Below are 72,089 nucleotides of genomic sequence, written 5' to 3'. Positions count from 1 at the left end.
CTCATCAGGCCCATAATTTTGTACAATGCCCTTTTTGGGATGTACCTTACCAAACACCTGCAGCAACTGGAAAGAACCCAAAAGTACCTCACCAAGAGGATCAAAGGGCTCAAACAGATGCCATATGCTGCCCGGTTAAAGAAACTCCAGCTCTACTCAGTGGCATACCGCCTGCTCAGAGGTGACCTGTGCCTGACGTATAAGGCCATGTCCAACCCGGAATTAAGGGACATGCTGCACCTCAAAAAATCCAAATCCCATCGAGCTACACGCTCAAGAGACTTGAACCTCAGCACTGAAATAAATAGGACATGCTGGAGGGACAGATTCATAACCCAGAGGCTCCCTTCACTCTGGAATAAAATCCCAGTCCAGGTTAGGCAGAGTCCCTCATTGACTCTTTTCAAGAGGAATCTTGATGAGTGGATGGGAGATCGTAGGTTTACCCCGGGTATCACTTCTGTGTCACTGTTAGACAGAGGCACAGTATACTAACCTCGAAAAAGGGCATAGCAAAATTAATTTAAAATGGGTGGCGAAAGCCAAACATACTCTGGCTAGGCTTATAAATGCCCTAGGGCAGATAGCCTAGTATGAACCTATGAACCTATGAACCTATGAACAGTCCTGGATACAGCAAGTCTGTATTTGGACTAAACTAGTTACAGGAAAGGCAGGAAACAAGCTTAGAATTTTTTTTTTTTTTTTTTTTTACAGAAAAGTAGCTAAAACAGCAGTAAATACAATTCAAATTGCAGTGCAGGCCAATACACCCAAGTGTGTAGCAACACTACAGCAAATACAGTTCAAATAAATGCAATTAAATTAACAAATGACTAAAAAACAAGTGCAAAACACAGTAAATTAGAAGGCTACTAACAAGCAGTAATAAGTGCAGAATAAGAGCAACTGAACAGATAACAGCATGTAGAACAGCAACTAAGACAGTTACAGTAAGAGCAGCTGAATAAAATACATATATTATTTATTTATTTATTTATTTATTTATTTATTTATTTTTGGGAGGGAACAGAGCAGGATCAGGAGGCTACAAGGGTTGTCCTTCCCAAATGCTCTCTTTGTACACAGTAGGAGTGCCTGAAGTCAGAATATGATCTCACTGCACTCAGTTGAGTGAGCAAATGAGATGGGCCCAGAAGGAGTATCCAAATACAAATCTACAAGAGGGGCTGTCAATTTCAAAGCCAATAACATAACACCAAAACAAGAACAGGGAGAGTGGGTGGGGAACTAACTGTAGAGAGACAGCCGCAACTTTAGTTGAGTTAATATTCAGTGAGAAACACAAAAAAATAAATTAAATACAGTACTATATGAAAAAGAGCAGATAGAAGTGTACTTAAATTCATTTATATGTCCAGCTGATTTCAGGTAGATCTTAGCCGGCCAAAGCTCAGATATTAGAGAGAGCATTAAGGACCTGTTCTGTAGTGATAGCAGGGGGAGTTAAATTTGATGGTATTTTCTGAGGGAAGATTGATGGGGAGAGAGGGGTAAAGTTGGAGCTGAGTTTGTTGGCCAGTAAGTTTGCTATATCTTCTGCCTCAGTATAGGTGGCTCCATTTACAATGAGCTCTGCATACAATTGTGTACTGCTATTGAAGCTTTGGACATACCTAAAGAATGACTTGTGGTAGCCCTTGGCCTGGAAGGCCATATTTGCCTCAAATGTGGCTTTGGTAGACTTTATTTGTCCTCTGAGTTGTTTGGTTAGTTTACTGAGAGTGGTTTTATCCTGCTGGGTGCTACATCTCCTAATTTTTGCCATGATTTTCTCCCTTTTATTATACAGCCTATGGAATTTGTGATCCCACCAGGATGGCCTGTTTTTTGAGTTAGTTCTGTTCTTCTTGCTTGTGGGTACAGATGTCTCTATGCAGCTATTAACATGCTTGTAAAAGGTTTCTGTGAACAGTTCTGCATAGGCACCAGTATTCTTAGGGTTTATGGGGGAATTAAATGTTGCTGGGTAATCCCTTAACAGCAAGAAGTTAGCCTTAGAGTAGTTCCTGAATATTGCAGGATTAGCTGGAGGTCCACATTTTCTTTTTTTACTTCAAAGGAGACCATTTTGTGGTTTTACCTTACCAAGGAAGGCATTACACTAGGGAATGTGCAGCACACTTCCATATTAGTGAAGATGAGATCCAGTATGGTTGCACCCCTAGTTGGTCTATTGACAATCTGATTCAGGGAGTTTAAGTCCATGAATCTCTGGGCCTATACATATGGTGTTGTATAGAATTCCTAGTTTATAGTGGGGTAATTAAAGTTGCCTATGAATATGGTATTGGACTGGATGGTGAATGTTTCCAATAATTTTAAATACATGGTATGAGTTTTCTGGGTCATAGAGGAGGGCCTATAAATTGCAAGGAAATGGTATTGGATTTTGCCTATGGTGATTTGAACATGGAGTAGTTCAAGTGCATTGCGCTGGTCTAAACGTGTGGAAGGTATTATAACTTAACACTGTCGGTGTACTCTCCACAGCTTTAAACCACGTCTCAGTGATAGCACAGACATCAGTATTCTCTAGGGCGAAGAGATCTTTTAGGGAGTGAAGTTTTTTGTTTAGACTCCTAGCATTAAGCAGTAATACTTTTAGATTGCCTTGGTTTTGATTTGTTATGTCAGAAGTCCTTTCACTTTGGCATTTGCTTAAACAAGGCACTATGGGGGAAGACAATGTTTAGCTAATATTCAATAGCCTAGAGGGAAGAGGTCCTGACCATCCCTGGCAAAGTACAGTGTTTTTTTGACCATTTCCTTCCATGTTGACAAATATTGCACCTCCTTAGAATGACACCAGAAATTAAGCCAATTAATAAAGGCAGTCATCTTTGGTTTATATTGTGGCATCATCCTTGGAGAAGGTAAAATGCTGCTCACTGCTAGGGTCATACCAGCATGGGACACTTATTCTGAGAGCTCCATGATGTCTCTTTTCATATAGTGTATGGAAGTATGTATCTGGTCATTTACACCAACATGGACTATGACTGAGTCATGTTGACACTTGTGGTCCAGTGACCTGAGTGAATGCTTAATGTGGCGAATCCTAACCCCTGATAAACAATTTACAGAGACTTTCTCCTTACCCAGCCTGGTGAGAAGGACATATGTGTTTCTCATGATGGAGACTCCAATAACTAGAATGTTGGATTGTGTGGTGGCTTGCATTATGAGTTTAGAAGCAGAGGCTCTATGAAATGTGGTTGTTTGTGTTGATGTGGGTGTTGTTTTGAAAGAGGGCATTTGGGATTGCTGAGGGCATTTGGTATGAGTTCATCTATGTGGTTTTTGGGGTTTAGGCAGGGTACATTTAAGCACCTCTGCTTATGAGGGTCTATGTGTCTGCTTTCTACTGTGCATGATGGGTGTGGAGCGTGTGTTACTGACAACCTAATTTACATTAGGAGTGCTTTTATATGAAAGCTTTGCCTTCAATGACATTGTGTAAATACATATCTTACATACTGTATCAGTTTGAGAATCAACTGGTTGTCAGTAAACATGAGGCAATTTCTACATTGTCTCAGGATGCTCATAACCACCAAGTTGGTAATGGAGATAGGGGTAAAGTTAATATCCATGGTAACTGACCATTTCTTAATGCAGCAAGGCAGTTCCAAGCCAATCACCTGAGAGCTATGGATCTAAGAATTCCAAAGTTGCTGTTCCCTGTGATCTTTTAAAGTATTGTTGCACTATAATAGTTCCATTATATTGAGAAAGAAAGATGTGTTTTCATTTCTTGATCTGATTTATACATTCATTTTAACAGTGTGTATCTGCTTTCGGTAAGGACTTTAAGCCAATATTAGTAATTTCTGTAAATGGTTGCACTGTGTTTTGCTGTTAAGTGGTCTGTTGGCATTATATCCTAGTTTTATAATTATGGATTGTGTGTCATTCTAGTTCATGATTTGTATCTGACTGTTGTCTGCCCCTTATGATAATTTGACAATTCCCTCCTGCCCTCTTCATATTTATTGACTGTTGACAATAATGACATAAGTATCCTTTTGCAAAGTCTCTCCCCTTAAACTACTCACCAGGCTAAAAGAACTGTAATAAAATTGCTCAATATTGAGCATGTTGATACTGCTACTGTTTGCACTGATTTTAGTATTAAACTAGCAAGAGTTTTTTACAATAATTCATTTCTGGGTTCTTGGCAGAAATAGGTTTTCAGGCAAGTTGTTTTGTATTGAACTTTAAATATTCAATAGCAAGTCCACCTAAATATTATTAAAACTGAACTCCAAGCAGTTACAGAGACCCCTGTCACCAGAGTCACTCTGTTGGTATCATGGACCAGCACTTTTCTACAACTTGTGTAGCCAGCATTGTTTGAGATGGGCATCGTGAGACTGTGTAAAAATTGTCGCCTGCTGTCTGATGATCATCTATTACTCAAACAGCATAACACAGTGTGTGAGAGATGTACAAATGTAATATCCTCTCATAGACAATAAAGTCAAACACCAAAATTGTCAGCAGTATACCACATATCACTCCTCACCAAGGCCATCACAATACACATAATCTGTCATATGCTGAAGTTCTAAAGAGTAACTTAACTAAACCTCAAAGACCTGCAAAACAAAACACAGGGTCAAAATACACTAAACAGTTTAAGCCTATTTCCTCACATAGCACAAAATTGCAAGCCAGACATCAAATCAACTAAACATTCTTGTTATGGGTGACTCCACTGTAAGGCATAAAGATGTGCTGCTTACCAGGCAAAGGAAGAATAGAGTGATGTTTAGTTGCTTGTCGACTGCCAAGATCTTTCAGGTCATGCATGCACTTAAGTCCGTGACCAAAGACTTGGATATAACTTTTCCTTTTCTTCTGTTGAAACTTGGTTATCCGATGCCCAATTAATACTCAACCCAAACAAAACTAAACTACTCATCTTCCAACCCACCAAACATACTCAAAACAACTCTCACTTTAACATCACAGCAAAAGACAACACCACTATATACCCAACTGAGCCCACCAAATTGCTAGGAGTGGAAATAGACAATTAATTAAAATTTGACATTCACATATCCATGACCATAAAAAAGTCCACAAAAAACTAGGAGCGTTATACAGAAATAAGCAACTTCTCACCAAAGCAGCAAAGATTTCAATAGCAAATTCCCACCTTATCTCCACCCTACTTTATGCCTCTGCAATATATACCAACCTAAGGCAATGCGATCTAAACAAGCTAGAGACCTGCTACAACAAAATCACCAAATTCGCCACAGGGGCATCCTACCGTAGTCACCACTGTCTCTCACTTGCTGAACTGGGCTGGCTTGAACTCCCACACCTCCTTCAGTGGTATCAACTCTCACATGCCCACAAACTAGTAAACCATCCACTAAATGTCCCATCCCTCCAGAATCTACTCCAACCCTATAGCAGCAACAGACAACTAAGATCCAGCAACAAAAATCACTTGCAGATCACTAAAGCCAATAACTCTGCTGGTGAAGCACTATTCTCTTGCACCATAGCCAAATTATGGAACTCCCTCCCACCCACAATTACCTCCATACCATCATGCACCCACTTCAAAACTTTACTAAAACCACACCTAAAAACATGCTGGCTATAGCCTTGCAACTCCCACTCTAATATCACCCACGCCATCCAACCACTACCTTTCTTTCCACTCCACTAACTACCTTGATTATTGCAAGCTCAGATGCTCATAAGCCTAGTACTTATTATACAGCAGGAACTTCTTATTGTAACATTTGTTAATGTCTGTTATGTACTTCACATATAAAGATTCTAGTTGTCTACTGATGTACTGTTTTCTTCATCTGTAAATATGTTGTAAGTACTTTCTATGTTAAATTGTTAATCACTATGTAATCCAATATAACTACTGTCTGTTTATTTTAACTGTGGAGCTTTTCTCCCCGGGCCTCCGCTGAAAATAGACCTACATCCAGTTGGACACTCCCAGTCAACAAATGTAAATAAATAAATAAAAAATAAATAAATAAACTTCCTGGATTGTATGAGGAAAGATATGATGGAGCTCTCAGACTACATGTCCAAGACATGTATGAGCCTAGCATTGAGTAGCATTCAACTTTCTCCAAGGATGATGCTGCAATATGAGCAAAAAATAAATCTGATGTTGTAAATCTTTATTTATTCATTACCATTAGGACCTCAGTTCCATCCTTGGAACTGATATGGCTGTTTCCAAGCTCGCGCCAGTCAAAAACTCTCAGCTAAGACCTACCCATAATGCCCCTCTCCTAGTTACTCCAGATTTCATTTGCTGCATTCCTAGTCAGACATGCTAGCCATCTCTCTCAAAGCTAAGTAGAAAATTGTTAATTTTAAGACAGTTTCTCTTAAAAATTATTAAATTTTTAGTCAAGTTAGCCTTTTCTCACTGTCGCCTATAACCTAGGCCTATTTCCTACCCTTTACTTTGGTAATTTCATTTTTTACCTTTATTGGTACTGTCCCTCTCTCCTGTCTTTGACAGGCCTTTCCTTTTTACTAGTGGTATTTTTTTTTAAATAACATCATTGGTATTTTCTCCCTTAATTTTTCAATAGGATAGCTTGTTGCCTTACTATGTCAGACAAACCCCCGGATTCACGAATCCTCCGTGTAAGACTTAATAAGTCTTACTCGGAGGCTGCAGTTGAATGGTATGACATCAGCGTGCCAGGAATATTCATGAGGGCATGCTGACTCAACCGTAAGTCTTACACGGACCGTGTAGGAAAGCAGGGGGCATGTCCGACTGTCAAGCAGTCTAAATGTCCATGCCCCTGCAAGGTTTGGAGAAGTAAAATGAAATTACACAACAGCGAGTCCGTTCAAATGTCCTTGCACCCAACACCACACTCCCTACATTGTAAACCCACATCACAGTTATAAAAAGTAAAACATTAATTTTATTTTTTTAAATTCCCGAAATAGCTGCCCGTATTTGCGCGTGTGTGCGCGGGTGTACCCATTGCTTAGCTGTAGTTAGCAATTCCGACATGGAAGAGCATAAGAAAGAATGTTTATGCAAATCACACCAAACAGCAATAGCATAAAGGTAGAGCGTTCGCACAAAGAAGAGACATTCAATTCACGGTTCGAGTCCCACTACTCCCCTTCTTATTTATGTTTTAAATCAGTATATGGAATAATACCTCACAAATATGATTAAAATATTAGTAAAAAGCAGTGAAATGGCCATTGTATCAGTGAAAAAAATTTATATTTTTAAAGGATCCTGATATATAATTGCTTGCAATTAAGCAGCGCTCCAGCGCAATAGAGTTGCCCATAATTTAATAGCGTTTTACCCAGCGCAATAGAGGTGCCCAAAGTTTAAGAGCGCTTTACCCAGTGCAATAGAGTTGCCCAAAGTAGAAGAGTGCTTTACCCAGTGCAATAGAGTTGCCCAAAGTGTAAGAGCACTTTACCCAGCACAATAGAGGTGCCCATAGCGAAATAGCGCTTTAACCAGCACAATGTGTTTGTGCGGACGTGCGCACCGTGCCAACCAGGGCACCGTAGGGCACCATGGAGCAACATAGAGCAAAGTTGCTTAAATGCAGCCACACTCCCTAGCCTGTCTGGACAGTATGAAAATAAAATGAATGACAAGGGTCGAACCCAGGACTCTGTGCATCATAATCAAAGTACAGAACCACTAACCCATGACAACTTAGGAGAAGCAGCCACTGTTAACATACATATACTTAGTAATGGTAGATTAACCATTACTAAGCAGGTCTGCAGTCAGCCGAGAATGTTCAAAAATGGCCATTCACAAAAAAGTGTGGGAAATGTGGCATATTTAAGCCCCATAGGCAGGAATACTCACCATAACTGATTGTAGCTAACATCTGCAGTTTGAATGGCTGGTGCTGGAGAGGGTACACACTTCCAAGTGCAACTTTGGGGCATTGAGGGGTCAAAATACATGGTTTGACTCCTTGTCCACCGTCATGAGTCAAGACTTCTGCAGGGCCAGTTCCAATGGATGGAGTAAAAGGCAGAGGCTTGGAACTGGTTAGCTCATGACCTCACCAGTGTCACAGGTGTTCCTCAGACTGGTGAGCACGTCCGTCACCACCATGCAAACCTGAAGAGACGGAAGCAGGACCGCCTGAACCAATGGATACAGGAGGCCTGTGGGATGCAGGATGCCCCACAACTAAGTAGGTAGCCATGGAATGCAGTATATAGGAATTGATAATTGATTCTGTATAATGGATAGGTGTGTCTCAATATCCTTTTATTTACTTTACAGCTGCAGGTGACTGTGCTGCGAATCAGCAAGCCTATGCAGATAGGCTGCTAAGGCTGCGCCACCAGGCAGGTTAGTGATTATTCTACATGTATTGTTATATAAAATAGGGGAGAGAGAGCATGAAATAAAGTGTTGTAGTCCAATAATACAGCCATAAAATGGCCTGAATAAGTCCTCTAAATGTACTGTCAGATAAAAAAGTCAGAGAGCCAGAAAAAGAGTGTAGTAACCCATTAAGAAAGGTAACATATGTCCGGAATAATATCTCTGCAGGTACTGTCATATAAAATAAGTGAGTGAGCCTGAAAAAGAGTGTTCTAACCTATTAATAAAGGTATCATATGTCTTTAATATGTCTTCCATATGCACCGTTATAACAAATAAAGGAGTGAGCCTGTGGAAAAGTGTGTAATGTCATTAATAAAGGTCTAAAACCTGGAGTGTGTCTGTGTCACTTAGTTTGAAATGTTGTTGTACACTTGCATTATACAAATAGTACTGTTTTAAAAAGTGTTGGCAACCCAGAGTTGTGCAGTCCCATATAAAGTGGGTGATGGAAGTGCTAGTAGCTGTGAAGCATCTATACAGTCCTCAACAGTCAGTTACTGGCTGGCATGCATAAGTAAATCTGGCACACAAGTAGCATGTTAATTTGTTCCCCAGAAATGTGAGTGTGTGTCAAGAAATGCAGGGTTCTGTACAAATAGAAGTGAAAATGTCATGTGAAGACATCCAGATATGTAGATAAAGAAATATAAATGCAATCAAGGAATATGCAGCAGTAACATCCACATCTTGGACAGTTAGTATGTCAGATATAGGTCAGGCATATATTGAACTAGCCAAACCCATTACACAACCTAATGCATGGTGGCAAGTATAATAATACATGTAGGGGATATACACTTGCAGTCACTAGGAATGTAGTATAGACTAAAAGTAATTATAAGATGTTAATCAAGTTTTTTTTTCTACACCCTACTGTATGTGCATAAACCATGCAATTCCACACCTCAATGGGTATGTGTAATCTTAAATATTTGTTGGGACATATGTCCTATTGTTCTATAAATATTTGCATTCACATTGATGCATGTGCCCTGTTCAAACACCACAATCATGTTGGACTGTTGCTACCAAACATCCTTGCATGCTGTTGGAATATCCACTGTCATTCAATATATGCATGTGTTATGCTTGCTGTTCAACTGTTGGAACCTTGGTGTGTTGGGTTAATGGGAATATTACTGCATGCTGTTACAACTAATCTGGAATGCTGTTGTTTATGTTGTAATTAAACACACCTAATCACAGAACGTATGGGAAGGCCGGTCCCAGCGGACACACCTGTCCCTCCTCAGCTGGCGAGTGCACCTGGCACAAGAATGCCCAGTGCCCAGCCCAGGCTCCTCTCCTCCATTGGTCCTGTGCCACATTCGGGTGTAAGCACTGCAGGGGATTGGGCTCATCCCCCCTGTACAAGTGAGGGCAGAGAAGGGCCACCTGTCACCCTTCGAAGGGTCCGGGCTGTGGTGCATAGGGAGATCCAGAGTTCAGTCACTGATCCCCTACACCAGCTCGAGGCAAGAGTGGCGCATCTCATGGGTGAGCCTGCCTTTCCTATGCAGCCCCCAGCACAGCCACCCTCGGGGCTGTGAAGGTGCAGTGGTGATTGCCCATGGGTGGGGATCTCAGTTCCACTGTTACCATCTGTGGGCTCATGGGCTTGCGATTTCCAAACATCCGACCCCATCAATTGTGTTCACCCACCCCATGTGTCATACACCATCCCTGTATGCGTCTTGTCTGTCTTGTCTACCTCCCCAACCTACCTCCCCGAATGTACCTACTTCCTCTACCTCACTTTCCACTCTCACCTGAAAAAAAAAGGGCAATCTGTACCCACAAAAAAATTATACCCCATGCATAGCTCCCCATTTCGCACACATGTCCATTGGATATGTAAACTGATAATTATAATTAACAGTACAACATACTTTGTTGTCCTCACCCCTCTCCCAGGGGTGGATGGTTTCAAATTTCACTCCAAATTTATTGCATATGCACAGCTGTAGCTGGTAAAGAAATTGGCAGCTATGGACCTTCCCTACACCCGTCCTGCACATCCTGAGCTTGTTTACCTACTGTCTGTCCCTCTTTGTGCCCCCTTTTTCACCACTTTCCTATCGCCCCATTTTCTTTTATTTAAAATAAATTAGTGCGGGGGTTAGCGGGAGTAAGCACTTTTAAGCAGTAGTAAGCAGGTTTAAGCGAGTGTGTGCATGTGTGCGCTTAGCTAAGCATCGCGCAAACCCACGCAAACCTGCTTACAACTGCTTAAAAGTGCCTTAGTCACTGTATGGAAGGGCCCTTGTTCTTCTCAGCAGCTAAAGAAAAGACCTATGCCAGTCTCAAACCCCAGGCCATTGACACAATAGACTGCATGAATTACCACTAAGCCACAGCAGATATACAAATAACTTGGTGTTGAAATAAATATATCATGCATTACAATGAGGGAATGTAAATGGAACTTAGGAATGGTATAACACAAATCCTGTTCTGTGGGTCTTTACCAGCAGTTGTGGTGGAATTGCATGACATGACTGTGAAAAGAGAACCAGCCATCCAAGCAGGGAATAATGTTACAGTAGCACCTTACAAACACCACACAGTATCAGACCAGGACAAATACTGGCAAAGTTGAGGAGGGCAGAGGCCAGACACCCCAACTGTGACTTCTTTACAGGGATGTCCCTGATTTGTAAACAAATGTTAGCTGTGCCCCACTGAATCACTCTGGAAAGTACTAACTTTAGGCAGACAAGTGTGGAATCACACATAATGAATAATGTCAATAGGTGAGAGTAGACACTGCTTGCACATCAGAAAAGGTGTAGGTATACATATGCTCTGATTCCCAAGAAAGTCTCAACTGCAATATGTCTGTAATATATTGCAGGTGTATCTCACATATATGTACCTTTCACTGAGGCCATTCAAATATATACCTGAGAGTATCTGAGGCCCGGCAGAGGCAGAAACACACAGGCATATCAGCATTACTGTTGTTACACACTCTGCAAATAGCTTTGGAAGGAGTTCTATAAGCATGCCCTTATGTAGGAGTACAACACAGAAATATCACAGGATGTAGCCATGTACTGCTAGCAACCAACTGTGACAATGCCAATGTGCCAGTGCTGAAAAGACTGGTGTGGTGCACAGACAAAGTATAATAGGCTAACCTCTAGCTACCCTCTGGAAATGTCCACAGGTGGGAGCTACGCAGACAGACTACTTGCCTTGATAGACTAACAGGTACACAGCAACCCTGTAAGCTCAGCAAGATAAACCTCACATGATAATAAAATATGCTCTTTGCAGTTCTGCCCCTACCCAAAGGTACAACACACCTGTGTATTCAGGCAAAAACCAGGGTGTAGGTAGGCATACTCAGTACTGAAATATGTCCAGTTGTGTTGAGCAGCCTGTGCTAATGTCAACACAAACAAACCACAAACTGTTCAGAAGTGAGTAACGTAATAATTACAGTATAGCAGTTCACAAACAAACAACCAAAAAAAGAAAAACAAAACCTACAATACTGTAACAGATGGAGCAGGGAAATACAAAGGTAAGGTATGTAACTCATATGTATGTGTTGGCATGTAGTAGATGTTCCTGAAGAGTCCTCTACACACTGCAAATAATCCATGTGTGGCAGCAGTATGTATCTATCTGTATCTGCATATGTGCATAGGGCAAGGGACATACTGCAACTGTTATTGAAGGGTGGACAGATATCTGTCGTTGAAGGTTGTTATGTGCAAATATCTATGTAGGTCGTAGTGTGTGGCATAGAAAGCAGCATGCAGTGCTGATATATGTCATGTGCTGGTTAAACACTGTGGGACTGATTTGTCAGATCTGCTGTGTTACAGCCAGTGAGGCCTGCTAAAGCTACATGGGCCGAGGACACCCACATGCATTCTGCACAACACTGTGCAAAATAATCACATAACTGTACATCCACAACTGTCGCATAAGTGATATCCCCACCATGAAAGGTGGACTGTACATGTGCCTATATGTACATCTGTGTGTACAGCAATGGATGTGTACATGTATGTGTATAAATATGTATGTATATATATATATATATATATATATATATATATATATATATATATATATATATATATATATATAGAGAGAGAGAGAGACATGGGGCCATATGTACTGCAACAGGTGTGTGGTGACCAAGGCATGGACTGTAGACAAGTGTTGATACTGCAGTGCCATTCCTCCTTTCCAAAACACTGTACCCATTAGCTACCACATAGGTAGAGATCTACCCAATACCAAAGGTGTGATAAGGGAACATGGGACACAGGTGGACAGTAGCCACCTCTTTGATAAAGACAGTGCCACACTAGACCTGTAATTTGTCTGTGTGGTATGTGTCATGACAACAGGTGTGTCATCTAGGGAAATATAGGTCAGTGTGCCCCTCTACTCATCAGAATGCCCTGCGTGGTATGTACCTCACATGACAACTACAGCAGGTGGAAAGGCCACAGACATACCTCACAAAGGGTAATACTGGCCGCAAACAGATGCCCTATGCAGACTGACTCACAAAACCACATCTATACTGTATTGCATACCGGCCACACAGAGGTAACCTCTGCCAGACATACAGAGGTATGTCACACCCATAGCTGGGTGACAACCACAATGGCAACATATCACAATCCCTCCGGGATACATGCTCTAGGGCCCTAAACTTCATCAGCTCACTAAACAGCTCATGCTGGAGGGATAGGTTCCTATCTCAGAGATATGCCATACACTGGAATAGACCACCTAGCAATAGCAAACAAGGCTCCTCATTAGCAGTTGGCATAAATACCCCTGATGATTGTTTGGGAGATTGGTAATACACCCCAGGAACCCCCTCTGTCGTTCTGGTTGGCAGGGGAAAGTGAAATCAAAGTACATGTGTGTCAAAGGCCAGGGTAGCATATGGCTAGGCTGCTGTAGGCCCTAGTGCCAATAGCATATTACCTACCTATGACACTATGCACTCACACATGTACTCAATGCAATACCTGCTTTGTGAGGTTGAATAAGTGTAACGCTGAATCTGTGCAAGGTCTGCAAATGTGTGATAGGTTAGTGTGAAGTTGTATCTGACATGGTAGTGTCTATCCTAGCTGTGACGCCAGCAAAAGATGTGTATTGTACTGTTAGGCAGACATAGTAGTATGGCATACGATGTGACGTAGTTCCTTGTTGACGACCGTGGTGTCTCATTGTAGGCTAAAGCAATACATGCATGCTTAGTGAGTGGCACTGCTGGTGAATCCGACTCCCATATGAACTGTAGTATTACCTGAAGCTGTAGGCCTAAACAACACAGTATGGTGTGTGTTCACATTGTTTGGAAACACTATCTTGTGTGTTTCCTGTAGTCTGCACAGAGGCAAAACACAGGCATAAGGGTTTGTAAGTAGTGGCACACAGTACTGTATGGTACACAGGTAATGCTCATCTGTGTTGGCATACAATGGTTCATTGTATGTTTGTCTGATGTGTGTGTAATTATGCCTGTACCATGGCTGCAATCATATGTGTGTTACAGTGTATACGTGTGTATCCAGCTACATATATACTCTGTTACAGCAGTATGCCACCTTTAGTAACAACTGTACACATATGTTAGGCAGGTCTATGGCATCAATGACTACGGTGGTTGACTGGTACTATTGTAACTGTACTTTACATTCATTGCGATGGATGATATCTCTGTTCGTGCATTGGCGTGATATATACCCCTGCATCGAGGTTGTGCATTGTGTCACAAACAGTGTGCCGGGTACTGTTGTATAGTGGTGTGATATATAGAGTGTGCCAGGCACTGTTAGTCAGTTGTGGCCTGTGTACCAATAAGTGGTATTGAACGTGTGTAACCTCTGACAGACAAATGGATGGTATATATATGTCAGTAAAGTGATATCTTTGGTTAAGGGTTTAAAGTGTGCCACAGGACTCACTCACACATATTGTTCATATCTTTTTCAGCCAGATGGCCCACCAACACAACCCGTCGTACACAGCAGCAGAGGAAGATGAGATTTTGCAAAGCCTGGTGCAGCAGTACACAATGTTGTTTTCCCGAAGCAGCCATCACCAGCAAGAGCGGACTGCACCATGGCAGGATCTTGTTCGTCGGGTAAATGACATAGGCATGCATAACTGGACATATGAGCAGGTACGCCATCACTGCAGTGATTTAATTAGACATGTCAAGCGGGGTGCATCTGATATCCAAAGACAACAGCTTGCCACAGGTGGTGGGGTGGCCATTCATCCCCCCCTCACCAGAGTGGAGGAGCTGCTCCTAAGCATGGTGGCTCCTGGACAACAGCAGCAACAACCTCTGACATGTGCTGTCATGGAGGCCGGAGCCACCCAGCATGTTCACATGGAGCAAGCAGGTAACATGCCCTATCTGTAGACTACAATTAAGTGTATTATTAGATTATGTCTACATGAGATGTGTACTGTGTGTTTAGCAGTTGTGCTGCCTAGTGTTGTACAATACTGATATTTGGAATATTATCTCTACACCTGTGACTGTTGACTATTGTTATACTGTAGTTTAGCATACCCAATGTAGCAATGCCACCGTTGTGGCCACTGACGAACTCTCTCATATTCTTGTAGGTCCCCCTGGTGTGACAGCAGGGCAGGCAATCCATGCTGGTGAGTGTGGTATAACTACAATGTTGGTAATGAAATGTGCATGTCATAGGTGAGGTGTAGGCCATGTACATGTAACACAACTAAGCATAATGCATGCCATGCATGTTTGCTGTAAGACGTTGCACAGCTCAGGAATGTCAGTAGCTGCCTCAATGACATGCAATACACAGAGCATCAGACACAGTTGTGGCAACACTGTACTGCACATTGGATAGGCATAGTTGCTACAGCTGTACACAACATAATACATTTATCATACGCAGTACACAAAAACATGCTACATATGTCGTTACCACACACCAGCTGTAAGGTCACACTTCAGTATCCCACATGTCATCTACACACACATGATGTATCTCAGGGGTAGAGGCCTATCATGGGGCTGTGAAACACTCTTCAACACATAACACAGTCATGTTAGGCAATGCTCCCTATTGGGCACCTCACACACCCATGTACAAAGTGGCTGTGTAATTGTGAACATAGCCACAGCAATGCACTTCAGGTACAGCATGCTAGGCGGTGGTCTGTCACACATTTGTAGCCATGAGTGACCACAAGATGCATGATGATGATGGCACATGGTACTACACCCCATCCAGTTACAGTGACCACAGTACTACACATAGCAGTCATTGCTTTCCACCTCAATGTTGTGTGTGTGCAAACATATGCACCTATACACAATATGCATAGCATGTTGTGTGTGTGCTTACATATGCCAGTATACACAATATGCACAGCAGTCGCCATCTGTACAAAGTGACACATATATGTCCTGGAATGCTATTGGGTGTATAGGTCACATGACACACATTGGGTATGTGTGGTGTTTAATGTTGCAGTCATGTAGCATGCCATGTCATGGCTGGCACCGACATATCTGCAATATGCCCCACACTCACTATAACCACTGTACAATGGCCATGTTGAGCATTGGGATTTCTTCACATCTACATGCACCACTCATCCCATGTGTGTACATAGCATGCATGTGATACACCTGTACCCACTATTATCTGCTATGGACACAGACAGTGTAATCACACATGGCAATCTATGTGTCACACAGATAACACATGCAGCTATGGTATGTATACCTATGAGTGATGGTGGACAGGACATTACAGAGCTGATAATACATGCACAGCAATGGTGTGTCCATGTACACATTGTGTTCCAGGGTGTAGCCAATCACTGAACAACTACACACATGCATCACAGCCATGTATAATGTCATTAAATAGGGCCGTCTACACTTGCACTGCATGGTCTTCAGTAACACATATTCTGCATGCTGACACATGCGAGGTGACTGTTTGCCTTGTGATACTGTCACCCACCTTCTCCCACTATTAAGTATGTGTTGGATTGCTGGTGTGTGTGTGTGTGTGTGTGTGTGTGTGTGTGTGTGTGTGTGTGTGTGTGTGTGTGTGTGTGTGCATGTGCTGTAGTGAGGAGTGTATTTGAGTGCATGTGTGCATGTGTGCATGTGTGCATGTGCTCATCTGTTCATGTGTGCATGTGTTCATGTGTGCATGTGTTCATGTGTACAAGTGTGCATGTGTTCATGTGTGCATGTGTGCATGTGTGCATGTGTTCATGTGTGCATGTGTGCATGTGTTCATGTGTACATGTATTCATGTGTGCATGTGTTCATGTGTGCATGTGTGCATGTGTGCATATGTGCATGTGTGCTAACATCATGTACAGATTGTAAAGTGTGTTTCCTGTGTTCCCCTCACAGGTGCTGAGTTTGGAACCTGACGTCACTGCCACTAATAGTGGAGATGATTGAGACATGTATTCTGGCACAGGAAGGTTTGACAGGGTCTGTCGTTGGTCCACCAATCGACAATACACAGCATTCAACCCCATCTATGCGCACACTCATACTGCCAATACATCCCTCATCACCAATGGCCTTAGCCAAGGGACAGCATACAGTTGGCATTGACCAGGAGAGTGTGGTACCCATGGCACTTGCATCCCCTCACAGCAGCCATAGCTGGATTCCTGGAACAGTACCACATAGGCAGATGTCCAGGGATTCTCGGGGGAGCACCGCTGGTCATATTGCCCCTGGCAGACATGCCTCCAGAGGTATTACAACCTCCAGTATGTTCTGGGCTGTAATGCAGGCACAGGCACGTATGGAACGGTACACCAGACAGGGACTAAGGGTGCAGAGGGCCCATTACACTGCTATCAATGACAGCATCCGTGACCTAGCTGGTGCCATCTGGAATTACACCAAGGTCATCGATAGACTTTGGGGGGAAACATTAAATGCCCTCCACCATGTGTTTTCCATGAGCCAGGATCATGCGGGATGGTTGAGACGTCGACACGGAAACATGCCAGCAACATCAACAGCTGTCAGTCATCGTGGACGGCACACAGATCACATCTGCTCCCGTACTGGCAGTACCAGCCCCAGCAATGCTGGGGCTGGCCTGTCCATTGACCGTCCTAGTAGACCACGTGCACATGGCTCTGGTCAGTCCCAGCATGGACATGGGTCCAGTCATCATACCTCTGCCTCTGATGATAGAACCCAGTCAGGATTGGTACCCGATACTGCCAGTAGCACCCCTGCCAGGCACAGGTACTGTGTCCATGCCCAGAGACAGTGATCTGTACAGCCTAGCAGGTACAGTCTGTGGCTGTCCCACAACCTCCCGTATATGGCAGCCACATGGTGGAGCTGTGTGCATGCAGACATACATACATTAACCAAACAACTAGGGCTCACACACACACACACACACATGCACACACATTATATCAACATTGGCCCATGCTGTACTGTTGTCCCTCACACACACACACACACACACACACACACACACACACACACACACACACACACACACACACAGACATGTCGATTGGATGGGTCAATGTCGGGCTCTGGCAAACCAACAACACACCCTGTGCATATGATGACACCTGTGCCACCTCCTGTCATCTGTAACATTGATGGAGGAACAGGCTAACATGGTTCTGATGCACAGGGTGACTTTATAGCAGGGTAGCAATATTAGCAAGTTGTCAACAGGAAAGTGTAATGATATCCTTGTAGGTATATCTGAGCAGGCATTATGCATCACAGCTCTGATTGTCAATGTAGCATTGTTTACACCGGTGTTAGGTCTGAGTATGTATTGTCCACCCATGTGCCACTTGGCTGAAGTGTACAGTGTTGCCAGCATGTGTTAGTGAGTGGACAGTATGTGTGTGGTGTGTGCATTACAGATTAGCAGGTGTACATCTGTGAACATGGTGGGTGCGCACTGTCTGCATGTACATGCATAGTGGACACATGGGACATGTGACATACCCTGTTGTACACATTGTTAACATCTCATAGTATCTTTCGATGGCCAGTATGCATTCTACTACAGATATGTACTAACATGGGTACACGTGTGTATGACATGGGTTGACACTATGCTGTGGGTGATACTAATATCTGTCAGTGATTTGCAGTCTGGTAGTATACACAACCTCAACAGCATGATTATAACCAATCATTAGATGATGTCCTGACAAATGACACGCAGTTGTAGAGAACTCAGTAACAGTCGGATCCTTCCAGTACTATACTATAACAGTATCCAGTGGTATTGACCGCCACCCGTTCCTGGCACCACACCTGTTTGGCATATAGCCCTCTTAGGTACATGCAAACACACTAGGGATATGTCCATCCACATCTGTAAATGCATGCATTGGCCTACAATGCATTCCCTGGATGGGACGCATATCCTACACAAGGGAATCATACAGACAGATACCTGTTGTCCAATACATGCTGTATATCAGTAAGCTGACTATGGCATAGTCATCCACATTTACTATACATACTATCCCAACAGTAGCACATAGGTGGTAGCCCTCAACATGTATGTCGGGTACCAATGTGTACATACAGCCCTGTGTTATGTTATCTGTCCCTTGGTATCCACATATCCATAGGTATTGTGGAGTCCCTCGGTGTGTCACATAAGACATTAGGGGCCTGAATGCATATCCACAGGGCTGTTGTACACCTATAATGACTGTCCATTATTGCCAGTCGTTGTTGTGTATGAACATGTCTGACATATACCCCAGGCATGTACCCTCACTCACACTACTCTATAGTAACTGCTCTATAGTAACTGCCATGGGTGTGCGTGGCACAGATGAACTTGGACACAGATCACTGCAGTGGCCGTGCTTCTTACATACATACATATGTGACCTATGATCTGAGAAGCAGCGGCACAATCTGTCAAAGGAAACAAATGTATTCATGTAGTATGCAGGCTTCACACCTATGTAATGATTGAGGTCACATGTACACATATTTATTTGCCACACAGATACCTGATGTGTGCAATGCACATACTGTTTTAATCATGATATGTCATACCATAGTAAAAGCAAACCCCACACTGCATTGACCAACTGTGTCACACGCACTCAGCAATTGGAGGCTTCAAGCCCCTATCAAACTTTGTTATGATACCAGAAAGATATGCATTAACACGTTGTGCTATATGCTTTGCTTGGTGGCTTCTTTTCTCCTGCTATATTTGTAGGATGCTGTCATCATCAGACTTTCCAAAGAGGAATATGCCTCTTTTAATGTGTTTTCCCAGTCTCCAAAAAGGGCACTTTTCTCAAAGGAAATCACCCCCACACACCCCCACAAAACACACACTGTCAGCATTTGCAGGATTCAAACCCTTACCTAACTATGTTATGATATGCATTAACACAGTGTGCTATATGCTTTGCTGAGTGATTTCTCTTCTCCTGCTATATTTGTAGGATGCTGACTTCATCAGACTTTCCAAAGAGGAATGTACCTCTTTTATTGTGTTTTCCCAGTCTCCAAAAAGGGCACTCCTCTCATAGGAAATCACACACACACAGCCCCCCCAAAAAGGGTACTCCTCTCATAGGAAATCACACACAAACCCCCCCAACACACACACAGTCAGATTTTTCAGGATTCAAACCCCTACCTAACTATGTTAGGATACTAGTGAGATACACATTAACACAGCACGCTATATGCTTTACTGGGTGGCTTCTTTTCTCCTGCTATATTTGGTAGGATACTGACATCATCAGACTGGACATGGTAATGTGTGTACACTTTGTTCTTTGCAATCCCAGGAATGAGCCATGTGGGTCGGCAGGTGTCAATAGCTTGAACAGGACCCCGTACTTCTTACCTTCTGTGATCTATCTGTGGACACATTGACATTCCTTCATATGTCAACACATATTTATGCACAGATTGTTGGTTTTGTGGATACGACATGTGTCTGGGATGTTGATAAAGGTCTGTTCAAAGTCTGTGTGGGACATGTGTAGCTCTGTTCGGTGATGTATGTCCTGGGTAGCTACCTTGCAAACAGTCTAGCATGTTTGGGAACCATGATCTGCACATGAACATACCACAGTTGGTAGGGTTGTGTGTTTGTCAGCTTCCAATAGCTCTGTTTATGACTTCAACCATGATGGACTCCATGGCCTTGCAGATCAGACTTCATAGGCTTACTGGACTATACATCCCATGGTGTGTTGTACACCAACACTTGTGGGGAGTGCCATATGTTGCTGTAACACATTCAATGGTCCCAGATCCTGTGGAGAGGGTAATGCTCGACAGACTGTTCAGGTGCAGAGTCTGTTTGTTCTGTAGTTCATGCTAGACACATATTGGGAAACAATGTAATCGAATTGCTGCCATGCTCTTGGCTTTGGGGGGAGCTGTTCAGCCATTCTACATGTGATATCTCCTGGTGTGATGACATGGACTATCATCAGTGGGAGGTGGGTATGTCTGTATTGGCCTGTCTGACAGGATATCGGCATTGTCAGTCAGGTGCAGTTGGCCCTGACTCAGGACATATATGAGTGTACATTGCTATTTATGACATAGCTGAAGGAGGTGTCATGATTCAGTCTGGACTCCTTCTCAGCTACTCTTTACAAAACACCAACAAACCTGAGCACTAATCCCTGTTATACTCTTTTACACACTTAACACCCTACTGATCCTTTGTGATCAGGCTACGGAGTATGTCATCATAATATCCTGGCATGTCCAGGGGTCGGTTTCGTGTGTACTGTCCAGCCCAGCTAGTGAATATTGTGGTTTTCACACAATGTCACATCTGCCTCATGTACACAGACAACCCTCTCCTCCTCCCAACAAACTCAGATATATGTGAGAGATGCAACAATATTGACATACAGGAGGCTATTCTCTCTCGACCCATGACTGGCCTAGTCTATCAGGTGGTGAAGGTAACCACACACACCACATATCAGTCTCACATCAACCTATAGCGACAGCAATCAAACCACATTATCACACATAAACATACTCAGAGGATCTACATATACTGCCAAAGCAGCAGAGACCTCCAAAATAGACACACAAACAACTGCTACCCCACTACAATGCCCACATATCACAAAGTTCACAATGTCAGTGTGCCATGAAGTCACTGCCCTTCAGGCTAAACAACACACCTAATACACTTGTAGTAGGTGACACTTATTGTCAGACACACTGACGTCCCACTCACCAGGCCAGACAAGGGAATAGTCACTTTGAGCTGTCTCTCGGGTGCCGGGATCCGCAACATAACACATGCACTCAGGTCACACCAAAGCAAGTACAGGACTGGCTCCATCATTGCCCATGCTGGTGCGTACAACCTCAGACATTCCTCTCTGGACCACATGACATGATACATAGAGGAACTCTCTGATCACGTAGCCCAGGCCAGTATGACCCTGACCTTGTCTAGCATCTTACACTCACCAAGTATGATGTCACAGTATACCAACAAACTGATCACGTTTAACAGTTGGCTAACATATTGGTGTCATTCACAGGGGATACAGTGTCTGTCAGCCTGGGATGACATGCTCAACATGCCACGTAGCTTCACTATGGACAGCTTGCACCTGTCACCCTTGGACTTTCAAATACTGGCTAAGGCACTTGCTACCACCATACTGCCTTTTTTAAGCGGGGCTCAAAAGACAAACCCACCTCCATAGACATTACAGAGTACATGACACTGAGGTTAATGCTGCCCAACGCCAGATGTGTTACCCTCAAATTGCGCCCACTCAGGAATCTCCTCAGTATGGACAACAGCGATATCTGTGCACTAACAGACACCTGGTTCAGGCTCCCAAATGCACACCAGCACTACCAGGTTATATTTCATACCATGCTTTCTGACTGCAAAACTCGGAATGGCCAACAAAAATAGGGGGAGTATCCATATACATCACAGATACACATACCTCTGGGATGGTAACACTGCACAAAGCATCACAGACCATACATATGCACCTAACATTGTGCAAATCTGCCTTTTGGTTTGTTGCCTGCTACAGACCACCCTCCCGGACTCAGGAACCACACTCGGCTTTCCTGGGAACACTGGACAATATGAAGGTCTCCCCAAACACCATTATATTGGGTGACTTCAAATACCCACACATTGACTGAGGATAGTACTCAGGCCCCAACACCCTCACCTAACAGTTGCTACTATTTGTAAAATCATATCCTATGGCACAACCGGTCATCACACCCACAAGAGGAGACAACATATTGGACATGATCATCACCAACATGGGGAATCTAGGTTCCACACCTGAGATATACCCCTCATTGCTAAGGTCATAACATACATTTATCTCACTGGACATCCATATCCCGTTCCCACACCCATCCTGGGTAATCTTGGTGAACTTCTCAAAAGCAAACGTCACACTTCTCCAAACCAAGGTGGTATCCTTCAGTTACCCTGGGACACTGGCAAGTATGGCTCAGACTACTGAATCCTTTACATACACATTCTATGGACACCTAGTGGACTGCATGGATTGTGCTAACCCAAATAACAACTGGACTCACTCCTCCAATGGCAAGGGACCTGTCTGGTAGACCCCAGCCATTAATAAGCCATACAATGAAAGGAGGACGCTACTACGTGATAGAGTACAATCCCAGACAGGGAAAGCATCTGTGATCTGTACTAGCAGACAGCTACAATCACTCAGAATTTATGTCAGGCCCGCTTCTAACGGACAATTGCACCAGACACGTAGGACACTCACAAGGCCTTCTTCAGTTAATTCAAGTACCTGGGTGGACACTCACTGATATGCTGTGAGTTACTGCATACTGACTAAACATACCCTGAACCCACAGACATTGCCAACATCCTGGCAAACAGGTTCAGTGCAGATGCCCCCCCATCCCCCCTAAGGAGCTACAGTCCATCCCAACAGAGTGTAACCTCCCTGACATCACAAATAAACAGGTGATTGCTTCCCTCCCCACAGCAGACAACACAGCATCAATGGGACCAGATGGTGTCCCGGCCTGCGTCTTACACATGCTTCATGACAGACGTAACCCTCACATTATGTCACTGTTCAATATCAGAGTTACTGCAGGATATGTACCCACAAAATGGCATACAGCGATAGTGGTCCCGCTCCACAGAGTTGCTGCCACAATGGACCACAGACAATATCGGCCTATAAGGCTAACTAGCCTGTTCTGCAAAGCTATGGAGCATATTGTAATGGGACTCATGCACATAGACATCGGGAACCTACAGACACTGGGTCCTACACATTTCAGCGTTGTTGTGGGCAGATCTTGATTCTTGGAACTGTTCGTATTCTTAAACAGTTACCAGGTCCATCGGTGTAGGGACAGTTGTCCACACAGCCTGCCTGGACCTTGCATAACCCTTCAACACAATACCCCACTCGGTCATTATGCATAGGCTCACCGGCATCGATATCAACACATATCTCACACGATGGATTGCTACCTGGATCAGGGATAGCACCCACATGCTCAGTATTGCAGGTGCCATGTCTGACTATACACCAGTTACACATGGCATCCCACAAGGCTCAGTCCTGGGACCTCTCTTGTTCAGTATATATTTGTGTGACATACAGGCTAACACAGGAGGAATATGGCTGACCATGTTCGCAGATGACTGCAAACTGGGTGCCATAATCAACTCTCCAGCTGGCACATGCATACTCAAACAGGGTCTCACAGATATAGGATGACTGGTGCCTGAGCCATGGCCTACAGCTAAATGCCATTAGTTGCATAGTTGTCCCCTTTGGGAATAACAACATGCCCACACATTACCACATAGGTAGTAATCCTTTACAAACGGTAGTAGCTGTTAGGGATTTGGGGACATGACTTGTTCGTACTCTTGCCTTTGAAAATCACGTTGTCAAAGTGGTTAGACAGAACTTCTATATAACCCACCTTATCCCATATGGTTTCACATGTTGATCAAGTGAGGTCATTGTGCCCCTATTCTCATCATGACCATGCTTGGTTACAATGCCACATTTGGGATGTACCTTACCCGACACCTGCAGCAACTGTAATGGCCACAAATGTTCACCAACAAGCAGATGTAGGGACTCACATGGATGCCCTGCACAGTTCAGATACAGTAACTCCAGCTCTACTCAGTCGCTTACCACCTACTCAGATGTGTTGTGTGCCTGTAGTTTAAGGAAATATCTGCCCCAGAATTAATGGACATGCTCCACCTCAGGATATCCGACTCCCTTGGAGCTACACACTCCAGGGACATATACCTCGGCACAGATGTTAATAGGACATGCTGGAGGGACAGATTCTTATCCCAGAGGCTCCACTCACTCCAGATTGTAATCCCGGTTTCGCATGGGCAGAGCCACCCACTGACCACCTACAGGAGACATCTTGACAAGTGGATGGGTGCTCGTATGTCTACCCATTGGATATCTTCTGGGTCCTGCTAGACAGAGGCACAATACACTAAATGTAAATGGGCTATCTTGTGTGACCTACTATTCACAGGCACAGTGTTCTACTTTGACAGGGTTGCGAAAGCCAAACACACTCTGGCTAGGCTTGTACATGCCTTAGGGCAGATAGCCTAGTATCAACCTCTGAACCTATGATAATGTTCAGGATGTACAATGTTTATTGCTGATACTGTTTGCAGGTTTTATCGTCTTTGCTTTCCCACTTTCTATGAACGACTTAGGTATCTGCAGAACATATTTGATTATGACAGGGTTCCACTATATTATATATGTGTCTGTTGTCATATAACTGTGTGCACAGGGCAGATTGCTGGATAGTGAGAGGTTCCTGGATTAACACATGCAACTTCCTGATATGTGTGGCCCACTGCTGTACTCTGACATGGTCTAAGTGTGTGAGCATGCCCAGTTCAGACTGTCAGTGTTCTGTTGCCTGACATTTGTCTCATTTATTCATGTGTGAGCATGCCCAGTGTGACCTTTCAGTATGTTGTTGACTGAGGTCCACTGCATTTGTTGATGTATGTGTACATGTCCAATATTAACATTTCTACTGTGTGTGTTGAAAGTCAGGTTCTATTCTTACTGCAGGACTCACCTTTGTGTCATAACTCGACACGGATTATGCTGTGGCTGCAGGGTTTCCATGGAATACTTTACATAGACTTATCAATATTTCTTCATTCAGACTGACCACCGCAATACTGTCATGGTTTAGTGGTTCAGTACTATGATTATAGTGCACAGTATCCTGGGTTCAAGGTTCATCACTGCTTTATATTTTCATACTGAGCAGACCAGACTGCTTAAGGGCCAGTAGAGCAAATATGAGCATGTTGGCTTTTGTTCAGCTATGCCCTACTTAGGTTCATAGGTTCATACTAGGCTATCTTCCCTAAGGCATTTACAAGCCTAGCCAGAGTGTGTTTGGCTTTCGCCACCCTCTGAACTGATTTTACTCTGCCCTTTTTAAGGTTAGTTTACTGTGCCTCTGTCTGAGTAGAGCTGGAGTTTCTTTAACCAAGCAGCATATGGCATCTGTTTGAGTCCCATGATCCTCTTTGTGAGGTACTTTTGGGGTATTTGTAGTTGCTGCAGGTGTCAGGTAAGGAACATCCCAAATGGGGTATTGTATTCAATTATGGGCCTGATGATGGATGAATAAAGGGGCACAATGACCTCCCTCGATCTAGATGCGAATCCTTTCATGATAAGGTGGGCTATATAGAAGGTCTTTCTAATCACTTTGGCAATGTGGCTGTCAAAGGAGAGATTACTGTCAACTTGGGTCCCCAGGTTCCTAATTACTTCTTCTGTACTTAATGGATTTCCGCCTATGTGGTAATTTGTGAGCACTTTGTTTTTGCCAAAGGGTATGACTATACACTTTTTAGCATTTAGCTTTAGGCCATGGCTCTGGCACCAGTTATCCATCTCTATGAGACCCTTTTGGAGGATGCTTGTGTCAGCTGGAGAGTTAATTATGGTGCCCAGTTTGCAGTCCTCTGCGAACTTGGTCAGCCACAGTTCTCCCATGTTTGCCTGAACCTCCAAAAAATATATACCAAACAAAAGAGGTCCCAGGACTGAGCCTTGTGGGATGCTACTTGTAACTGGTTTAGAGTCTGACATGGCTCCAGCATTTCTGACTATGTGGGTTCTGTCCTTGAGCCAGTTTGCAACCCATCTTATGACATAGGGGGTTATATTTAAGCTGGGGAGCTTATCTATGATGCCTGAGTGGGGTATTGTGTCGAAGGCTTTTGCAAGGTCCAGGTAGGCTGTGTGGACTACCTTCCCCTCATCAATGGTCTTGGTGACTGTTTCAAAGAAATTGACCAAGTTTGAAAGGCAGGATCTGCCCTTAACAAAGCCAAATTGGGTAGGATCCAGTGTCTGTAGGTCCCCAATGTCTTTATTTATGAGTTCCATGATGATCCTCTCCATAGCTTTGCAGACCAGGCTAGTCAGGCTTATGGGGCGATAGTTTCCAGAGCCCGTAGAGGCACCACCTTTGTGAAGTGGGACCACTGTTGCTGTACGCCATTCTTTGGGTACATAACCTGTAGTAAGGCTGAGACTGAACAGTAGCATTATGTGGGGGTTTAGCTCTTCTTGGAGTTCATGTAGGATGAAGACCGGGACACTGTCTGGTCACACTGATGCTGTGTTCTTTGCTTTGGAGAGGGCAGCTCTCACCTGTGCATCTGAGATATCAGGGAGGCAGCACTCTGCTGGGATAGATATTTGCTCGTTAGGGGGGAAGGGGGGAGAAGTTTGCACTGAACCTGTCTGCCAGGATGTTGGCAATGTCTGTGGGTTCAGTGTATTTTTTGTCATTTTGGACCAACTCTGAGCATATCTGGGAGTTGCCACCCAGGTTCCTAACATAACTAAAGAAGGCCTTGTGATTATCTTTAGTGTCCTGTACAATTTTTCTCTTGAAGCTGGCCTTGGATGATTTTATGAGGGATCATAGTTTTTTGCTAGTACTGATCAGAGATGCCTTCCCTTTTAGGGATTTTGCTCTATCATATAGTGGCTTCCACCTTCTGTTGTACAGCTTATTTATGGCTGGGGTCCACCAGGCAGGATGCCTGCCTTTGGAAGATTGGGTTTTGGTTTTGTTTGGGATAGCATGATCCATGCATTCCTGAAGTTGTCCATAGAATGCATTTATAAATTATTCTGCAGTTTGAGCCGTAGTTTCCACTGGCCCGGGGGCCTTGAAGGATTCCACCTCAGTTTTGGGAAGTGTGAAGTTAGCTTTTGAGAGGATTTTCACTGTGGTTTTCTGGGCTGTGGGTGGGATTGGGATGTGGATATCCAGTGAGATTAATTTATGGTCTGATCTTACCAATGAGGGGAATACCTCTGGTATGGAGCATAGAGTCCCCATGTCGGTGATGACCAGGTTCAGTATGTTATCCCCTCTTGTGGGGTGGTGACTAGTTGTTCCATAGCATTTGAGTTTATAAATTCTAGGAACCTTTGGGCTAGGGTGTTGGGGCTTGAGTAATGCTCCCAATCAATGTTTGTGTAGTTGAAGTCACCCAATATATTGGTGTTTGGAGAGACCTTCATATACTTAGAACCAGCTTGTCCAACATTGCTCAATATTAACCAACATTGCTGGACTTTGGCCAATATTACTCAACATTGACCACAGTTGTGCTATTTGGTGTGTGTGATTTTCTTTACATATACTACATGGTGGTAAATGCTGTTTAGAACTGCTTTATATTGCTTAACACATGGCAATCATGCCTCAGGTGGTGCTGCAGGGCTGGCTATGTCGGATGCACATACTACACTCCCTATACATGTTTGAAAGCATTTAGTGTCAACTTAGGCATCCCTTTTACTATATGTGCGAGTCAGAGAGAGGTATCATTTCTGGAGTTCCTACTGAGCCATTGTATGTGCTATGCATTGCCTCTTTGCCAATGCCAAAGCATACTGGGCACGCCTCCTTCTGCCTACTGGGGCAGGCTCAGGTTGTTCCTCCTCCAAGTCACGCTCTGCCTGTGATGGCCTTGGCAATGGTGGGTGGCTGTTTGGCCCAGGCCTATGCTGGTCCTGCTGCAGCTGTTTTCGCAGGATCATATTATGTACCATAGCACATACCCAAACACACGCTCGATTACATTTCGTGTTTGTGCGTGTGCCTCATTATGGCGTTCCTGTTCAGGTGTGTGTGTGTTTCTGATGGGTGTCATCAGCCACGGCTCCAGTGCATAGCCAGCATCCCCCACTAGGTGACCATGTGGGATGTCCCCGTTGGCAAATGTCTGGTACAGCTGCCTCACATGCCAGATATGGGAATCATGGTAGCTTCCAAGGCAGCCAGCACACACATTCAGTATTATGCCCTGGGCATCACACATGACCTGGAAGTTGATGGAGGGGAAGCTCTTGCAGTTGAAGTAGACCCTACCCTGCTCACCAGCTGGTGCTTTGATGTGTATGTGCGTGCAGTCTAGTGCACCCACTACCTCAGAATATTCCGCTATTTGCTTCAAGAGATACATATTGCTGGCCAATACCTTATGGGAATTGGGGAAATATACATGATCACCGACATGTGCTGACATGGCATCCAGGAACTGGTGCAGTACCCTGGATGCTGATGCCTGTGATATCCCCATCATATCACCAGTTAGTCTCTGGAAGGTACCTGTTGCTAATATTCTTAGGCCAGCACATACCTTGGTTTCCACTGGGATGGGTTCCCCTCTGTTGGTTCTGTGTGTGAGGCATGGCCTGCACAGCTCAACAATTTGCTGCAAGAGGTCTCTGTCCACTCTATAGCGCTCCATTATCTCCAGCTCATGTAGCCCCTGGTAGATTACCCTGGGCCTGTACACTCTTCTCTGTCTCCTCACTGTGGGTTGTCCAGCAGCATTTGCATTATCACCACCCTCAGCATGTTGCATATGTCGCCTTATAACAGCAATGGCAGCCCCTAACATTTTTTGTCTCAGTAAAGCTTTTTCAGTTTTCACTTCTGTTAGCTTACTGCAGTGTTGCAGTGTCTCTTGAGAGAAACATAATGGACTGTTGTTTGCAGAGTTTTAAGTGCTGGACTGGGCTGGGCTAGTGTACTGCCTGTGTAATTGCCTGATTCTGATTGTTTTCACCTGCTAGCTCTGCTAGTACTCCCTGGTAACTTCCTACTATTTGGTGTGCTTCCTTTTTCCTTTCTGTTTCCTCAAGGGGGAGCGCCGCGCACATAAGCACAAACACACGCACAGCAGCTAACACACACGCACACATGCTTACAAGGACTAAAACTTGCTTATTCTTGTTAAAATGCGTGCACACCGGCGCAAATGTGCTTACCACTGTTTACACAGCCTTACGTATGCTTACTCCGGCTAACACGTGCGCACACACGCTTACACGCGTGCACACTGTCTTAGTCGGGTTTACTGGCGTGCACATGTGCGCATGCACGCTCAGCAAGAAACTTTGGTGTTATCCATGGCATACATCTTCAATTTCTTTACTTTACATAGCCTACCTGTTGACACACCTCTTTCAATTATATGTAAATGTCAGCTGACACATGCCACTCTGCTCCAATGAGCTTCACTTCTTTCATACATACCCCCCTCATGATGTCACCTATCTTCTACTCTGTTACTCCCCTTATCCTACTCCTACACTCCACTGACTGTGCTCATTTGCTATGTAAACTTGCGATTCACTATCCTAACCCTCATTTGCATAGGATTGCCTACTAATGCTTGGTTACATCTCTTAGACTGAGCTTCCCTCCTTAGCAACCTCTACTCGGTGGCCATGTTGTCTTCAGCCTGCCATTCACTTGCATTGTAAATTCATATCAGCAATAAAGTCTACATTTGTGGATCTTAATTATTGATTTTCCGTTTTTTAGGGCGCAGTGCATTTGCGCGGTGCTGCGCTACGCTTAAACACCGGAGACTGGGATAAAAAAAAGTTATTTTATTTTTATTTTGCATCACTTCACATGAACAATGGCCATATTTTTTGCCATTAGCATGCTTTCTCCTGTAAATGCATCCTTTTTTGGAGCTGTCACGGCTCCGTTTTGCTATTTGCAGAACCGTACTCAGTTGTCAACTGAGTACATTTCTGCAAATAACACTACTCCTACTTGGACAGGTTCGGGTTTCCTGGATCGCAAAATTACCTCATTTGCATAGCTTTCACCTGCAATTGAGGTAATTTGCATATCCAATCCCTGTCCGTGTAGGACTAGTTTTGAGAGCTCTGTTGCACACCCCTACCGGCTGTTCCTGGATCGCTCGGCAGACATGTTGGCTGCATGGAGTCTTACTCTACTCTTAGACTCCGTGCAAGCCTTTGTGAATCCGGCCCAAAGCTAAGTTGGGATTTAAGCAGTATGACAAGTGTGGACATAAGATGCCTAACTCAGATACACATGTTCGTTATGTCTACTGTTTGGGCATGGATCATATTAAAGCTGACTGTGACATTTGTGCTAGTTTTAGTAATTGTACACTAGCAGAACGTAAAAATAAACTTATCTTAAAAGGATTACTCAAGACACCTTTTTCAGAGGCTCTATCTGGGTTGGAGGTCTCACCCCATCCAAAGATCAAAAAACATAAGGAAAAATGGATTACTCAAGACACCTTTTTCAGAGGCTCTATCTGGGTCGGAGGTCTCACCCCTCCAAAAAACAAAAACCATAAGGACAAACAGAGTCACTCAGTTCTTGCATCTCTGCCAGTTATAGAACCGAGTCAGCTCCGTGCTTTGCCGGGGCCCTTGGTGCAGACCTCTTCAGCACCAGGCTTTGTGCCTTCTCCCTCAGTGCCATCCATGATATTCACACCTATTTTGGTTCCGACCTCAGCACCACTGACTTCTTTGCCATCCTTGGATCCGACATCAGCTTCGATGATTGTACCTGCTTTGGCACCATCCTCAGCCATGGTGCTGACAGTTTCCTTGGCTCCATTGGCTCCAAAACTTGAATACCTGCCAAGGACAAGATACTTCCATTCCGGTGCAAACTGTTTCGGTTCCAACAGCAGTGTTTTCCCTGTCACCACCGTCCACCCTTGCTGCATCAGCTCCGGTCGAACTGATGCTCTCCTAAAGCAGTGCTTGGACCATCCATACCTTGGTACCTAGCCCAGCCCATATTTTCTCGCTGGCACCATCCATGTCCATGGCTCCAATGGCTTCCAGTTCTTTCAGAGCTCCTCACCTGGAGGTGGGCTCCTCACAGCGAGGTGTGACCCTGGTTCTGAGGTTCTCCCTCCCTGTTCCAGACTCCCATCCCTCCTCAGGTGGGCCTTCTGTACAGTTAGTGGACTCACAATCAGCACCAATGACATCAGCATCAAAACCCTCCCCTAACGTGCACCTCTCCCAACCCTCTATTTTGGGATCCTGGACATGGGAGTCACAAGAACTCTCTTTGAAGGGAACCCCTTCTCTGAAGTCCCCCTCAGAAGATCCCAATGGGGAGCTACCCTGGAAGAAACAATGCAAGAGGAAGCACCTTGATTCACTGGAGGAATCTATCATGAAAGACACTGAGTGTGATGAGGGGGAAGGGGTCCCCATGGTCTTACCCAGATGACTTCTTATTCAGAGACATTCTCAAAATCCTGAAGCAGTGGGGAAGTCCTATAACCCTTCTTCTGAGGAATTGGTGTTCCTGCAGGCCTTCTGTGCCAGACATCTACTTCCTGGGTGACTCCACCAGCAGATGACCTTGCTAAAATCATTGTGCAGCATGCCTGGAAGACCCTGGACAATGTAGAACCTGTCCCTTAGAGGCCAGACAAAAAATGTTATCCACACCTGAAGACCAGCCCTACTGGTCCTAGCAGTTGACAATTGATTCTATGGTCATGGTAGTGGCCACTAAGAGGGAACTGGCAGAAGATAGTTCCACCATCCATCCTCCAAACAGAGAGTCTCTGACCATGGACGGACTAGGGAAATGGACATATGCTTCAGCAATATTTGCCATTCAGTCACTGTACTATATGGTACACTTTACATGCCTCCAAAGAGACCTAAATTACGAAATGTCTCCCTCTTTGGTGGGGTACTGCCTGATGAGGTGCGTGATACTGTCGCCTCACAGCTAGCTACCCTTGAATCCATCTCAAACTCCTCAATGCATTTGATATCTCACTCCACCGAGGGGGGAGCTCAAGCTGCCGCATCAGGAGTTGTCATGAGACGTAATGCTTGGATGCAGCGGTGTGACATTGCAGACCCCTTTAAATCTTCCTTTGTCAATGCACCTGTCAACGAATGTGCACTTTTTGGACCCAAAGTATGAGACTCACTTACACATAGTGAGAAAGATGGAAAGAACTTGTCTGCTGTGGGTATTCGCCTTTCCAAATCCCAGAGGTCCTACTCCAGGAACCAGAAGGGAGGAAAAATGTGGTTCAAGAAATCCCAAGGACCTTCTCGTGACACTCATGGTGAACAACCCCCCCCGGGGTAGAGGAGACAACTCATATGGAAGACGTCCCTTTCGGGGTAGAGGGGGTCTGCATAACCAGGCACTAGAGATTCTTTCTCTGGCAGACCCTTCCAGTGTTCATGAGCAATGGCATGATTGCTTTCCTCTGGAAGCAGTCGGGGGTCATTTTTCTCTGCATCTACCAGCCTGGCGTCTTATCACTACTGATGTTTGGATGCAGAGAATAATATCCAGAGGCTACCAAATACCATTTGATTTAACTCCCATCCCAGATGTGCCATCCAATCAGAGGGAATTAGCAGCCTTAGAAATAGAAAAGCTGCTAAGGAAAAGAGGCATCCAACCAGTACCACCAGACCAGACAGGTCCAGGTTTTACTTGAGGTTCTTTTTATTGCCAAAAAAGACAGGGAACTGCAGACCAATCCTGGATCTCAGCCTATTGAACAAATTTATTAAACTTCAAAATTTCTGGATGGTCACGATACAGTCCATTCATCACTTCTTAGGGAGGGATAACTGGATGTGCTCTATAGACCTCCAGGGCATGTACTACCACATAAAGATGGATCACCACTCCTGGCTGGGAGCCAATCACTACCAGTTCAGGGCACTGTCATTCAGTCTCTTGACAGCCCCTCGAGTGTTCACCAAATATATGGCAGTTGTGGTAGCTCATCTTCGACTACAAGGATTTCAGGTGTTTCCCTATCTAGATGATTGGCTCCTTACTGCTCCAACCAGGAATCTTCTTACACTCAAGGTTTTGCTCTCTGCTTGGGGATTACAATCAACAAGGACAAATCTCAATGTCTCCAATGAAGACACTGGAATTCATTGGAGCGGTCTTCGACACAACAACCTGTCAAGCTTCTCTCCCCCCCACAGGTTTTTGAACATAACACACCAAATCCAAGACCTTCTTCCTCAGACCTATGTACCAGCACGTCTTGTACTACAACTCTTAGGCTCCATGGTGGCTGCGATTACGTTGGTACCCTGGCAAGACTGCACATGAGAATCCTACAGTGGCTCCTTTCCACACAATGGTCATTGCTAATTTACCCACTCAACCACATGTTATGTCTTTGAAACTGTTGCATGGAAGAAATGTTATGGTGGATGAACCCACAAATGAATCTTTGGTGTTGACCATTCTGTCTTCTCAGCCCATGGCCACGGTGATCACAGACACTTCCCTGTTAGGGTGTGGGGGGGGCATTTCCAGGTAAATGCTTTTCAAGGCACCTGGCCCCCATGGAGGCCAATTTGCACATAAATGTCCTGGAACTGAGGGCAATTTTTCCTAGCATTGCAAGTGTTCCATGCATCCTTACCCTCTGGGACCATTGCAATTCCATCAGACAACATGTCAATCATCTGGTATATCAACAAACAAGGCAGAACCAGGTCTTACCCCCTGTGTCACGAAGTCGTGAGGATTTGGCACTGGGTGATAGCTTCCAACCGCTTCCTTATAGCAACACACATTCCCTGGTGTTCCAACCTTATTGTGGGCAATCTGAGCAGAAACATCCTGATGCCTCATGAGTGGTCCCTCAACCCTGTAACAGTGGATCGGATCTTCCAATGCTGGGGTAAGTCTTGCTGTGACCTGTTTTCTTCTCCCCTAAACTACAAATGCAGAAGCTACTTTGCCCTGATCCCCCCTCAGGGGGAACCACCGAGGGATGCTCTAACGCATGATTGCCCAATGGGTCTTCCCTATGGCGCCATCTGATTCACAGTCCATGGATCCTGGATCATTCCCAAGACCTGTTATCTCATCCTCAGGGACTGATTCTTCTGAACCTGCACAGTCTCAAGCTCACAGTTTGCTTCCCTCACTTCCAAAGATTGCCAGGCTGCCTGACATCCCATCTCCTGTTCATGAAATTCTTCTGGCTTCACACAAACCTTCCACCAGGAAAGTTTATTCTAGTAAATGGACTAGGTTATCTATTTGGGCCAAAGATCAGAACTTAGACCCTTTCTCTATGCCTATCCAAAAAATCCTACAATACCTGACTACTGTTTTGCATGCAGGAACCTCAGCTTCGACGATCACTGTACATTTAGCAGCTATCACCAATTTTCATAATGATCTTGATAATTCTTCAATTATGTCACACTGCCTATGCAAGAAATTTTTGAAAGGAGTATTATATTTTAAACCTCCGGTCAAGCCTTCCTTGGTACTTCAGTCTCTCACAGTTCTCCTTTCGAGCCTTTTGATTATGTGATTTGCAATTTTTTGTCATGGAAAACCTTACTTCTAGTAGGACTTACCTCAGCAGGAAGAGTATCTGAGCTGCAGGCTTTGAGTGTCAAGAGTCCGTACTTGATCTTCCACATATATAGTGTCCTTTTGCACTGACCCTCCTTTCTTGCCTAAGGTCATTTCTGGCTTTTCCATTAATCAATTTGTTGACCTGCTGGTTTTCTTCCCTCAGCATTCTAACAGAGGGGAGTACCTTTTGCACACCCTTGATGTGCATCTGCAGCTTCATTGTTATTTGGACAGGACTAAATCTTCAGGAAAACAGATCAATTGTTTGTGGCCTTTGACCCAGATTGGGTAAACCTGTTTCCAAAGTGACTTCATCCTCCTTGTTTAGAAACATTATTACCTTTATCTACCAACAGAATAAGCTATCCTTCCCTTCCAGAATAAAAGCTCATTCTACCAGATCTATGGCTACTTCTATAGCATCTCATTCCAGAGCCTCTATGGATGATATCTGCACAGCAGTCGCCACTTGGGCAAGAACTCATATTATATTACAAATTGGATTTCACCTCCAGAGGATGGGCATCATTTGGTTCTATGGTGTTCAGGAATATCCTTCCTTAGGACCACCCAGGACTCAAGTAGCTAGGGTCTCGGCCCTAGTGGTAATGAATAAACAAAGATTTACAACATCAGATAAAGAAGTTATGTCTTACCATAACGTTCCTTCTGTGTTGTAGATCTTTGTTCATTAATTACTTCCCGCCCTTCTTCCCCCTGCCTGGACTCCTGATGGACTTTGGGAACTCCTGGTTAGGGTATTTGCTCAGACAGAGCCTCCTACTATTTTTTTCTATTACTATATCTATTATCTATGGCCAGGCAAACTCAATCTGAAGTAATTAGGAGAGGGACATTATGGGAAGGTCTTAGCTGAGAGTATTTAGCTGGTGCGAGCTTGGAAATTTCCATATCATTTCCGAGGATGGAACCGAGGTCCTAATGGTAATGAATGAACAAACAGCTACAACACCGATGGAATGTTATGGTAAGACATAACTTATTTTTTACATCAATAATTGGCTTAGCTTTTGGTGTCATTCAAAGGAGGTGGGGGTCCAATATTTGTCAGCCTTGAAGGATATGACTGACAGACCATGCTTCTTCACCAGAAATGACCTTTATCTGTCCCCTCTAGTGTTTTGATTATTGGCAAAGACATCGCCCACCACCATAGTGCCTTTTGTAGGCAATGCCAACCTGATAAACCTACCAACATAATGAAACAAGCCAAGGAAAACATGAAGGTGTTACTGAACAATGCTAGGAGCCTAAACAAGAAACTTCACTCCCTACAAGCCCTACTCTCCCTGGAGGATATTGATGTGTGTGTGTAGTGAATGAGATATGGTTTAAAAATAGCAGAGGATACTCTGGCTGTACAGAGTTATAATGCCTTCTGCATGTTTAGAAAAGCTACTGCATAGGAGGGGAAAACAGGTGGGGGTGTCTCAACTTAAATCTGGAAGAGGCTCACATCAGGGCTGGTAAAGCAGCATGATGCACTAGAGCTTCTTAATGTCCAAATAACCATCAGAAAAATCCCATACCTTATATTAGCTAGCTATGGAACTGCTTGTATGACAAAAGAAAGCCACAATGCCTGTCTATACAAAATAGAATCATTCAGTATTAAACTCAATATAATGTTCCTAGGTGATCTCAACTATCCAACTATAGACATGGAAACTTAAACTTTATATCCCCACTAATGCACAAGCGCAGATATTCCTGGACTTTGTCAATACAAATGCCTTGAAACAATTAGCCACAGTACTCACTAGTGAGGCAAACATCTTGGATTTTGTCCTTACTGATATGGGAGCATCTTGCAACATCCCTTGTATAACTTCAACACTTGACCATAAAGCAGTCACTTTCAAAATAAAACTGAAACGAAAGATCCCTTCCACTCAAGGGACCATTTAAAATTTCCTTAAGAGAAGCTGCTTACTCCTAAGTGATACATTGGCAAGCTTCAAATCCCCACCAAAGCCAGTTAACTCCAGTGAATACACAGAAATGTACACCACCACACTACACAGTATGCAAATGGCTGCATAGATGCAACTGTACCCATAGGAACAAATGCAGATTAGACCCCAGGAACAAACTCATATGGTAGAACTGTAATATCAACAAACTTTATAATAAGAGTAAAAAAAAAAAATTACAAAAGTAAGATGAGTAATTCCCAGACTGTTAGAGCCCTTGTCAGTGAAATAAACAAACACCTCAGGAGCTTACTAAAATACATGAAAGCCAAGTTTGAGGCTAGAATAGTTTCCCAAGCCAAAGAAAATCACAAAACCTTTTTAGCTATAATTTCAAACGTACAGTGTAACAATACACTGAGCTGATTATGGCTGATATTACCTGCACTGAGGCTGAAGATATACCGAACCTACTAAGCAATAAATTTATCTTTAACTTTACCCCTCTCTCCCCCCTCCATCTGTCACTTGAAACTGGCTTGACTCCATCTATCACATAAGACCAAGTCCTAAAACTGATATCAAAAGCTAAAAACACTGCATCAGTGGGTCTTGAAAATATCCCTGGATGTATCTTAAATAGAGTGAAGCATGATTTAGACACACAACTGACAATACTGCTCAATCTCAGCTTCAGTACAGGTTTTGCACCGAGTGAATGGAGAAAAGCTACAGTCATTCCCCTGCATAAGGGAGGGACCTTCCACAGATTGAGGCAATTACAGGCCCATAAGTCTGGCCAGCCTCATATGCAAAGCCATGGAAAGACATTGTGGAACTAATCAAGTAGGACATAGTGAATCTCCAAACACTGGACCCATCTCAATTTGGATTGATCAAGGTCAGGTCATTATTACTCAACCTGGTGGATTTTTCTGAAAAGGTAAATGCAAAATAGTACTCACCATATATCTTGACCTTGCCACAGCTTCTGACAGAATTCCCCACTCAGACATAGTAGAAAAGCTAAAAAATCTGGGAATAAACCCCTATGTCATCTGCTGAATAGTTAACTAGCTCACAGATAGAATGCAGGTAATCACAATAATGGAAGTTATCTCCACAAAGAGACCAGTCAGCAGTGGAGTCCCGTTGGATTCTGTGCTGGGACTCTATCCCTCCAGCACATCCTATTTATCATTGTGGTGAGGTTTAGATCCCTAGAGCATGTGGCTCTTGGGGATTTGTTTTTTTTAGGTGGAGCATGATCATCAATTCTGGGTTGGACATGGCCTTGTATGTCAGGCAGAGATCACCTCTGAGTAAGTGGTATGCAACCGAGTACAGCTGGAGTTTCTTCAGTCGAGCTGCATAGGGCATATATTTGAGGCCAGTAAACTTCTTGATGAGGTACTTCTGTGGTCTTTCTGGCTGTCACAGGTGTCTTGTAAGATACATCCCAAATGGGACATTGTACTCTATGATGGGTCTGATGAGTGATGTGTGATGAGTAGATGGGCACAATAACCTCTTTTGTTCTAGATGCTAACCCTTTTGTGATTAGGTGGACCACATAGAAGGATTTTCTAACCACCTTGGCAATAAGATTATCAAAGAGAGATTACTATCTACTTGGGTCCCCAGATCCCTGATTACATTTTCTGTATTTAGGGGAATACCACATATGTGGTAGTTCGGGGGTACTTTGTTTTTTCAAAAGGGGATGACTTTGCCCTTTTTGGCATTTAGCTTGAGGCCATGATTTTGACACCAGGTATCCGTCTCAGTGAGACCCTTCTGGAGGATGTCTGTATCAGCTGGAGAGTCAATTATGGCCCCCAGTTTGCAGTTGTCTGCGAACTTGGCCAGCCATAGTCCTCCTGTGCTTGCCTGTACCTCTGAGAAGTATATACCGAATAGGAGGGGTCCCAGGACTGAGCCCTGGGGGACACCACTTGTAAATGGTTTAGAGTCAGACCTAGAGCCTGCAACTCTCATAGTGTGGGTTCTATCCATGAGCCAATTGGAAACCCATCTTGTGACGTAGGGGTTTATGTTCAGGCTGGTGAGCTTGCCTATAATACCAGAATGTGGAATGTTGTCAAAAGCCTTTGAGAGGTCTAGGTAGGCTGTGTGGACCTCATTTCCCTCATCATGTACATGAGGCAGTTGTAACATTGCCTCAAAATGCCCAGATTCACCAGTTGGACTGGAGAGCACACCTGAAACTGCCCCTTGGACATGCCTGAATAGGTAAAGTGAGCTGTTTTGCTGATTACCTGGTAGGGACAAATAGAAAGCCTTGTCCTTCTGGGCAGTATAGGGGGTCTAGTGCTAGGGTTAATTAGTGCTTGCTATGCATTTTGAGCAAGTGTTGGGCTGAGAAATGAATGGTTTGAGTGCTTAAATTGAAAGTTTGTCTAGTTTCAAGGGAAAATTGAAGAGCAGACGTCGTGGAGCCGGAAATAGTTTAACCCTAGCTAACTGACACTGCCCGGCACGCAAAACCACTCAGATCCGTTTTTTATAGCTGAGAAATGAAAAAGATAGAAATTAGCCCTAAATGGCCAATAAACTTCTAACTTCTGGGCTACAGCAAACAAGGCGCACAAATTTCAGAAAGAAACAGATCAAATCATCAGGCACAATAAGCCTTTAACCAGAAATTCCCAGCTCAGAAGGGCAGAATCTAGCCTCTCCTCCCACAAGAGTGCAGACTACAAGCCTTCTTAATGTAAAATAACTGGCCTGAATCCCAAGTGCTTAAACCAGAACTAATGCACTTTTAGAATAACAGACAATGAGCCTTCAATCAGCAATTACCAACATAGAAGGATGTAAGCTACCTGTCCTGCCACAACAATGCATTCCACAAACCTTCTTAATGTAAAACAATTGGCTTGATGCCCAAGTGCTTAAACCAAAAGGCTTAGAATAACAGTTACAATTTAATTAGGCTACTACCAAGCAGTAATAACTGCAGCAGAATAATACAATTCAAGAAGAAGCACAAGCAAAGTAAGGTAATAAAGTGGGAAGAAGCACAATTACAGTAAAAGCAGATGAATAAAGTGCATTTATATATATATGTGTGTGTGTATATATATATATATATATATATATATATATATATATATATATATATATATATATATATATATATATATATATATATATATATATATATATATATATATATATATATATATATATATATATATATATATATATACATATATATATATATGTATATATATAAAACAATAGAAAATGAGCAAACTGATTTAAACAAATTACCCAATTAACCAGTAAAAAAAACTGAAAACTGAGCCCTGTTCCAGCAGTCTTCAATCTGACAAGTTCTAACCACACACTCCTGCCACTAGGGTGTAGGGGAACCGTCTCCAAAAAAGATGGCCTGGATTAGTGCTCAAGTTATACATACAAAGCTAGAGTCAGCAGGCCTGAATCTAGTTGATGCTACAGCAGACAAGGTGCACCAATGTCAGAAAAACAGTTAAATGAGAAGGCACATTAAGCCTTTAACCAGAAATTCCCAGCACAGAAGGGTAGAATCTAGCCTCTCCTCCCACAAAGAGTGCAGACCACAAACCTTCTTAATGTAAAATAACTGGCCTGGAGCCCAAGTGCTTAAACCAGAACTAATACACTTTTAGAATAACAGGCACTGAGCCTTCAATCAGCAATTCCCAACTTATAAGGATGTAAGCTACCTGTCCTGCTGCAACAGCACAGACCACAAACCTTCTTAATGTAAACCAACTGGTCTGAAGCCCAAGTGCAATAACCAAAAGACTTAGAATAACAGTTACAATTTAATTAGGCTACTACCAAGCAGTAATAAATGCAGCGGAATAAACACAATTGAATACTTTTAAGAAGAGGCAAAAGCAAAATAAGGTACTAAAAAAGGAAGAAACACAAATACAGTAAAATCAGATAAAGTGCAATTGTTTTATATATAACAATAGAAAACAAGCAAACTGATTTGAACAAATTACCCAATTAACCAGTAAAAAAACTCAGAACTGAGCCCTGTTCCAGCAGTCTTCAATCAGACAAGCTCAGGGCCTAAGGGGGTATACCTACTCAAATGTTTTCTCTGTATTAGGCAGGATGAGCTAATGAGACTAGACTAGGATAGAGCTGGGATAGGGCTGAACAGATGGGAATGGTGTCTGAAATCAAAATATGATCTCACTGTACTCGGTTGAGTGAGCAAATGAGATGGGCCCAGGAAGAGTGTTCAAACACAAATTTACAGGAGGGGCAGTCAATTCCAAAGCCACCAAGATTAATACCAGAACATGAACAGGGAAGGTGGGTGGGGAAAACTAACTGCAGACAGGGAGAGAACAGAGAGAGAGAGCTCAGAATTTTCAGTAAACAAATAAATAAGCAGATAAATGCAGTACTGTTTTTAACACAATATTCAATAAAACAACAAACATAAAAATAAAATTTGGTACTATCTTATAACACTGTAAGTTTGTACTTATCTCAGCTTGTAATAAAGTTGATGTAGGGTATGAAAAGGCTAACCAAACAGCTCCAGTATGCAACTATTTATCAGAAATAATTTCAGAAATAAGGGACTAAGACTTTAAGGCACAGATAATCCCTCTAGGCTAAGACTTCTACACCGAATAACAATGAAGTGAGAAGAATAAACTAACTGCAGACAGGGAGAGAACAGAGAGAGTGAACTCAGAATTTTCAGTAAACAAATAAATAAGCAGATAAATGTAGTACTATTTTAACACAATATTCAATGAAACAATAAACAGAAAAAAAATTCAGTACTATCTTATGGCGCTGCAAGTTTGTACTTATCTCAGCTTATAATAATGTTGATGTAGGGTATGCAAAGGCTAACCAAACAGTTCCAGTATGCAACTATTTATCAGAAATAATTTCAGAGATAAGGGGCTAAGACTTTATGGCACAGAGAATCCCTATAGGCTAAGACTTCTACACCAAATAACAATGAAGTGAGAAGAATAAACTAACTGAAGACTGGGAGAGAACAGAAAGAGAGAGCTCAGAATTTTCAGTAAACATATAAGCAAATAAATGCAGTACTATTTTTAACACAATATTTAATGAAACAATAAACAGCAAAAATAAAATTCAGTACTATCTTATAATACTGCACTTATCTCAGCTTGTAATAAAGTTGATGTAGGGTATGCAAAAGCTAACCAAACAGCTCTAGTATGCAATATTTTGAAACTTGACTAACATTTATGCTAAAGTATTACATATTTATAATGAACATCTAAAACAGCTGTGTGAAAATGTTATATTCTAGAAACTAACTAAACTAATACTAAATTAATACCTTCTCTGCCAGTATTATCTGAACACAGATAAAAGCATAAACTTAAATCTTGTAATTGTTAGATTCTGGAAACTAAACGATTTGTAAAGGAGTACCTTTTTCCTGTCAGTGTTGTCTGAACACAGAAAAAACATAAACTGAAAAGTAGTACTGTTATACAGTTGCCTGATAACATAAAACATTTGCTTAAAGTCCAATCTGCATAAATGTACATCTGTTGTATACTCATTTTAACTTTAAAGAATATTTTATTTAAATAACCCAAACACAACATTTACAATTTTAACAAATATAAATGGATGGCTTTATTTGTTGTCCTGATTTTATTTGCATTTTTCTGCATGAAATATGCATGTGCTACTAATAAACTCTTGTAAGTCTGTAAGCAAACTCTTGTAAGTCTGTAAACAATCTAATAATGCACTATAGTGAACTAGACCTATAGTACTAATAAATACATTTTTGCAAGTCTGTAACTGAACTGGTAATGTACTACAGTAAAGTGGAAAGGCTATAACTTCATTATTAAATCAAATAAAAACCTCAGTGTCATTGTTTTTCCCTGTCATAGCCTCAAATGAAGAAAAACAGTAATCTGACACTGTATTAATATTTCAACATTTTTTTGCATTTCTGCACCTTTATAAAATTAAGTTTAGCTGTAGAATTTTCTATGTTTAATCTGTGATCCTCAGGTTCTTATTTACAAAATAATGTATTCATTGTACAGCTCTCTGCCACTGGTTTACATGTAGCTATTCCTTCAGCTGATGTCATTTAACTCTGTCAGTATTACTGACTGCTTCAAGGATTTATTATTACTGTCTACAATTTTCTTGGAAAAATAGTAAGAACTTTTACTGCATAAAATTGTCACTAATAATATTTAACTGACCTTGACCATACTGTTTTATGGCATACAGTACTGTCTTTAATTCAGCTCACTGAGCTAGCATGTAATCTGATGAATGAGCTATGCAAGTCTGTGCCTTTGGTATGCTCTGGTAAACTGAAATTTCTTATGAAATATATTAAATCTTAAACCGTTTACACGTGCACATTTATTACTAGAATTGAACTGATCTGATTCTGAAACTTTACTTGTCTGTGCTTTATACAAATATGTGAAGTGTCATCATATAGTAAAATTACATTGTATTCTTTTCCTAAAATAAGATTTGAACCTGTGGCTTTAATCACACATAATATTTATGCAACACTCTTTTCTTGCATAGGATTGGAATGTTTTACTGCACTGTAACTTCTAAAATGTAACATTTATTTAAAATTCTATATTCTGTGAACTAGCAGAACATCATTTACTATCTGTAAATGCTCTTCTGTCTCTGTCTGTATCAAGATATTATTTACATATTGCAACACTTTACCACCATAATTTAAAGGTCATAACAATGTCTGCTAAATAAAAGAATAACATAAAAAATAATTTGCCAGATCTGTAACTGTAAACCCTGATAATTAACTTGACTGTCAGTTATGGTATTCCATGCAAAATATGTGTTTTAAGAATTATAATGGACTGAAACTGTTACTTTGTTTCTTGCTGGCTATAAAAGTGAATTCCAGTCTGCCTTTGCTTTTCTGAGAATACATTACTGTTTCTGAAAATGTGGTAACTTGATTGCCTGCACTTCAGCTGTGGCAACTAGACTGGAATTTATTTTATCTTTAACCCATGAATCTGAGTGTTACTGTCATAACCAATTTTTCAAATTCTTTACATTTGCACAATCTACTCTACACAAATTCTTTCAAGTGTCATATGTGTGCACTTCTGTACATTTTGTAGTATTTGTATTTTTCCATAAAATCTTATTACTGATAACATCTAACTCTGATGACATGCCTGTACCTGGAATGGTACTATTACACTCAGAACTGCTCACTGCTGTAACCTTTGACCCTTCAAATCCTGACAAAACTGTACACATGTCCTCTAGTAGAGGTCTAATTGTAACTGAAATTGATTAATCAGTACATTATTTCATAATTTCTTTTCTATAAACAATGAAATTGTCTTTTCCCTCAACCTTAAACAAAGACAAATACATAATCTTGTTTGGTGTGAGACTGCCACACCCTTTATAGTTACGCTGAAAATCCTTTTTATAGAACTAGCAGCAACACTGACTTGAGCTATTGTATGCATTTCTTCTTTATTTTTCCTGAAGTCTGTGTATCATGTATGCTGGTGTTTACTTTATCAAATTGATCACAATCTGCACTCTGATTCCTCTTATCCCCCCTCACTGGAAAATTTTCACTGGCTTCTGAAAACAATAAATTAGAATTTGTTACATTCTGAACATCTGTATTTGAAATAATGTAAACCTGAAACATTGCAAATATTAGTTTTGAGTTTTGTCTGGAAATCTGCATGTTGTGTACACTGATTGAGTTTACATCTGTATATGCAATACTGCAACTTAAATTTGTATTTAGAATTACATGTGCTGTTACATTTACACTGATTTCTGAAGACTATAAACTATAATTTGTAGTTAAGTCTGAAGCCATACTAATATTAGAAACTGAATCATACTGTGAATTATGAAACAGTAGAGTGTGTTTCTGTATTTTAACCCCTTTGTATTTAAAAAGATTGAACAATCCTGAACTAGAAACACAGAAATTTAAATGAACATTTCTGTAACACACGTTTTTACACTGAGTTAATTTTTAAATTTAAACTGCACATTTACTGGTGATCAGCTGTAGAAGTAGTATTTGACATATCTATACAATTTACATTTACTGTTGTATTTAAACCTTTCTGAGATTTACTGTCTGATTTAACTAGAAAATGCATTGTAACAAAAATGAATATTCACATGAAGAATGTTGAAGTTGTTTTAAAAAAGTTGGCAGATGTCTCACAGCTTTTTCAAGCTCCCTGTTGTAAGTATTTTCTTGGCTCTGTGCCATCACATTGGAAACTTGAAAGTCTGTTGTCTGCTTTGGTGATGATGAAGTTTTCTGATACATTGCAGTTAACTAGATACTGTCCATTACACTGGTATCTTGAAGGGTCTGAAGTTCCTTCAGACTTTCTTGTAGATTTTAGGAAGTAATGTTCTGAAGGGACATTGCTGCTCTGTAAAATACATATAGTCTGACTGCTAATAGATTTGGGGTTTGGAACTTACTTTACCTCCAAATATTGGCCCCCATAAATATTGGCTTGCCATTGTAAGAACTGATGACTGTAGAATACTGGAATAAACTGTAAATAACCTAAAGAAACTGGAATTAGACTGGAATAAATGTCTGTATCTGTTAATTACCCATAACTGTGCTGAGCAGATGCCAGTCTCTCCTTTATGTGCTAAATATTTTGTACCTTTCAGAATAAAAGTCTGCATACATCGTAGTTCAGTTATGAATGTGTTATTATGTACAGTGGAGGTAGATGTCAACAATATCCAAATCAAATCTTACTGTCTCCAATAACAGTGCTGATATACTGTAATTGTCTGTAGTTTCTCCACTCATTATATGGCCCAAAAATTCTGTACTCAGAATGTTATTATGTCTGCAGCTTTTGCACTCATTTTCCATTACTTCTGCATAATATACTTAATATTCCTGGAATGCTGGATATTTGGCCTGACTTCTGCACTCACTCTCAAGTGTCTGTACTAAACTTCTGAGAACTTCTCTGCAATGACTTTCTGCATATCAGTCCAAACAAACAATCTGTGCCTGAAGCATCTACTAATAATACCAAAACCCTATAAAGTTCTACACACCTCATTAACCCTGGTGCCCAAGCCTTGTATCACCCAAACAAAATATATTTCTCTGCACTCAATATACTGTACATTCTTTTAGCATATTTTATTCTTGACTGAAGTTTATTTTCACTGACTGAAAGTGCATTCACTGAAACTGTATGCAAAATGTGAAGGTCTGCTTTAATATTGCTGCATTTCTAGAATACTGTATTTTTGTCAAACAAACTACATTTAAATCATACCTGATATTATACACCCCCTTTGGCATGTATCTGTCCAAACATATACTGTGATGCCCATGCCCTGGCCCAGCAATCAAGGAGCCACAATCCTCACCACTAACACCAGGGAGGGCGTCTCATAAGAGAGGAAAGAATAACCAATACACATAGTAAATTACAATTTCCCTTAAGTGCACACAGAGATCACAGTCAGTCTGGGGCTGGTTTCTCCCTTGCTCCCCAGGTCCCCAATAAGACTCCCCACTGGCACAACTATAGGGTCCAGATCTCAGCCTAGCTGGCAAGTTAACCTCCAGTACCCTCTTTGTCCCACCTAGCTTGCCTCTTCAGCACCACTATATAGATCAAAGGATATACAAGACATACTTATAACTTCAAAAGAACAGATGTGAAATGCTTGGCTTAGTTTTCCTTACAGCAGATGGCAATGTTGCTACAATCTTGAGGTTCACATTTTACAGTGTTTTCTTTCATTTAAGAAACAAGCCTGTATTTTACATTTATATTTACAAATGATAGAATTATGTATCAAATTCTATTTGACTAGGCTGGCAGCCTTCACCCCTTCTCTACCAGTCTTCATATCTCTCCCCCCTGGAGAACTCAAGCTAGTTTTTTAAGTGACACTTGATAAAGGCTGCTTGAGAGGGTTAGGTTTGTTTTAACCCCTTTGTATTTAAAAAGATTGAACAATCCTGAACTAGAAACACAGAAATTTAAATGAACATTTCTGTAACACACGTTTTTACAGGGCATGGGCATCACAGTATATGTTTGGACAGATACATGCCAAAAGGGGTGTATAATATCAGGTATGATTTAAATGTAGTTTGTTTGACAAAAATACAGTATTCTAGAAATGCAGCCACAATAAAGCAGGCCTTCACATTTTGCATACAGTTTCAGTGAATGCACACCATTCCCTGTCTTGACAGCCCATCCACACTGGCATTACTAATCCCACTGCGGTGCTGCACTGACATATCATATGCTTGCAACCCCAGGCTTCATGTTAGCAACTTGGCATTTTGTGGACTGGCTCTGTTTAATCATGTTAGAGGGTTGTGATCTGTCATAACAGTGAATTTCCTTCCATACATATAAGGCTGAAGTTGTTGCAGTGCCCACATTATGGCTAGACATTCCTTTTCTACAGCTGCATAGCATTCCTCCCTGGGTTGGAGCCTATGACTGAGATAAACTACTGGGTGCTCTTCCACCTCTGAAGAAATCTGCCTACGTATAGCCCCCACTCCATGGTTGAAAACATCCACTTGCACAACAAATTATTTGCTGTAATCTGAACTGGCTAACACAGGGGGTCCTCCCAAAGCTTCTTTAAGCTTCTGGAATGCCTGCTCACATACTGGGGTCCACATTACCTTATCTGGCCTGTTCTTCCTTGTCATGTCTGTGAGGGGAGCAGCTATGGTACTATAACTAGGGACAAACATTCTGTAGTACCTTGATGTCCCTAAGAATGCCCCCACCTGCTTTTTAGTAACAGGTGCAGGCCATGCCTGAATAGCTTCCACTTTGGCAGGTTCTGGCCTTATCTTACCACTCCCCACTCTATGTCCTAGGTAGAAGACCTCCGCCATACCCACCTAACATTTTCTTGGCTTAACGGCAACCCTGCCCTTTGCAGTCTGCTCAGTACCTCTCTGACATGCTGAAGGTACTCTGGCCAGGAATGGCTGTAGATGGCAATATCATCTAGGTAAGCAAGGGCAAACACTCCCGCTCCTGCTAGGATATTATCCACCAGCCTCTGGAAAGTTGCTGTGGCATTCTTCATCCCAAAGGGCATCTTTGTGAACTCATACAGGCCAAAAGGGGTCACAAAGGCTGACTTCACCCTAGCACTGGGAGTCAAGGGCATCTGCCAGTAACCTTTGGTAAGATCAATGATTGCAAGATACTTAGCCCCACCCAGCTGCTCTAGGGCATCATCTGTGCTAGGCATGGGGTAAGCATCTGACTCTGTGACTATTTAATTCCCTGTAATCCACACAGAATCTGGTGCTGCCATCCTTATTTGGCACCAGCACCACTGGGGAGGCCCAGGGACTGTTTGACTCTTGAATCATCCCTAATTTTAACATCTCCTGTACCTCCTCCCTCAGACTCTGTCTGACTCTCTCAGGCACCCTATAATGAGCCTGCCTAATAGGCCTTTGGGGTCATGTATCCACCTGGTGCTGCACTAGGTGGGTGCACCCTGGTTTCTCAGTGAACATGTCTCCAAATTCCTGCAACACTGCTCGGATTTCTCGAACCTGGGTAGGAGATAGCTGCTGGGACATTGCTACCCCTTCCACCGAGGTGTCAGCCTGAGCCTCACTGAGGAGATCAGTCCCCAGACCTCTTTCAGACTTCTCCTGCAATCCACTGTCAATGCTCAGCACAAGGGCCTCCCTATCATGGTAAGGTTTCATCATGTTAACATGGTACAATTTGTGCCCCTGCCATCTGCCTAGCACTTTCTCTATGTAGTTAACATCACTTACCTTTCTTACCACCTTGTAGAGTCCCTCCCAAGCTGCTTGCAGCTGGTTATAGGTTCATATGTTCATAGGTTGGTATTGGGCTATCTGCCCGAAGGCATATAATAGCCCAGCCAGGTTGTGCGGTATTCACCGCCCCTTTAGTAGTTCCCTAGACCCTTATACTAGCAGCTAGTACCCTTGGCCCCCATCTAGTAGTGCTTTTGGTGTGATCCCCGGTGTGAACTTTCTGTTACCTATCCACTCATCAAGGTTCCTTTTGAAGAGTGATAGTGAGGGTCTCTGTCTTAGGTAAATCGGGACCCTGTTCCATAGTAAGGGAAGTCTCTGTGAAGGGAATCTATCCCTCCAGCATGTTCTATTCATTGTTGTGTTGAAGTTTATATCCCTAGAGCATGTAGCTCAAGTAGATTTGGTTTTGCTAAGATGGAGCATGTTCAACAATTCTGGATTGGACATGGCTCTGTACGTTAGACAGAGATCGCCCCTGAGATAGCGGTATGCAACAGAGAACAGTCTTAGCTTTTTCAATCATGCTGCATAAGGCAACTGTTCGAGGCCAGTAATCCTCTTGGTTAGGTACCTCTGTGGTCTCTACAGCTGCTGGAGATGTCTAGCCAGGTACATTCCAATTGGTGCATTGTACTCAATAATGGGTCTGATGAGGGAAGAGTAGAGGGGCACCGTTACATCCTTAGATCTTGATGCAAACCCTTTCGTGATCAGCTGGGTCACATAGAAGGATTTTCTAACCACTTCGGCAACATGATTATCAAAGGAAAGCTGACTATCTACTTGTGTCCCTAGATCCTGTATTTCTTCTTCAGATTTCAGGGGATTACCTCCTATGTTGTAGTTTGCAGGTACTCTGTTTTTTCAAAGGGGATTACTACACATTTTTTTGCATTTATCTTGAGGCCATGGCTTTGACACCATGCATCAGTCTCATTTAGGCCCTTTTGGAGGATCTCCATGTTGGCCGGAGACTCTATTATAGCGCCAAGTTTGCAGTCATCCGCAAACTTAGTCAGCCACAGCCCTTTCGTGCTTGCCTGTACTTCTGAGAAGTATATGCCAAACAGGCGGGGTCCCAGGACAGAGCCCTGAGGCACACCACTCATTACTGGTCTGGATTCGGACATAGATCCCGCTACTCTTACTTTATGGGATCTGTCTGAGAGCCAGTTTGTGATCCCTCTTGTGATGTAAGGGTTTATGCCCAGGCTGGTGAGCTTATCAATAATATCTGAATGGGGAATGGTGTCAAATGCTTTAGCAAGGTCAAGGTATGCCGTGTGTACCTCCTTTCCCTTATCTATAGCCTGAGTAACTGTCTCAAAGAAATCCACCAGGTTTAGGAGGCATGATCTGCCCTTGACAAAGCCGAACTGTGTGGGGTCCAGCAACTGGAGGTTCCCAATCTCTCCATTTATGAGTTTCATAATGATTCCCTCCAAAGCCTTACAGATCAGACTGGTCAGGCTTATTGGTCGGTAGTTCCCAGGGTCAGTTGTTGCTCCACCCTTGTGTAGCGGGACCACCTTTGCTGTGCGCCATTCTATTGGCACATATCCTGTGGAGAGGCTAAGACTGAACAGGGTATTAAGATGTGGGGTTAATTCCTTTTGGAGCTCGCGTATGACACAGCCTGGGACACCATCTGTTCCCATGGAGGCAGTGTTTTTCGCTTTAGATAGAGCCTTGTTAACCAACGTATCAGTAATATTTGGACTTACACAATCCCCTGGAATGGCAATAGGCCCTGTAGGTGGTAACGGGGGGGGGGGGTTTGCACTGAACCTGTCAGCCAAGATGTTGGCAATGTCAGAAGGGTCAGTGTATTTTGTTCCAATTCTGTACTAGCTCAGAACAGACCTGATCGTTGCCATTTAGGTTTTTGACGTAGCCATAGAAGGCCTTATGATTATCCTTGGCATCCTTGGCATGATATGAATGAGAACCATACCTGCTGCCCCACATCATACTCTCTAGATTGAGCATTCCTGTCATACCACACCTTTTTATATTGTTGGGCTTCTGCAAAGTTCTCCTGGGCCAGGCCCATGAGTTCCTTGAGCCTTGTCCTGAGGTTTAGGACATATGCCACAACAGACTCCTTGTGAGACTCACACTCACCTTCTCACGCATCTCAAATTAAATCTAGAGGTCCCCTCACCCTATGCCCATACAGCAACTCAAAGGGTGAAAAACCTGTAGATTCCTGAGGAACCTCTCTGTAAGCAAAGAACAGATGGGGCAAGTATTTGTTCCACTCCCTTTTAAACTGATCTGCAAATGCCCGTAGCATGTACTTGATTGTAGAGTTTAACCTCTCAACAAGACCATTAGTCTGGGGATGATGGGGGTGGTCTTCATATGCTTCACCCCACAGGACTTCCACAGATAAGCCAGCAGGTCTGACATGAAATTGGCACCTCGGTCACTCAGTATTTCTTTTGGGAAACCTACCCTGCTGAAAATCTCTAACAAACCATTTGCCGCCACAAGGATATACCTTTCCCCTATGGAACTTGGGGTACTCAGAGGATCCACAATATCCATAGCTACCCTCTGAAATGGCTCCTCAATCACAGGCAAAGGGATCAAAGGAGCTCTCACCTTGTCTCCTGCCTTGCCTACATTTTGGCACTTACATATCTGGAAATTCCAGGCCAATAGCAGTTCTGCATAATATGCCTCTTTGTATGTTTTATCACCATATGACCTGCAAAGGGAATATCATGGGCTATGTCTAGAAGCACCAGACAGTAGGCTCTAGGCACTACCAACTGCTGTACTCTCTCACCTTCTAGCCCTCCCTCTGGGGTCCACTCTCTGTGCGGTAACCCTTTGTCCCAGTGTACAGATTACCCCTTCCCTTGAGAATCAGGTGCCTCCCTAGCTACCTGCCTCAGGCCTTACAATGTAGGGTCTGGGAGCTGAGCCTGTCTCAACTCTCTCCTTGTAACTCTTCCCAGCTCCCCTTCCAAAGGAAGTCTGGCATCCTCTGACAGTGGTGCCTCACTGTCATTCTGGGTACTACTACTGACCTCTACCTTTGCAGTCACTCTGGTCAAGGGACCATCAGTACCCACAAGCAGCTGTGGCTCACATTCAGTCTCACTGCTACAGCATAGCTCCCTCCCTGAGGTAACCACATCAGCAGTCCTGGCTGCAAGCATACAGTCTGTCTGGGTCTCCCCCAGGCTACCAGACCCACATGCTTGACTCCTAGCCTCACTGTGTGTAACTGCATAAGTACATGGTACTGCTTCATCCAAGCCCTTCCCTCTCAGGACATCTGCAGGGTGGCAGTTCCATCCCCCTGTTGTTTCAAGACAACCTACTATTGCCATTTTGTCTTTCCCACTTACTGGCTCCCTCACCTTTGTTTCCCCACCTTGCTTCCATGGACACCTGTATGCCACATGGCCCCATTGACTGCATTCAAAACATTTGACCCTAACTCCTGGACGTGTACCTGGACTAGTGGCTTCCCCTGCTACTGGCAGATTCTGTTGGGGCAGTCTGTGCTGACCAACATGGGTTCCTTTAGACCCATGAGCAGTACTGGGGGTCCCCTTCCTGTGCAGGGCTGCCCTGCTTGCCAGGTATAGGTCTCCCTTCTTCCCCAACTCATCTGAAGTAGCACATTGTCTATCAGCTAATCAGATCCTCATGTCCTCAGGCAAAGTGCTTAGGGCTTGTTCCTTCACTAAAAGGTCTGCCAGCTCTTCAAAGGTGGTGACCTGACATCCACTCACCCAGCTATGAAAATAAGTGCTGAGTTCAGCAACATATTCAAACACATTTGCATCTGCCTTGCGTCTATGCTCACAAAACATTTTCATATACATTTCAGGTGTTAGCTTGAAACATTATAAAATACATTTTTTACAGCAGTATAATCAAAACAGTGTCAGACATTTGTGATATACAAGTTACAGCTTTCCCATGGAGAAAGGGGGTCAGGAACCATACCCAGAGCCTTTGGTCAACACTATACTGTTTGCATACCCTCTCAAACATATGAATGAAACTATCAAAATTATCCCCCTCTTTAAATTGTGGAAGAAATTTACTGACCTGCTGTGCTTCTGGGGTCCAGTTATTCCCTTCTCCATGACCTTCATGACTCTGGTGAAGAGTCAGCATTTCCCCTCTCATGCTTCCTCTGATGATCCTTTTCTTCGGCTTCTATCTCCAAACGCCTGGCCTCCCAATCAAGTGTCTTTAGCTCCAGCTGGATTTTTAAGTCCACTGCAGAAAGGTACAGCTGTTCATTCTCTGAGGATATTGTATCTCCACTGTTAGTGTGATTGTCCTTCACAGAAAGATTGAGCGGTACATTATCTGAGTATATTGTATCTCCACTGCCAGTCTGATTGTCCTCCTGGATGCTGTTTTCTGATGCAGCTGTAACCAAGGCTGCAATCAGGTCTGCCTAAGTCAGGTTTCCATGCACCAGTCCTCTAGCCTGGCACATCTCCACCAGCTGGCTCCTTGTCAGCTTTCCATACTCCTATGCTGACATGCTGCCTGATCACCCTGACTAACTAAACTAACAAAAAAAAAAAACAATTGTGATCTGAACTCTGAGTATTCACTGCATGGTGTTTTTAGAGTACAAAACACCTTCAGAGATGACTGTACATAAGCTACAGGATTCACTCTACCCACACCACTACAAGCCAATTAGTATGTGAAGTGGATCCTACCACTGCAAACCACAGTGTGATGGCCGTGCCCTGGCCCAGCAATCAAGGAGCTTCAACCCTCACCACTAAAACCAGGGAGGGTGTCTCATAAGAGAGGAAAGGATAACAAATACACACAGTAAAGTACAATTTCCCTTAAGTGCACACAGAGATCACAGTCAGTCTGGGGCTGGTTGCTCCCTTGCTCCCCAGGTCCCCAATAAGACTCCCCACTGGCACAGCTGTAGGGTCCAGATTTCAGCCTAGCTGGCAAGCTAACCTCCAGTACTCTCTCTGTCCCACCAGTGCTTCATGTCCCTGCCCAGGTAGCTGACACACCACACACACTTTAAGAAATACTAAAATATTAAAATATAATGCCTCTTATGAATGAATATATAAAAGTGTTCACCAAAAAACATTGTGACTAATACGTTAATATAAGTCATATACTAAAATTCATATTAACCAAAAATAAATGTGTACATGTATAACTGTTTCATACATCCACTTATATTCTCTAATTCAAATCAGACAAATAATTATACTATAGCCGAGCCATCCTCAATTTAAGGACACTGCTAATATTAATGTTATCATTAAGGCCAGGTGGTTTTCCATATATTTATATTTTAATATTTTAGTATTTCTACCTTCCATTTTTTTCATGTAGGTGATTTTAGTATTTAGTTTTTTAACGTGATAAATATTATCTTTTAGGTCTGCAGGAATTCCTGCATTTACTATTTCACTTTTTAGTAATTTAAGTGCATAATATGCTATTTTAACATAACCTTGAATAAGAATTATAATTATTGCTCATTTAACAGAGTTGATTTATTTCAATTATGTTAATTATGTAATCATGTGATTTTATGTTCTCTATTTATTCAAGCTAACTGCATTGTAATGTTATCTTAAAAAAGCTCGGTATTAACCAAGCAAAAGCACTTGTTTTATGGTGTCTGTGGCTATCCAATAAAGGTTTCTAAGCTTTTTGCTGTTACAACCTATACATATAAACACAAATATTAAGTTAATTAATAAAATAATTGATCTCAAACCATTCCCAATAATTAAAGAATTAACAGTATAGGATATTCTACAGCACAAGGAAGCTACACTTGATAAACTAAGACAAAAATTTAAGACGCCAGCTTGCAATAATTACATTCTTTGACAAACGATATCAATAATTAACCTAAAATACTCAAAACACAAAATAGAAATGCAAAGTATAGAAAATACCCAAAACATAATCAAAGCTCTAACAGCCAAAGAAAAATGATTTAAAATTCCTATAAATTAATAAATGAGTTAAAACACAAATCCAGGCTACTCTACTCAAGATACTGGGAAAACATAAATAACAATATCACAATAATTCAAAAACAGGAAGCCATAAATAAGACCTTAAAACTTACAACTTTCAAAAACCCCATATACACACAACTGATGATCGACAACAAAGCATATTATACCCCAGCTGTTCTCAAAAAAAGTGGCTATAAAAAAAGCTCACTGTGCCCCTTCTGCTCTAGGGAATATGTGGATATTCTCCACATCTTCTGGAGCTGCGAAAAAATCTATAAGCTCTGGTTTTCTTTAAGAATGCAACTAGAGAAAGTTGGTTATGCAAAAAACACTCTCTTGGGAAAAAAAATATTCTGCTTATAATTCCTAGTTCAATCAATGGAATGCACAAGCATATCTTAGTTACAGTATATGCATTACTTAAATTCTATATTTCCAAAAACTGGGTTAATAATAAAAACTTCTCATGGAGCAAGTTTAAAGACATGGCAGTTAAATATATCACCTCCCACAAACTAGCCACTAAAAGTATTAAAAATAATATTCTCAAACATACTGGAATTCTCTCCTATTGACATTTTTGTTAAGTGTACAGAATACATAAAGTTAAATGTCAAGCAGGTGGATGTTATATAAATAAAAATTGCTATGCTACTGAACACAAATAGTTGTACCACTAACATATAAACCACACTTCTGAGATATCAACATAAGGATGGCTTCCAACATTGTACATACTGTAAATATGTAATTAGCTTTTGTTAGCTTTTAAGTTTTCTTTCTTTTTTTGTTTTATTTCTTTTTTTTTTCTTACATTCTTGGAAATTAAAGGTACCCTGCATATACAAACCCAACACTCAACATTTTACCATAACTGTGCTCTACTGTAAGATATGTTGAAATCATGTGAACTCCTAGCCTCAATGTTTCTTGCAAATGTTTAAATGTTTTTTTTTTCCATTGGAAAGTTTGGTTACCCTTAATCTTCTATGTAATACATACAATTTTGTCTGTAATTATTATGCACTCTTACTTTTACTTTTACTTTGTATTTGTGGAAAATACAATAAAAATGAATTTTTCCAAAAATGATACATTATAAACAAGAGGTACAGGGTTTGAGTTACTAGGGGAAATTGGCTAGACTTAAAATGGTCCACAAGGATATCTAGCCTAGTACTTACCTATGAAGCTATGTTTATGTAAAGAACATTGCAATGAAATTTGTGTCATTTGGCTTCCTTTAAATGTCAGTTATATACATTGTTTAAACTGGCCTTAGTGTGTTGCTTCCTTTTCTGTTTTTACTTATGCTAACAAAATAATTTGCAAATGTTGGTCCTCCAAGAAGTTCACATAATCACCAACAGGTAAAAGTAAGGGCCCTACCAAGCAAATAACAAAGTAGGCTAAAGTGCCTCAGAGCAAGTTTTACCCTACAGTCATTAGGGATAAATTCCCCGTATATTTTCTTGACCATTAGGAAGGTAAACTGATGAGCTTTTTTTGGAACAGAGTATTTGGTGGACTCGTGCCAGGTAGAGATGGAATAACAAAATCAAAAGCTGAAAGGATGACATAATCAGTTTTGACCATAACCAACTAAAAACACATTTGAATTTCAAAAGAAAGAGCATGCATGGGAGGAGTCTGAGCACAGCAGGCACTGGGAATGGGAGCTACAGAATTAGAAGTGGAATTTGTTTTTAATTGAAGACTTTGATCATGAGAAAATTATAGTGTGAACAATGTAGCAACCTTGATGTGTGGTAAAAGTAGCAATACCATTAGAATTATTAGTGACTTTGGCTGAAGAGGTTTGTGCTTCAAATCATACTTCTTTGTCCTCAGGAAAGAAAATACTGCAGAAGAGTTTTGCAGATATATCAAAAGTAATTTTAAGACTTATCAAGAGGAGCAGGTTTAGTTGGTGAGATCTTAACTTTTAGATGGGTAGAATTATATTGCATTTGTTCAGTAACAAGGGATAATCCATGGATATTAATATATCCTATTCTCACCAATTTGAGTTAAGTAGGATAGGTGTCCAAGACATGTTATTAAGAATACATATTTTGATTTTACTATAGAGAAAAAATGAACAGGTAGGCAAGACATTCAGCAGCAGAATAGTCCCTCAATAGTCCCCAGCCTTATAGGATTAGTATATCAGGTAATATACTCAGTAAATATTGATCAAAATCTCAAGTTTTATATGCATTGAGGTTCTCACACCTTGTAGGTTTATTGTACATTATCATTTAGTAGGTATATCAGCTACTTGCATTTCCTGTCTTGTTATAGGGTAATATGAGGATAGTTTGGCCAATTGCAGAAGAATATTCAAGTCCAAAATGAAAGGTGGTTGGATTTTGGAGTAGGGGACAAGTAGAACATTTAGAGTAGGCTAAGGAAGAATGTGGTTTGTGTAAGTTTGCTGGCACAAATTAGAGCTGAGAATGTCTGTTGCTAAATTATCTGTAACAGTGTTTAACTTGAAGTTGATGATCTTAGAAGATATTCATTTAGTATTGTTGGCTAATACCCTTAAGTTCCTTCAAACCCCACAAGATAGCATTGGTGACAATAACATCATAAATGCTAAGCTTGGCAAGCAGATAATCCAATGAACAGCAGACAAGTTACAATATACAAATTCACAGCAGGGGTTGTGACAAAAGAATACAACTGGTAAGAATGCAATCTTATTGGTGCTGTACCTGATTTACATACTGTATGGGCTAGCACTTCAGCAGCAGGTCAATTGGATTAGTTGTCACTTACATATAAAGTAGGTAGAAGAATGGGCTTTGCCCATAATGGCATGCATAAACAGTAACAGCCATGTTAGTTTGAGAATGACCAGAAAACTATGCAGAAAGTCAATACTAGTACCATTATGTACATAGAAGGAACCTGACCAACTCCTGTTGTAGTGCTAATTCAGTTGATGAAAACAAATTATCTCAGTGCCTAGTCTTCAGACTGATTTGGAATGCGATTTGTATATACAATTTATTTATTTACTTTGGGGGAAATCATAGCCCTCTGACCCTTTATTTCTTATGATCTCATCTGTAAGACTTTTATGCAGGGCAACAAATAAATCACTGCTTGTGTTAGGCAGGCAAGGCATAATGCAAGCAAAAGAGTATGTCAATTGTTTAAAACTAATGCCAGTATCATGTTTACTAAGTAAACAGGATGGTACTGAATATCAGGAAAGCAGTGTTGCTAGAAATCAACAATTTTACTCCAGTAATGGCACATCATGAAAGAGTAGAGAAAGGAGCCTGATATCCTCTTTGGAAAAATAAAGCAGTGATAACATAAGTCGATAACTGGATTTGTAGTAGCAGATGGTTAATAGGAACAGCAAGATTGTTAAGAGCTCTTTTTTGAATAACAAACAGTTATGCACCAAATAATGATAACCTGGAGTTTTATGCACACTTTTTTAAGATATAGGAAAATGAGAATAAACATACAGTCCAAAGTAAGTGAGGCAGATTTCAATGTGACATTAAATAGTGGAAAGATTAGACTATATGGCAAAAAATTAATTGCATATCAAAATGTTATGGCAAAAAGAATGAGGTACCAGTTACATAAATAGCCTAAACCAATATATGTTAGAGGGGGGACTTGATATATCTACAGAGGCAATAACATAGGGATAGCAGGCAATATACTTTCTCAAAGACTGTTCCTGGGATTCATGAAGCTCGGCGCAAGGTCGGCGTTAGGCTTGCGCCGACCGTGCGGTGTGCAGATGGCACAGTAGCACCATATGCATATTAATGAAGGCGCGCTGCTGCCACATCCACGTGCACAGGAAACGAGCGTGAGTGCATGGGGCGTGTCGAAGTGCCACACGGAGGCATGGAAATGTCGGCTGTTGATGTGCAACCTAAAATGCTGAATATTACAGTCTGCCTGCAATAGTAATCACACCTGTCAGTGTCCATGGATACTGAAACATATGCAAAGCATGCAAGACAGTTCTTGCAAACACAAAATTAAGAGGCAAACACAAATGCACGTTAGCGAATATCGAGTCTCCATCCCTCGAACAAATGACATTTAAAAACATGTGCCCGTATTCTAATGCAGTGTTGATAGTTATACCAAGTGGAAGTGAAACGCATCATGTTAGTGTGCCGCCAATAGCTAAGTCTAGCCCAGTGGTCAGGGTTACCACCTGTCCCACATTGTGAGGGACAGTACACAGCTGGGCAGTTGTGTCCATACCAAAACCATTATAAATGTAAAATATCCTGCGACTGTATGACATAATTATGTCCCACATCGCATGTAATAGTCACATACAATAGTTATTTCTGTATGTAACATACCACATGTTACAAGAAATAGAATAAGCAAGTAAACGAAACAGAAGGAGCATATAAACTGCTACAACAATAAGCTAACATGTAGGCATAAAACAAAAGTATTATCCATTGTACTGACCATGGGTATGTGTTGTCCTGTAGAATCTAATCTGTGTCCGGAATATATTCCATCCTGGCCATATGAAAAGGTGGCAACCCTACCAATGGTCAGAGCATTCGGCCAAAATCCGCCCATCTGCGGTCCAAGCCATTCTTGTCAGGATGTGTCAAAGTTGAACGGATATTACCTGGGTGTACCTACCATGTCATAAAAGATAAGTATTTGCATGTACCTATGCGTCTGATGTACAGCATGTGGAAGGTGAAAAATGCTAGGGTAGTCCTCACAACCATACAGGTACCAGAGATATGCAGTGTATGCAATGTATTCCCTTGACCGTGCCATGGACTATCATCCAGAGAAGGGATGGATGGAGTGTATGGAATATGGGGGTGGTGGGGACGGGTAATGTAATAATCCACAAAGAGGAGACTGTGTTGGATGCACAATAGGTGAACTGTAGGTGTATGAGGGAGCAGTGGGTGAATCAGAAAGAAACACAAAGGAAATCATACACATCCGCAATACAAGCTGACAGGCCATACTGTAGAACACAATCACACAAACATATGAATATTAAAATGTGTGATACACATGTACAGAAATGTCACCGGCACATACCCACAGAACGGTCTGGATGGAACTGAGCCATCCAGCTGAAACACACCTGGATGCATAATTGAATACCCATCATCCCCTCTACAGCACACAACCTGCCCTCATTCCTGAACGTTTACCAAATCCAGCCATACTCGGGCTACTAGCTTGGCGCAGCCATATCTACACATAGTGACCACTACTCATATGTAGTAGGCAGTGTCACCCTAGGCAGTGTCAGGAATGCAAACTATGTATCCCTTGCATGTAAAACCCTATCACATTTTTGTAAGTCCAAAGAAATTGAAGGTCGTTTTCTTGTTCAATTTTTGGATATCCCTCATGGGATAAGTATCCTGTGTAAACATCAGACTTGGTATCATGACACAATGTCCAGTCCTCTAGACATCTGGACACAAGTTGTATGTGCAGTAGTGGTTACCAAGACTGCTCAGCCCCCTGCCGGTCATGCAGAACCTACTACCCGGGATCAAACACCTGCCCGTGATGCATGTCTCCCCACATGAATTATCGAGAAAATATACTGTACACAGTCACATAGTGGCACTTGGAAATAGGGTTATTAAGGCGCTGATGTAAGCAGGGTACCTCCTGTCCCACTTTGTGAGGGATAGTCCCTGTTTGGGTAGGTGTGTCCTGACCAAGAATGATACAATGGCAAATGTTCTGTGATTGTAGGTAATAACTATGTACCATATTTCATGTAACAGTTGCCAGTTATTTCTGGATGTAAAATCTGTAAATCATACAAGAAACAGAATAAGCAACTAAAGTGCTACAGTAATAGGCTCTCATCTAGGAAAATAATTAATGTTCTAAACCCTGTACTGACCGTGGGTATGTTTTGGTGTGTCCAGAATATATCCCATCCTGGACATATGAAAATGTGGCAACCCTACCAATGGTCAGAGCATTCACACAATAACTGGCCAGCCTCTTAATCACTCATAAAACCAGTGACCTTTGGAGGAAAGGTGTTGAATGACACTTGAATGAATAATGACAATAATTAAGAGTAATAGACACTTTTAGCTTCAGAAAATAAGTATTAATACGTATGCTCTGAATCTGTCAACACGTTTCAAGTTAATAGTACTAATATTGTAGAAGTGTCTGTGATTGTCCCTGATTTGTCATTGCCTTGTCCCTGTCACTGTTGAAATTAGTCCCTGAGTGTCCGTACACATATGTACACCAACCGTCACATTTGTTGACAGTACTATTGAATACCTGTAGTGAGGTCATAAATGATGGCCAGAATAATATCATACAGATATAGGGAGGTAAAGGCAGTGGGGATGAGCGGTGTACATTCAACTGTATGGGAAATGTAAATAGGTATGTAGGTGTATGTACAGACAGATATATATATATATATATATATATATATATATATATATATATATATATATATATATATATATATATATATATATAAATGAATGAACATGGTGACAATAAAGCATTCATAATGAATGCAAAGGGAAACACCCCCCACCCTGTATTATGTAGTGGGAACCACCCCCCCCTATATTATGTAGTGCCAACATAGTAATCTGGTCAGAGGTGCCCAAACCCCTGCATTGGTAAACACAGGTAGAATGTTAAAATTGGGACCAATTCTGTCCATGTGCTACGTCTGACATTTGAACAGGTACAGGGGAGTTCTGGTCACCAGTCGAACAAGCCTAAAACCAGATCACCACATGAACACCCTGAGAATCAAACACATGAATGTCGCAGGACTATAAGCTTTGGAGTTCTGAATATCCACAGACTGAGTAAACATGCAGCACGGGTCCAGCGCAGTAGGGAGTAGGGAATGTCGCAAGTGTAGTACTGTGGTTTTCCCAGCAAGAGAATGTATGCCTGCTGTGTATGTGAAGCGGTGAGGCATATGTTAGAGTAGCTATGAATCATGGGTATACATATAAATGAAGCAGAACACCAATAGTGTAGTGGTTAGAGCATCTGCCTAATGCAAAGGCATTCCCGGTACAAGTACGACTATAGAACATATCATTTTCTTGTGTAATGAATGCCTCTGTGCTGTAAAGCCAACATTTAAACATGTAAAGGTGAACATGTGTTTTGCATGGGGCCATTAACCAAATTCCTTCAATCAAAGTGGTGCTGTCATAATGAATAAGGCACACGTAAGCACAAAGAAGTGGCAGTAAACATATGTAACTCACAATAAGCATATGCAAGTGCACCTGCGTGGGTGTAAGCATCTCCCAGCATAGCAAATGTATGTTGTTATGTACAGATGTATCTTATATACATATATATATATATATATATATATATATATATATATATATATATATATATATATATATATATATATATATATATATATATATATATATATATATATATATATACACACACACACACACACGCACACACACACGTACACACACACGCATATATATATATATATATATATATATATATATATATATATATATATATATATATATATATATATATATATATATACATACTGTAAGAATGAACGCCGAAAGAATAAAGCGTACACAAGGGTTGTGAAGGGAATCTAGAGCAACTAAGGTATTATATAGTGCTTGCAGCGTATGTCAGATAAAGCTGCCCAAGAGTGAGTAGAGCACCGCTATTTACATCAGAGGCAGGGTCATACCAGTGGGCATAATATCATTGAACTGCTACGTCAACATTACACACAGGCGGAATGTAGTTCATGTTGTGACCACCTACACTTGTAACCCGCAAATGGCCATAATCCATAACACCAGGAAAGGCACGTATGTGCAAATATAAATGGTGGGAGACTCTGTGAATACACAAGGTGGTACAAAATGTGTGTAGGGCCCCAAACGCTCTGGAGAGGGCAATGTGTAAAGGTGTGTCATGGCTGCGATATCAGGTGGATAATGGCTGTTACGTGTGGAAACTCAACATGGTGGGGTGGAGAAATTATGGCTATGCGATTATTGCTACAGAAGTGCCAGGGTTGGTTGCACCGGTTCCAATGGAGCAGCCCATGTAGGTCAGCTAGTACGTAATAGGTATATATGCATACGCATATGCAGACATCAATATGTTGAAGTACATTCTCTGTAACACATGCACTCCATTTATTGACATAAATAATATGAATGTGCACAGTAACAAATACAGTAGCAGGAATAATAGGCTATGTAGATGAGGAACAGGTCAAATGACACTGTATCACATCACAATTATCATCGGTAGTCCGTACATGAACAAATTGTGACATCTGTCCGCTGTATAACGTGCTAAATACCAATTACAAGTTAACCGGAGTGAAGTGTCGGTGTCATAATGACTAAGGCAATAGTATGTTGTTGAAGCAGAGATAAAACCCAATATGCATGTGTAAGTGTGTATGTCTGGGAAATGTATTGGTCAACGGACACACGGATGTGTGTGTGTGTGTATATACATATATATATATATATATATATATATATATATATATATATATATATACATATATATATAGATATATATATATATATATATATATATATATATATATATATATATATATATATATATATTGATATATACACATATGCACACAAAAAAAATATATATATATATATATATATATATATATATATATTTGTCATTGTAGATATACACATGTACATAACTAGGTTACGTTACAGCAATTACGGGTAACATATGTTCAGACCGGGCATATGTTACTGGGAGGTCCAATAAACAAACATTTACCTCCCACACTGCCCAGCTAGGCCGGTCAGACATACAGACACGCAAAAAAGGAAAATACACCGCTGCTTTCCAAACCACCAGCAGGAAAGTACCAATGGGAGAGATCTGCAAGGTCTACACATTAAACATGGATTACGGGGTCCCTTGCAGGACACCAAAAATTCGCTATACAGGTGACCCTGTGGTGATCGATGCGAGCAGGATGTAGCTGTACATGGAACAGTAGGTTATGCAAGTGTAATAACACATGGGCTGACAAAATGTACGACATGTGTCCCAAGATGGGGAAAGTGGGCAGTGTGTAGGGGTGTGTTCATACCCCAGCTGCGCTCACAGTAAGTATTTGTCATGAGTGCTGTAGAGGGGTGTCAGGTAGGTGAATCATATATATACATGGGTATGCAATAATGGGCCTAAGTGTGCAGGTGTTGGTTGGCAAAGATGTATTAGGCCCGCCCAGTGGAAGTAATTAATATTCCTATGGGGCCACGGCAGACGCTCATACCTCCCAAACCTGAAGAGCATTTCTACTGGATAGTCCAGAAAGCATTGGGAGAACACATAGGGAATATATCAGTGCCCTGTACCCGATTATCATGGACGTCCGTGATTACGAATCAGAATGTAACACAGTCCTACCTAAACCCTTCCAGAACTAGTGATATTAGGTGGACAGGTGGTGGAATACACGTGATGACTAATGACAACATATATATATATATATATATATATATATATATACTTTTTTTTTTTTTTATATACATACACACATATACACACAAAGATATATATATATATATATATATATATATATATATATATATATATATAGATATAGATATGTTACTGCAGATATAACGTCTACATACCCAAGTTATGGTACAGCAATTACAGGTAACATATGTTCAGACCGTCATATGCTAGTGGGAGGTCCAGTCAACTAACATCTACCTCCCACACCACCCCAGCTAGGCCGGTGAGACATACAGATGCGCAAGAAAGGTAAATACATCGCTGCTTTCCAGACCACCAGCAGGAAAGTACCAGTGGAAGAGATCTGCAAGGTCTACACTTTAAACATGGATTATGGGGTCCCTTGTGGGATGCCAAATATTTCTCTGTTAGGCAACCTGTAATGATTGACATGGCCAGGATGTAGCCGTACAGTGAACAGTAGGTTGTGCAAGTCTGATAACAAATGGTTTGACAAAGCGTACGACATGTGTCCCGAGACGGGTAGAGTGGGCAGTGTGTAGGGGTGTGTTCATACTCCAGCTGCGCTCACAGTAAGTATGTGTCATGAGTGCTGTAGAGGGGTGTCAGGTAGGTGAATCATGGGTATGCAATAATGGGCCTAAGTGTGCAGGTGTTGGTTGGCAGAGATGTATTAGGCCTGCCCAGTGGAAGTAATTAATATTCCTATGTTGACACTGCTGACGCTCATACCTCCCAAACCTGAAGAGGATATCTACTGGATAGTCTGTAAACCATTGGGGGAACACATAGGGAATACATCAGTGCCCTGTACCCGATTATCATGGATGTCTGTGATTACGAATCAGAATCTAACACAGTCCTAACTAAACCTTTCCAGAACTAGTGATATTAGGTGGACAGGTGGCGGAATACACGCAATGACTAATCACAACATGTATGAGTCATAAACAGCATGTACCTCGACAAATGTGAATGAACACATATGCCCTGTGATTGTCAATGTGTCAGGTTAATAGAAACAATCATCTAAATGTGTCCCTGAGGGTGTTATGCAGTATCCCTGATACAGTGTTCATTCTCCCTCATTCGTATGTGAGGTCTGCTAGTGACGGAAAGTGCATATTCTGCCGAACACCTTAGGTAGATGATAGCATAATAGTTTGGGGTTACCACCTGTTCGCCTTTGTGAGGGGCACTCCACTCTGGCAGTTGTGTCCAGCAAAATGAATGTTACAGCACATGGCCTGTGATTTCGGGAAGAGTTCATATATTGTCTGTAGTGGTTGCATAAAATGATTTTGTTGTATCTGAAACACCTAGATGTTATAGGAAACAGTATTAGCAGCTATAACGCTACAGGAATAACCTTAACTTATGCAAACCGGTGAAGTAGTCAATTTTCTGCTGGCTGTGGGTATGTGTTGCCTTGCCAAATCTGACATCTCTACATATAGGTCCTATAGGGCTGCCACCTTTCCAAATGGCCAAAGTGGGACTTGCTCCATAGAAATGTCAGATGTACCAGGTCAGAACATACCTACAGCCGTGCATAGTACAGAAATATACTTATTAGCACAAATCAAAGCTTAGTCTAGCAGCAGTCAAGCATATCGAAGTGCCATTTATACAATAACCATTACATGCAACTATTAGAGAAACATAGAATATAATATTGTCCTCTAATCAGGACATTTGCTATGGCTAGATTATTCACGCTTGACACATATGCCTAATGAAGGACTGTCCCATGCAAAGTGGGAAAGGTGTTACTCCTAAAGTCTCACTTCAGCCAATTTAAAAGGTGGAAAACCTACAATAGGTATGCGGTAGCATGACCCAGCAGAAAGATGTGTTTCCCAAAACACATTTACTTGTCTGCATTGCAGAGTATCGGTTCCCATGTATCAGCCAGATGGGAGCAGATTGTATGAGGAACACGCATATAATATGATTATGTCACTGGACAGGCTGCTGATTCAGTACAGTCGAATGCCTGCTGTCGCATAATTGTCAGCCATACCCAATACAGTAATCATGTAGTCCAATGTAATAGGCATCACAAGGGATCGCGCCCACCCAGCATGAGTGACAAATGCAAGCACCAATGTCGGTGCATGTGCAAGTGAGGGAGCGAGCGGGTGCAAGCGTGTTTGTCTACCAGTATGCGAGTATTGCACTGTGAAAGAAATGTGGAGTCTAAACAAGTATAAGGAGCTGTAACCAGAGGTCAGCAGTGCTTAACACCATGCAAACCCATGCACAACCGCTCCCAACTGCTGCAATGTGCCGTACCCACTCCGTATCCAAAGGTCTTGTTCTGGCTGCAAACAAAGAACAGTCCTTTGCAAGTGTTGGTAGCAACACCCTGCGCACACAGCTGATCTGAATTACCAGTACACCATAGCATATATACAGACAATAGACAGTACCACACACATACCATACAGCACAGTGATCCAACAGTATAGCAATGTACTGGCAGATATGTCTGCACCACTGGTGTTTGCAGACCTGGCCGTCTTGTGTTTAAGTGTGTGAGCATGCCCAGTATGACCATTACGCATGTTGTCGACTGACATTACCGTCATACCTTCATGTGTTTGAGCATGCCCAGTATGGTCAACTGGATTGCATGTGTCACATGTCCAGGTAGACAGTACTGTGGTGCCAACCCCTGCATTGTACACTGACAGGTGGCATGCTGTCTCTGCAGGGTAGCCAATGGTCATGTGGCATTGACTGTTGCTACATTTCTGCACAGCATGGGGGGACATCCAACTGTATCCACATTCCTACACAGCACCGGGGGTGGAGCACATGACTTTCACATGTGTATGTTGGAAGGGGGCCACAGCTGACAGTTGTACACTTTTGCTACTACTGTACTGGTATGCCAGGTACTCCATTTCAGTGTGTGGACCTACCTAATTTGCTGGCTAGAGGCATACCAGTGTACTTCAGATCCTAGCTTTAATTACCAGCATAGTGGTTTTAGGCATCCTAGCCTTCACAACCTACATTCAACTGCCTGACCTGCTGTAGTCTGTGTGTGTGTGTGTGTGTGTGTGTGTGTCTGTGGGGGTTGGGGTCATCCATTGGGCATATCCAGAGGCCATTGTATAGCAATTGTCTGTATTGGTCTACACCTGTCCAGCTGTTTAAGACTTGTGTGGGCTGACACACATGATGTTCAGCCCATAACTTGCAGTGGGTTAGGACACCCTGTGTACTACTGGCTACTATTGTGACCCCAGTATGTGCAACAGATGTCATGGTGCCACTATGGATGTGCACTGTCTGCTGCCCTAACATTCGGCCACCAAATTACCTTGTATGCTCACATTCATACCATAGCTACAGGTAAAAACACATTCTAATACAACTGCCAATTGGTAGGTTAATTGACTTACCTTGAGGATGTGCCAGACCTGAGGATGGTGCTGGAGGGCTGCCTATATTGGATGCACACAGTGCACTTCCTATACATGGCTGAGCACAGGTAGTGTCATGTTTGGCATCCCTTTTACTGTCTGTACGAGTCAGAGAGAGTGAAATTCCCTGGGTACCTACTGTGTCGGTGCATATGCCATGCGTTGCCTCTTTGCCAATGGCAGGTCATACTGTGCACACCTCCTTTCGCCTACTGGGTCCAGCTCAGGTAGTTCCTCCTCCGAGTCACACTGTGCCTGTACAGGCCTTGGCATTGGTGGGAGGCTGAGTTTCCCTGCTACATGCTGTTCCTGCTGCAACTGTTTCCACAGGATAATATTGTGTAGCATAGCACATACCATAACAATTTGGGTGCATGTAGCTGGTGAATACTGCAAGGCTCCAACGGATGTGTCCAGACACCGGAACCGTGACCTGAGCATCCCAAACACATGCTCAATTATATGTCTTGCATGTGCGTCTGCCTCATTATGGTGTAGTTGTCCAGGTGTGTGTGCATTGCTGATGGGTGTCATCAGCCACGACTCCAGTGGTTACACAGCATACTCCACTAGGTGACTGTAGGGGATGTCCATATTGGCAAAGGTGTGGTACAGCTGCATCAGATGACATATATTGGAATCGTCATAGCTTCCAGGGCAGCCAGCACACACATTTAGTATAATGCCCTGGCCATCGCATATGACCTAGCTGTTGATGGAGGGTATGCCCCTGCAGTTAATGTAGGCCCTACCCTGCTCACCGGGTGGTGCTTTGATGCATACGTGCATGCAGGCTATAGCACCCAGTACTTCAGGGTAGTCTGCCATTTGGTGGAAGAGACGCATATGGCTGGTCAACACCTCACGTGTGTTGAGGACATGTATGTGCTCACTGGCATGTGGTGACATGGCATCTAGGAACTGGTGCAATACTCTGGATGCAGATGCCTGTGAGATCCCCATGATATCCCCAGTTGTGCTATTGGAGGTACCTGTGGCTAGTATACCTAGGCCTACACATACCTTGGTATCCACTGGGATGGGTTTCCCCTCGGCCTGTTCGATGTGTCAGGTGTGGCCGGCACAGCTCAACAAGCTGCTTTAGGAGGTCTCTGTCCACAACATAGCGCTCCACTATCTCCAGCTCATGTAGCCCCTGGTAGGTTACTCTGGGTCTGTAAAGTCTTCTCTGTCTCCTTACTAAGGGTTGTTCGGCAGTATTCACATCCTCACCACCCTCAGCCTCCTGCACATGTTGGTCTATGTTGCCTGCTGCAGCCCTTCTCATTTGGTTGGATTGTGTCGAGAAATGTCCCTGCATGTATACACCTGTGGTGTAGAGTGTGGAAGAAACCTGTGTGTATGGTGCTTGGTCACTTTACCCTAGTGTTCTGGGCCGGGCTGGGCATGTAATCTGCTGATTGTGCTAATTATCACCTGTTTGCACAGCTTGTTCACCTTGACTACTCCAGTACTGCTGTTTTCCCTCCCAATTTGACTAGGCAGGTATAGACACACCCCTAGCTTAGGCGTGCTAAGGCAGGAGCAATCCCAAGGCACAGGGCTCCAATGTTCATACAGTATGCGTGACACCCCATTATGCTTTCACCTATATTCGAGTCCTGCACCCGGTTATCTATACACATACACTCTTGGGATCTGCATCACACCCTGGGGATAAACAGGATTTACTATTTTCAACCTCATTTGCATAGCATTGTCTTCTAATGCATAGTTATATGACCCATACTGATCCTCCAAAATAATAACCACTGCTTACTGTCACTCAGATCCGCACACAACTGGTTAAAGGTGCCTTACTATCACCATATTCGATGTCCCTTGTTCTTGCCAGCAACAAAATAACCTGTCTCTACACGACTAGAACCCAAGACCCTGCACACCACCGATGATGTGATTTACCACTAAGCCATGGCAGATATACATACATCTGAGGTGATCACATACAGATCATCCAGCACAGACATTCAATAGTATAGGACATGTATTCCATCATGTAGATTTATGTGTGCTAATATCCACACACATACATATATCTATATCTATATATATATATATATATATATATATATATATATATATATATTTCTATATCTATATGTATATATATATATATATATATATATATATATATATATATATATGTATGTATATATATATATATATATATATATATATATATATATATATATATATATATATATAAATATATACATATATATTTATATGGATCCCTATCACATGGTCGACAGGCCATATGATCGAGACTCATTTGGTTGATAGTTCATTTGGTCGACAAACAGTTTTATGTGGGGGGTTTCACCCCCTACACCCGCCAATGTGGGGGGCTGTGCCCCCCACACCCCCCTAACTATATATATCAACTCCAGGTTCACACAACAATGGGGAGGGGGGCAAATCTGCCTGTTGACCAAATGAATTGTTGACCAAATGAAAGTCAATCAAATGGCTTGTTGACCATCTCAGGCAGACCCATATATACATAGATATATATATATATATATATATATATATATATATATATATATATATATATGTATATACATGATAAAGATATATATATATATATATATATATATATATATATATATATATATATATATATACATACATACATGCATACACACACACACACACACACACACACACACACACACACACACACACACACACACACACACACACACACACATATGTAGATATAGAATTTATATCACAACAGTGGACCACATGACACCAAAGCATTAGACAAGAATGAAAAGGAAACCACATGTGCTACCTGCATTATGTAGTGGTGTTACCATCAAGGCAAGTGTGTTTCATTGCATCACACGGGTCAGACTGTATTAAGGGTAAGAGTAGGGCTGCTGACATTTACTCACCAGACCTACTGGCGAATGTATGTGTATGTCTTGCCAACCCAGTCTCTTGGGTGATTATGTCATTTGTGGACACTATATAGGAAAACAACAAAACACACTCAGTACATTCTGGATCTAGCCATTCACAGATACTAACACATAGGATATTGTTGCCAAAACTCACACACCTGTCATGCCTTGGAATAGAACTTCTACCTGTGTATTCTATCACACTATAGCATTATGTTGTTTCAGAACATGCTACAAAGATTACTGAATCATAGCACTCCCAGAGGCGTACTTCTAGGTGGGTGACATCATCAACTATGGAAAAGACGACGATAGGGATTATATGGAGAGTGAGCAGTCTAAAAGCATTACTCTGGCCCCAGACAGTTGGCAGGGCCAGGTTTAGAACATAGACCTAACTACCTTATCACACTATAGCATTATGCATTTACAGAACGTGCTATCAAATGTACTGGATGAGAGCACTCCCAGAGGCATACTTCTAGGTGGGTGACATCATCAGCAATGGAAAAGAAACTGATAGGGATTGTATGGAGATTGATCAGTCTAAAAGCATTACTCTGTCCTCACGCAGCTGGAATCACCCGCACTTGACAGGGCTGGGATTAGAACATAGACCTAACTACCTTATCACACTACAGCATTACGCAGTTACAGAACGCGCTACCGAGATTACTGGATCACAGCACTCCCAGAGGCATACTTCTAGGTGGGTGACATCATCAGCAATGGAAAAGGCACAGATAGGGATTGTATGGAGAGTGAGCAATCTAAAAGCATTACTCTGTCCCCCGGCAAATGGACACACACACACACACACACACACACACACACACACACACACACACACACACACACACACACACACACAATTGGCAAGGCTGGGATTAAAACACAGATCTAACTACCTTATCACACTACGGCATTACACAGTTACAGAACACACTACCAAGATTACTGGATCACAGCACTCCCAGAGGCATACTTCTAGGTGGGTGACATCATCAACAATGGAACAGACGCCGATAGGGATTGTATGGAGTGTGAGCAGTCTAAAAGCATATTACTGTCCCAAGGCAGACGGAGACAAACACACGCCAGTGGTGTGAGCAGGACAACTGCCTATCTACGGACCACTATTACAACACT

Source organism: Protopterus annectens, chromosome 7.part0, assembly GCF_019279795.1.
Source record: "Protopterus annectens isolate FY-2018-M chromosome 7.part0, PAN1.0, whole genome shotgun sequence".
Taxonomy (NCBI): domain Eukaryota; kingdom Metazoa; phylum Chordata; order Ceratodontiformes; family Protopteridae; genus Protopterus; species Protopterus annectens.
The sequence above is the reverse complement of the archived record's forward strand: the minus strand, read 5'-3'. Positions refer to the sequence as shown.